This window comes from Pollicipes pollicipes, unplaced genomic scaffold (genome assembly GCF_011947565.3).
Source record: "Pollicipes pollicipes isolate AB1234 unplaced genomic scaffold, Ppol_2.1 Scaffold_4740;HRSCAF=5597_pilon_pilon_pilon, whole genome shotgun sequence".
NCBI classification, from domain to species: domain Eukaryota; kingdom Metazoa; phylum Arthropoda; class Thecostraca; order Pollicipedomorpha; family Pollicipedidae; genus Pollicipes; species Pollicipes pollicipes.
The window spans coordinates 20,340,214-20,412,151 of record NW_023596545.1 but is presented as its reverse complement, the minus strand read 5'-3'; the positions used below and the strand labels follow the sequence as shown (position 1 = coordinate 20,412,151).

Genomic DNA, 71,938 nt, shown 5'->3' with positions numbered 1-71,938 from the left:
TAGTACGTGCAGTTCTTGAAGAGGTTCGACAGCGGCATGGTGGCGTGTGAGAAGCGATGCACAAACAGCGTCTCCAGCAGCCGCTTGGCGTAGTGGAACGTCCAGCAGCCGCAAGCCACCCTACAATGGATATAGCGCAGGCATTGGGCAGTTGTACCACTGCATACAGCACGCATCCAGACAACACCAATATTTCACACTGTAATATTCCCTGCCAGGCATCAGTGCGCGGTGTAACACCATCCGACACAAGTCCAGAAATAACAGCACTGGGATGATGCACCTACTTTTTCGACTTAAGGCAAAAACTAACAAAATACACAGTTGGATCAAAGGACAATGTAGGGGTGATCAAACAAACACGCGAATGTATCCGGAAGGATATTATCAAGCATCGACACATCAATAAATGTTTCAATTTAAAACGTTCTGAGCCGTCCTTCGATAACATTGACACTGCAGCTGAATGATTGGTGGTTATCATCGTCGTCGTCACTGGGACTTTACGACGCACTCGGCTGCTGAGGCTATAGAGCGTCGCCCGTCTCTCACCCTGGCAGAAAGGGCGGCCACCGCGGGGAATTGAACCCTGTATGTTTACTTTCAGAGACGCGCAGTGGTTAAGACAGACGCGTTAACCACTGTAATATCGGCACCCTGAATGCTCCATGTTTTTCAACTACAACTCCTTCGCCGATGCGCATTAAGGACGTGGCATTAAGCATGTCTTTGCGTTCCAAGAGACGGTCAGGAACAACCGCCGATCACTATGCACCCGTCCTTCCTCTCCGGCCACCCCGGTGCCCGCCCACTGACCTGGCCACCTCCGAGACGGGCTGTGCGGCGGCGGCGGCGGCGTCATACAGCGGCCACGGCCGGCTGAACGCCCACAGGTACAGCACCAGGGGGCCCGCGTACTCGCACAGGAACACGGTGACCCAGCCGATCTGCGGTCCGAGGTCCTTCAGGTACAGCCGCGTGCCCGCGTGCAGGCCCAGCGAGGCTAGCGTGTCCGTGTCCGCATACCCTGCGCGAGCGGACACACACACACACACACATGGACGGCAGGCTAGGTGAACGCTTCGCCGTGAGCGCAGGAAATGACTGAATTATTTCTCAGACAACTACGGGGCAACGTTGCGAAATATTTCGTCCGAGCAACAGTTGGTGCCGCCCGTCCGCCGCGCAGGCACAAACAACGAGCATACACACGTATGAACAGCAATGCGCGGCGAGCTGAAAATTACGTAAAACAACGCTGTCAACATACTTATGACCACCAAAACATCCAACTGTGACGTCTTACCAACAAAACAGACAAACTGGTATTCGGCATACCTTTGCCTTTCTGTTTCGGGCGCAGATCGACCCTGCCGGGGTACAAGTTCTTACGCTCCTTGCACACGAGTTTCTTGAGCTCAAGCACCGACGTCGATGGGGCGACCTGTGCCGCATAAAACACGACGCGCGTGAGACACCGCTCGTCATCGCTTCGCTCCCACCCGCCATTGGTCGGAAGGCGGCAGGCTTCCGCGCACCAGGCCAGCGCTGAGCCAACGCTCGCGGGGAGGGCAACAGACATGTGTGCGACTCGATTCTTTGTAGTCAGCTCAGGACCCGCTCCCACACTTTGGTATCGGATTCGGCTGATGACTCATAGCCGTTCTAAACTTGTTAATTCAGCCCAGTTCATACTCAACGCTTGCGTCGAACCATTTGGGTCATGGTTCATGCGGCCTCCAAACCAGAGATCCGATTCAATTCCGGCCCGTTGCCTAATAACTCGGGAGCCATGTGATTCATCCATATATATATATATATATATATATATATATATATATATATATATATATATTATAGCATGGAAAATAGGTACAACTCACGTAAAAACACGTTTGTAGTTTGAACTTAGCAAATACAGGGCAGTAAATAGTACCTTTTCTAAAACATATTACCAACCAATTCTCTCCAGTCTCAGCTCTAGGCTACCACCCTCTACCTCGTACAAATGACCCAGACCCATCAGTGTGCAGAATAGACTGCGCTTAGCCTGACAGTTGGCAGTCTGTACCAGCCAAGTGCCAGCTAATTACATTCACACGTAGCTTACCACATTTCCACTCGCCAGAACTACCCAACCCGTTAGCGATGGCTATCCAACCCAGAACTACCCATGCCACTGTCCGCAATTCACCATGGGACTGCAATAGCCATTACCTGGCACTAAGCTACAAACATTACGAACTTACCCTACGTAACTAATAACTATTACGAATAACGATTGCATTTCTCAAAAACAAGCTCAGCAAAACCCACTTCAATCGAGCCTCATCTATTGATCAGAAAGGAACTGAACTGAACAAGGAACAACTGAAGTAGAGAAAGGCTACCCTAGGCGCCGACCGTCGTTTAATATAGGACACATAAGGCTCATCTCATCGGGTTTCTCTGTAATGAGTTGAGAGCCCAAACGGGTTTCCGCGCTGGGTAGAGATTAGAGCATTGTGTGCCGCTTTAAACGCATTCAAAGACTTCATTGAATTTGGAGCCCACATTCTCGTTTGCAACCTGCGTGTAGCAAATTCCAATCCCTTTTCATCCCATGTTGCGCAGCCCGCATTTGTCCCGCCATCGCAAGTCTGCCGACAACCGCCTGTCCAAGGGCAATAATAGAACACTGGGAACACGAAAGTTTTGTCTGGTAGATATTAAAACATACCGTAAGTATACCAGAATTGGGATTAACACGCGTTCGGGTGGCCGGCTAGATACCCTTCGCTCGGGTATTTGATCAATTCAAAAAAAATCACAACACGCGCTGGGGGGGGGGATCAATTTGACCCCCACCCTGAGATCTCGGGAACTAAGAAAGCTAGACACCAAATTTACAGGGTGTCTTGACCTGTACGTGATCCCACTTGGGTCAAAGTTTCAGACGCCTAGGTCATAGGCCATTGGGTCAAAAAAGGTCAAACAGGGTCAAGTTCCAGGTTGGTCTCCAACGTGCCCCCAGAACCTAGATAACCGTTTCTAAGCAAAAGATCACATTCTCATTCAAGGTAAGCGACCTTGTTTGAGCTTTTGAAAGTCAAGGTAGCCATTGCTTTGAGTTTTGCATTTGACTAAGCGACAAAGATTACGCTAGGCAGTATGTTCCTAAAAAAAAATATTGACATGGGTCATTTTGGGTCAATGACAGACTCTGACCCCTAAGAAGTCCATGGAAGATGCATAATGCGGTTCCCACTATCAATAAACTCGGAATGAGCACCAGAAACTATCCCATACAGCAAGCCCTAGAGTAACAAAACGGTCTGGTTTTGACCTTGGTGTGATCTTCATACCTGACCTCAGGTCAATTTAATTCGCTCATTCAACTGTTGTGTCGTCTAAGAAAGCACCTCATAGATGTATGGCGTCGTCTAACACTCCGTTGTTGGATCAGATTGAAGGATTCCCCAGAAATTTCCTTCGCTGAAACCATGGCCTGTCTTTGACCTGCCATAGGTCAGCGACCTTACTAGGTACATCTGAATTTTTGATGCCAAAGCGATCCGCTATTCAATTGTCTATAGCTATGCAAAATTTGGCGCCCCTACGCCGCGCCGTTCGGAAACCATTCTGGAAAAATCTTCGGGGGGGGGGGGCAATTTGGCCCCCACCCCACCCGAGCGCGTATTAAGACCAGATCTGGGATGTTGTACAAAAAGTTATTTACCCATTTCGAAGCTGAAAATACTTATTGATGCAATCCCCGGAGGTCGCATTCCGCGACATGCAATCCGCGTTGAGACGAAACGATTTTGCTGCTATTGCCTTTCGTATAGCCTCAGCAATAGCATGCTGACGGCGGTTCAAGTGGTGCATGAGGGGTTAGGTATAGATTAGTTCATCATTTTGACTATTGGCATTGCCAAATGTGAACAGTAATTGGATTTCATACGAAGTGGACAATCTTTCACTAAAGTTGACATACACTATCGGAATGCAGGACATCGGCACCATGTAATATCCTCTAGTTCCGGGCTGGACACTGGAAAACTTCACATCAGCATCACTTGTATTGCGCTTGCTGCTTAGAAGTTATAATAAAAAAGTTCGTGCTGATTTTGCAGTTTCGTAACTAATGATGCATTCTGCTCTGTTCACCACTCTGAAATGGTCTGTTGATTTGTCCGGGGTGTGCTGTGTTTCCTCATGTTCCCATTTCAATTTGAGCCATGTGGCTCAGCGACACATTGTTAGAAATGATCGGGTCACGATTCCGGTGATGAAAGTTAGGTAAGTTGTTCAGTGCATTAGCGAGGAACATCATTCACATAGATAAGAGAGGAGTAACAGCCTTGTCCCTCGGAGAAAAACCAGGAGGATAGAGATATATACGGGTTGATATTTCGGTAGCATGCCTTCAACGAAACGAATAGCAGAAGCAATAGCACTTCTGCTATTCGCTTCGATAAAGGCATGTTGCCGAAATATCAACGCATCTATATCTCCATTTCCCTGGTTTTTCCCCCATGAACAAGGCTATCACTACTCTCCCATCATGAAATCTATGAAGAATGTGACTCAACTTGGCTCGAAGTGCCGTTTTCCTAACGAGCCGACTCAGCCCCGCGGCATGCCCCAAAACGATTGGCTCGTGAACCAGTTCACGATCCAGCTCGAGTCGAATCCCACTCCATCCAAGTCAACAGAAGGCTTCCGTCCCGAGGGGTGTTCTTGTCAACATAAAAAACGACGACCACCCGTGCCCCTGACATGGGATTCGATGCATATGCTGCTACAAATGACACATCATCGTCCATCGGAAAACATACCTACTCATGATCGCGTAATTTAAGATCATTCCACGATATCATGTCGTTTCGGATATCCGGCACTTTCCGTTCTGTCCGAAGGAATGTGATCCAAGCTCGTACACAGACGACAAGTTTTGCATCTGACGAAAACCTGCAAACAGCGTTGGGTCATTGATGGCGACTTGGTTTCAGTTACTTACTACTCAGTTACCCATTATTACCAGCTACGGTCATTGACGTATGAAGACATAGCAGCTCTCCTACGGGCCCGACACCACGAAGCCTTCATCTTACTCAGCTGGGATCGCCTGGCTGACCATCTCCACAGATGGACGTCACGTGCCCGGACCACCGGCGTCGTTAGCGCCGGCCACTGCGCGCGACCTTTGTCTGGGCTGCCGGAGCCGTGTTTACGGTGCCCTCCTAAGAGCGAGGTGCGTACAGCCAGGCCAGTCCCGGCCCAGCCGGAAACGCGGCCACCAGTCCACCGCTGCCGCTGTGGTAAGTCAGACCGGGGTGGCGACGGACCGACACGGCATGGCCTACGGAACCTGAGCCTGCACGGCCAGCCTCGCCAGTCTGCTGCTTTACGCCAATTACGATCCCGAGACTGTGAGTTCGGGGTTACTTACACCAATGTTAGCGGCTGAGGCCCATCCGAGGACTGTCAAACACCTGACGGCGGCGGAGAAATAACCTGACCGAAATGTTGAGGTAGCACCACTGATGTTGACACAAGTCCGAGAAATGATTCTTATCGGGCTAACCCCTTGTTTTAAACACTCAATGCGACAAAAAAAAAGATATTTGTGGTAAATATTCCTATCCAGACCCGCACTGATGACGTACGTAGTACAACGGTAGACGGGGACAAAGTTTGTTCTTGAAAAACGTGTGCACCGTTTACGCCAATATATACATATATATATATATATATATATATATATATATATATATATACATATATATATATATATATATACATATATATATATATATATGCATATATATATATATATATATATATATATGTATATCAAATCTGATGGCACCATTCTAGTGGAAATTTCCGGTGCCACGGCAAGGCGTTTTTCGACAGATGCTGTCGTTATGACGCGTGAATGTACTATACATTGAAAAGCTCTTCAGTCCAAACGGAACGAGATGACGAGATTTTCCGGTCCCGTGGCAAACACCGACGCTGCGTCCCCCGAAGGTGGAGCACGAGAACGAAGTCCTCTTGAAAGAAAGACCACGCCTACGAGCCCAATGCCACGGGTGCTGCTTGGCACAGCCTTAGTCACACAGTATGTCAATTACTCCCCAGCTGCTGTCATTTACAGAACAACGGTCCGTCCAGGAGAGGCCTGCTACAGCTAGGCTTGAATCACGAACCAAGGACCTCCCACCTTCATTGGCAACTTCAGCTATCAGCCGCTTCATATACACAGCTTTGTGGCGTTGAGGCGGTTGGCGGCGTCACTATTTCCGGTTTTCCGTAGCTTCGAGGTGTTGACATTCTCACTTGGCGGGGCTTAAAGATATTGCAATGTTGTCGTTGTATTTTTGGCTCTTCCCTCACAACCACACGGAAAAACGCAACCAGAAATGCCGTCGAACCCTGTGAGGGGCGCAAGACTTCTGACTGGTGCACTAGAGTACGGCTGACCAGCACCGGAGGCCGGCCCGGGCAGGGGGGGTCAGGGCAAAAGCCGCCAAACCCGTGCTGCGCCACGGCGTGAGCTTCACGCAACGCGCGGTCAGCAGGCAGCCTTCTTAACAGCCTTCAGCAGGCATCCAAAACTTAACAGGATGCATGCACTGACCTGTAAGGCGACGCAATATGCGGAGTTTCGTGCAAGACGACAATGTGTAACGCACATAGCAGCATGCAGCCATTTGACGTTGCTCACGAGCTTTCCCACGAGAAATACCTACGGTTAGGATAAAAGGTTTTGGCACGACATGTGACTAGCATTTACATGCTCAATTTGCTACCAGGGATGAATCAATATCAATGCATTCACTTAATGACTAATGCTCTTAATTCAATTTATTGCACTCCTTGCCGCCTTTCTTAATTGAATGATAGCTTTCACCCTCTCGAACCTGGGTAATGAGTAGTCTACCGCTAGGACCCTTCAAACACGCTCCTCTTAGAGGGTACTTGGCTCGGGTCACCGCCGGCTACCGCACAGGCGGAGATCTGGAGACAGCTCGACCGGTTTTCTTTGGTGCACCTCGTGCTGCGGGCATCGAATCCGCCAGAATGTGGCCAGAGTGGGCAGACCGAGCCCCAGTCGCCGCCCAGTGCCGCGCCGCGAACGGACATCTGACGGCCGGCAGACTGTACCGCAGCCAGCCTGCCGTTGCAGCCGCTCTTTAAGGGTGTCCTACATTCAAAAATACTGAAGATATGACGAAATAAGCTCACACACACACGCACGCACGCACGCACGCACGCACGCACGCACGCACACACACACACACACGCACACACACACACACACGCACACACACACACACACACACACACACACACACACACACACACACACACACACACACACACATATATATATATATATATATATATATATATATATATATATATATATATATATATATATACATATATTGGTATACTTTAGAATGAAAAGGTTCCTCTAGACGGCACAATTTCTCTACTTAGCAAATATTCCCTGAATAAGTCATTGTCTGATTGTCACCGCAGCTTGCACACCAATGATTGAGAGCCAATGGACTGTCGTGATATCTGGTAATTGGCTCATGAACGCCAAATATGAATGACTCGAAAATCACATCTTTATACCTTGGTCGCCGCATGGCAAATGTAATGACATGATTTACGTAAAGTAATTACTGACGTCATGGATGCCTGAGTGACCTTGAAACAGTTAACCCGAAATAGTCTGGGCATCTTCGCGGGCATGTAGTTCAGAAACTAGAGAGGTTTAGATCTTAAGGACGGGGCTGTAATGCGCACCGAACGATCTTCACGATGGTTATTTCAGTTCAAAACCCCAAACAAATGTGGAACACTCCGTTCAAGCGGGAGGCCTGGAATGCCAGACTCTGTATCGCAGTCAGCATGACCAGGCACTTCCGTGCCAGAGTCTGGATGACCTCTGATTCTGTATGTTTAGAAGTCATGACATTGACTATACTGGACCGAACAATGGTTGGTGACTTGGTGACAGGTCCCGGAGCATACACATTCACTGCCATACTAAGCCGTGATTCGTGACTTGGTGACCGGTCCCGGAACAGACACATTCACTGCTATACTAAGCCGTGGTTCGTGACTTGGTGACCGGTCCCGGAACAGACACATTCACTACCATACTAAGCCGTGGTTCGTGACTTGGTGACCGGTCCCGGAACAGATACATTCACTACCATACTAAGCCGTGGTTCGTGACTTGGTGACCGGTCCCGGAACAGACACATTCACTACCATACTAAGCCGTGGTTCGCGACTTGGTGGCCGGTCCCGGAACAAATACATTCACTGCCATACTAAGCCGTGGTTCGTGGCTTGGTGACCAGGTCCCGGAACAGACACATTCATTGCTATACTAAGCCGTGGTTCGTGACTTGGTGACCGGTCCCGGAACAGACACTTTCACTACCATACTAAGCCGTGGTTCGTGACTTGGTGACCGATCCCGGAACCAACACCGTCAGTACTATCTGTAGAAGTCGCCATAGTCAACAAAGTTCCCCAGTCAGTGCATCACTATATGCACCCAAGGCGTGTATGTTTCCAACCATTCCCAGCGATAGACCGAGCGTGCCAACATATCTCAGTCTACACATCCTCACATGTCCATGAAATGACTAAGTACACTTACATTCAGCATGGCTAAATTTTTCCCAGACCCGGCATGAAGTACCTCCACCTGGAAAATGTGATTATTCTGTCAGTCACAAAACACACTGTGGTTTCCATTTGTTTGCATCAAAGTGGAAAAGCATGAATAATACAATGTTGTCATGCCCTTCTCCTTAACACCATAGTCCTCATTGGCACATGGATAATGCAAAACCAACTCTTTGGTGCACCTCATGAACTGCCCAGCACATTGTGACAAAATTTGCAGCAAACATATCTAACCCATGATGTGCATGTTTGAACATCCCACTGTGCCACTAAAACTTGATATCAGAGATGTTGGAGGGGCAAATATGCAAAATAGGAGACTGAGACATATTTTTAGAGCTATTGTTACAAAAACTTATCCCTTGGTGATTCCCAATTAGTGCATGAATCATCACCACCCATGCCCTGTGTGACATGATTTGGGGGCACGGTCCCCTTTGGCCAAATATGGTCAATTATGTTAAATCAGCCAAAGCGTACCCTATGGATGTCACAAACATGAGCCTAAGGGTCCGAATTGTGTCAACAGTGGTATAAATGTCATTTAGGGTCATGGACACATCATATTAAGTCTTCATAGTCATTCAAAGAAATATTAGCAGTTCTTTTCATGCTTGCCTTTCATCTCCATTATTGCATAAAGAGTATGTATGGGGTCCACCAATAGCAAATGTACTACATGCTGTGGAATGACCTTATATGGCATCAAAGTTCCTCTCAGAAACAAATGATGAAATCTTTTGACTTACAGTAGCCTCACTCCTTACAGAAATATGAATCTACCTTGACAGCAAAAACATGCTTTCACCTTGTTCAGCCTGACCTGACAGGTCAATGGTGCAAGGCTTTGCTAGAACAGCCAAACAAAAGTTTTGAACAATGTGCCAGGAGGCATTCAATTTTCAAATTTCTACTCCAGCACACCAGGTGTGGACCAGCAAACAGTATATCAGCCTCTTGATGCCACAGACAGACAAACACATTATGAAAGCAGCACAGCCATGACGCTGATACCTGACACTGATAAAAATGTAATGAAGATGACAGAACAAATTTCTAAGTCATCTATCTATAGCTCAGAGCATTTGTTTTACATGCATTTATAACCTGAGTCTCCATGCAAAACATGGTCATAAACCAACCAGCATATGTGGGTACAGAAGGCAATTTTTGCTAGAATGTCATATAGTGATAGATGCCTTTTAACACCAGACCTGTGCAGATTTGGCAAAAGTAGAGATCTGACTTATCATTATCAGGATAATACAAGACCAAAGCAAACAAGTCAAATGCAGTGTTTCAGTATTTGGCCACTTGGGTGGCTGGGATGACAATATTTGATCATGCTATTACACCCCAGGCTTGGGGTTCCTTGTCTGTTGTCCTCCCCTCCTCAAAATCAGCCAACTGGCACCAAGCTGGGCATCAGCCATCCCAGCATCCAAGCACCTCATGTTTAACATCTGGGCCAGGCAGGTCACATGCTTGGGTTAGTGGCCAAATAATAAAATATTAGCACCAAGGAACTGTGTATGTGAGGCTGCCAGAGAGCCAGGATTTTTGGTAGCATGTATTTGATTATATCCTCATCACCCTACTGGACAAATTTTGAAGCAATATCCAGATGGCATCCATTGTGAAAGGCCTAGACATCTGACCTGAAAATGGAATGAACATGCATTGGCTTAGATTTGCCATGATTATGATTAACTAACCATACAAGATTGAGAAAATATTAGTGAAAATTGGTCAGAACTGATTTTAGTGTGTCACTCTTGGCCCTACTTACATCATCTTAATGGCCCTGCTTGTTTGTCTTCAAGCCCAAACTGACCTCATCTGACTCTTATTCAGGAGAGCAAAAGTAGCTAATTTCTGGTCAGTCTGCAGCAAATTCATCTCAGCAACAGAAGGTTACGATCTTGGAGTGCCAAATTCTGAACACACTGAACTGTATCAATAATTCAAACAATCTTCTATTACATGTTTCAATGACATTTTTGCTTTACATTGGCATGACATAATCACGATCTTTTTTCGAACAGTGGTTCTCTTCAGTGAAATTTGTGGTGACCCTGCATGTAAATCCGGACTCTTGGATTCGCAGCATGCATTTACTGTAGTGAAGATGTTGCCAGAACGGTCACTGCTAGTCCCGCATGTTTGGCGTGAGGATCCACCATTCACCTGAACACTGCAAAAAACTAGGTGGCCTCTCTAGATGGCCTAAACGCTCACCTTAGACGACATATTCGGGAAGTAAAGGTTAGGTCAAGCGTTTTCACTTAATACCGAGGCCCCCGCTACACAGCCCCGCAGCCAGCCCAGCCCTCCCACGACGCCCCGGTCTCAATCGACCCCGAAACCAGCCCCTCGCCGACCGGTTCCAACTTCGATATATGGCAGCCCGCTACCGTCTTCGCAGGCAAGAATGTTTAGTTCACTACTAGCAAGTCACCAGAAATAAATTGAACATGACCAAAAGAGACATAACAAACCAGATAAATCACAGCCAAAATGAGACTTCCACTACCGATTGGACTATGGCCACAAACATGCGCGCTTTTTACCACCGGTATTAAAGGTCGTTAACCGTTTTGTTCACATATTACACCAAATATACAAAGAAAGTGTCAGAAAAAATATCCTCTACCAGATTAGCTTCGGTTCTACCAGATGCGTGAAGCAAATGACTTAAATATGGTCGGGAGTCAAGCAGGGGCGGATCCAGAGGGGGAGGGGGCACGGGCTATGTCCCCCTTGGGCCCGAAGGGGCCATGGGCTCCAGGAGGGGCCCATAGCCGGCCAAATAGGTGCAGTTACAAACACAAAATGCAACAAAACTGGATGTCTCTGGACTTTCAGGCGACCAAGAACAGTTGTAAGCGAAAGTGAAAGATCTATGAGAAGCAAAACAAGGAGTTATTAAATGATGGAAAAAATTGTGAACTGGAAATTTCAAGTTTCATTATACTGTCTAGGAGCCCCATGCTGTTTCTGGGGGACCTATATGCCCATTGGCGGGATCATTTCGATCGTTGAGGAGCATTCCACGTTGCCCTTTATTTCTTTGCATTTGCTCAGAAGGCCCTGCACTGTTGTTGGGGGCCCTTCCTGCCAGCGTGCTGGGGCACTCTTGTCAATCCACGGGCCCTTCCACGGATTCTTTCCATTTGCGAGGAAGGCTCTGTGGGACATAGCCAGGGTCCCATATATTAGCCTGCCGGGGTATTCTCGGTTGCTCAGGGGCCCTTTACGTGGGTCTCGGTTAGCCTACCGACACACTTGCGATATGCTCAGGGGCCCTCTACATTGGTCTAGGGCGCTTCCAATTATCTATCACTTGCTTAGGACCCCACACGCTTGTCGGGGGGGGGGGGGGCATCTGATGGCCTGCCTGGGCACACTCATTCGGGGATCCCTCACACTGGGTCTTGGGTACCTATTTTCTACATGACACCCTACGCTCTTGTGAGGGGCCTATCTGATAACCTACTCGGGCACATTTGATCGTTCGGGGGCCCTGTACATTGGGCCTTGGGAAGGTGCTATTTAAATGGGGCCCTACGCACTTGTCGGGCCCCCTCCGTTCGCCTTCTCGACCAAACTGGATTGCTCGGGGCTGCCCTGCACATCGGTTCTTGGTGTTTTAATTAAGGGTCCTTTGCTCCTATCGAGGTCATCTGATAACCTGTTAAAGGTACACCCGATCTTTCACGAGCCCTCCGCGCCGGGTTTTGGGTAATTCTTATTTCAGTGGAGGGCCTCACGGCCCTGCCGGGGCTCCTTCTGGTAAGATGCTCCGGCCATTCGATCGTGGGGACCTCTACATCCGGTTTTGGGCACTTACTTTTTGAATGGGGGGCCCTGCACTCTTTTCGGGGTTCCTATATGTTAACTTGCTCTGGCGTGTTCGATCATTCGGGCCCCTATTCATCGTGTCGTGGGTATTTCAAATTTGAACGGAAAGCCCCACGCTCTTGCCGGGGCCCCATCTGTTAACCTGTTCGGGCACACTTGAATATCCGGGGGCCCTCCACATTGTTTCTTGGGTCTTGCTACCTGAATGGAGGGCCCTGCGCACTTGTTGGGGATCCCATCTGTTCGCCGCTTCGGCCACACTGGATTGTTCTGGGGGCCGTATGAATTGGGTTTTGGCGTTTGAATTTAGGGCCTTACATTCCTGTCTGGGCCATTTGATAATCTGCTCGGGGATACTCCACCTTTCGGGCCCCTCCGCACTGGGTTTTGGCTACATTTTAACTAAATGGAGGGCCCTACGCTCTTGTCGGGGTAGCTGCTCGGACACATTTCATTATTCTGGGGCAGTTCACATAGGGTGTTCGGCGCTTTCCATTCGAATGGAGTGCCTTACGCTCTTGTTGGGACCCTGATTTGTTAACTCGCTCGGGCACACTCGATCATTCGGAGGCCCTCTACATTGGGTCTTGGGTACTTTCCATTTGAATGGCGGGCCCTTCGCTTTTGACGGGGCCCTTTATGTTAACCTGCTCTGACGCACTGGATCATTCGGGGGTCCTCTACATTGGGTCTTAATACTTTCCATTTGAATGGAGGGCCCTACGCTCTTTTTGGGAATCTTATCTGTTAACCTGTTCGGGCGCACTCCATCATTCGTGGCTCTCTACATTGGGTCTTGGGTACCTCCTATTTGAATGGAGGGCCCTACGCTCTTGACGGGCGCCCTATATGCTAACCTGTTCGGGCACACTCCATCATTCGTGGCCCTCTACATTGGGTCTTGGGTACCTCCTATTTGAATGGAGGGCCCAACGCTCTTGACGGGCGCCCTATATGTTAACCTGTTCGGACGCATTCGACCTTTCAGAGCCCAACACATTGTGTCGGAAGTATTTCTTATCTGAATGGATGGCCCTGTGTTCTAAGCGGGCCCCATCTGTTAAGCTGCTCGGGCCGGTGGCGCATGCAGAGGGGGGGGGGGGGAGGCACAGGACCATGCCCCATGGACCATGCCGAAGAGACCTAAAGGCTCCCGAATGGGCCTATAACCGGCCGGCCGGACGCAGTTTCTTACATAAAAAACACAACAAAATTGGATGCCTCTGGGCGTACAGACGACCAACAACAATTGTTAGCAACAGAAAAAAGTTAATAAGCAGACGAAGTTCATTCTTCGCTGATTGAGAAAGTGTTGCTGGAGAAAATTTGGGGGCTCGTTACGCTGTCTGGAGGCATTGCGCTGTTGGTTGTCTGGTCCTATATGCCCAATTGTCGGGTCAATCTGATCGCCATGGAGCTTTCTACGTTTCCCTTCCTCTCTTTGCATTTTCTCGTAAGGCCCAATGCGCTGCTGGGACGCAGCCTGCCTCCATGCCTGAGCACTGTTGATCGATCAGGTTTTTCTCAACGGACTCTTCCCACTCGCTCGAAAAGTTCTGTGCGCCTTTTCATGGGCCCATTATGCCAGGATACACTCAGTTGCCCAGGGGCACTTCATAAAAGTCCCGGGTTCTTTCCACTTGCTTGGAGGGTCTTATGCTGTTACTAGGGCTCTGAAAAGATAAAACACGGACAACCGATGCTCAGGGGCTCTCTAACTTCATCGAGGGCTCTCTCGCTTTGGTCTCATTCGCGGAGGACTCTTCACTCCTATTGAGGCTCGTGTTGTTAACCTGCCCGTGCACTCTTGATTGCACATGAGTTTTAACTGATGGTCTTGGATAATTTCCCTTTGTTCGGAGGGCCCTGCACTCTGGCTGGTGCCTTATATATCAGCCTGCAGGGGCACTGCCGGTCGTTAAGGGGCCCACCATGTTGGTCTTGGATTCTTTTTGCTTGTCCGGAAGACCCTATACTTGATGACGGGAGCCACTTTGTTAGCCTCCTGCGGCACCCATGATCGCTCAGGTGCCGTCTCTATTGGCCTTGGTGCCTTTGCCTTGAAGCGGCAGTCGTACATACGCCGATGAATTTTTACGCCCACTTGCCGGACGTAATTTTGCATGCCGCCGACGTTCTGTGCGTCATTTCCATAGGCTATTGAGTTTATGTCTCTTATTATACTAGTGCATCACGTTCTTAACATATTTTGAACGCTAGGATATGTTATGCTCCTTTATAGGAAAGGAAACATTTTGCGTTAGTTATCAGCCATCAGCTGATTACATCGCTCAGCCGGCTAGCCGTAAATACAAATACTGGGAGTCGAGTCCATGCCTAGTTTTGATGACTGTTAGCAGCCAACTTAAGTTTAGTTTGCCTGTTGTTCCGAAACACTTAGCCTCAAGATCACAGCATTTAACATGATCTGCAGAAAATGAGTGAGTTATAGGCGATTGCATGCGTAGCACGCCCAGCTTTATAGGGCTGTGCACAGTAAGATGGGTTTCCGTATTCATTCATTAAGCGAATAAATAAAAATATCAATATATCAATATATATATATATATATATATATATATATATATATATATATATATAATGTATATGTTACACAAGACTTGCCTTCAAATGTCATGAACGAAATGCAAGTTTTTTAGGGGGCCCCAAGCTCCAGGGGCCCCACAAGGTTGCATGCCCCCACCCTTGACGAAATCCTGGATCCGCCCTGAAATGAAGAACTTGTACTAGAATCTAGGATACCCGCCAGCAAAAACGGCCATATTTTCAGACAAGCTGGCTTCAGCTTGTGAATATTTCTGAACGCAGTCCTCCTTATTTACTTTGAAGTAGCGTTCTGAGAGCGAGTTGCTGAATGGCTTTGAGTTTCGCACACACACACACATCCAGGGGCGCAGCCAGATTGGGGGGGGGGGCACGGGAACATGTCTCCCGTTAGGTCCCGATTGGCCCTCGGAACCCCCGGCACAGACTATCAAGGGTTCGAAAGGCTGGTCGAAGACGACCTCGGGGCAAAGTCCTGGCTCTTAAAGATCAGCCAAAGGGGCTGTCGGGATCCCCGAGACGACAAAGGAGTCCATGTGGCTCCGAGACCACCATTGCTGAGCAATTGGCTCTGAGTCGGCTTGGACCTGGGGGACCAGTTACGAAGCACGGACAAGGCTGGTGTTTGTGACGCCTGCTCCTGAGGGCCGCCTGTATTGCCCAGGCACTAAAACAAGGTGGCTCGCTGAATCAAGGCGCGGGTGCTTAGCATGGGTGCCTGTGTCGGCAAAGGGCTCTTAGTTGGCTAGAGACACAGTTACCTGAGAAGGAACAGAACTGGACAATGAACGTCAGAGAGCCACTTGCGTTGGTAGAACTCCTCTTGCCTGACACGGGATGGAAATGTGAGGAATGACAAGGAAATTGTCCATAATGAGACAATAGAAGGGTCTGACCAGTCACGGGGTCTAGTGCCGAACAGGAGCTTTTTAGAGCCCCTGAGCCCGGGGCCCTAAAATAGACCCGCGGCCCCATTTGAACCGGGGGCCGGATAACTCTAACCAGGGTCCATTGTGAACATTTTCGCCCGCGGCGGTACGGTGCTCGCATGGCCGTTCTGCGGTCGAAATGGTGCGAGTGCTTGGAGCGGTAGACGGGTGCCGTCTTTGTGTATGGCGCGGGCCTCGGCTGCATACGGCACCAAGGTATAGCTGGTTCGGAGAATTAGCGCTAGATGGCAAGGGTTGGCTGGCGGCCGCGCTGGTTAGGGAAGCAGAGGTCGGCCGCCGAACGATGAAAAAGTTCCGAATCAGGTGTTCCAGGTGCTATAGTGCAGTGGAAAGGCTTGTATCAGTCCGGCGCAACCCTAAGTAAGCCGTGTAGCTCGGCCACTCGGGGCTCTCTGCACCGTGGCCGCTCTGGGTAGATTCTTGGGGATGGGCCAAAGGGTGGGTCTCTACGGCCTTTAGAGGGAGGGGAGGGGCTTTTAACATGTTTATGAATAGTACTGATCTCAGAAATCTGACTTGTATAAAATGTGCTTTGGATGTTGGTTCACTGTTCAGGCGACTTCCAAGGTCAGTGACTGTGTTTGGTACTAAAAAGCAAGGTGTTGAGTTTGAGAATCATTCACATATGTGTAATTGTGTGTATCATTGGAACTTTACGACGCACTCAGCTGCTGAGCCTATATGATGTCGCCCGCCTCTCACCCTGACAGGAAGGGCGGGCACCGCGGGGAATCGAACCCCGTACCTCTGGTTCCCAGACGCGCAGAGGTTAACGCAGACGCGTTAACCACTACACTACCAGCACCTCTATTCAAATAATAATATCGTAATTGATACAATATACATGTGCAGTGAACACATTTCATCTTCCTGGTGCGCTGTGCCGGGGCTGCTCTGCGGTGAACGCTACACGAACTCTTCCGGGCCCGCACACCCATACCGTGTGGCAGACGGTGTGCATTAGTGTACATTAAACTGAATCATGATGCATGGATGTGACCACAAAGTGCAATGTGATATTCCCAGTGAGGACTGGCGCGAAGCGCTGGCCAGCAGCGCGAGATCTTTACACCTTACTCTGCCTAAATGTACGCCTACACCGGCCTGGGTGGCAATTTGTTTCGTTGTCATAATTGTCTTTAAAACCTTTTTGGTTCGACAATTTCTATAGCAGAGCTCACGCAAAGCAGGATTATTATATGTGCTCTAGGACTTCATATTCCTATTATTAACTACCGATTTCAATGTAGAATTGAACGGAAAAAGTTAAATCTACCGTAATGCTTGGTACAGTCCCCCACCTCCCTGATGTTGAACAACCGTTACCACCGGCCGCAGACCATCCAAGTCAGAGTCAAATAGCGAGCGCACATAGACTCAGCTAAGATTGAGAAGGCAGAGGTCCACCCCCACTCCGCCACCATCCCTAAGCGATGAGCTCTAACTGGGATGCTCCTCCTCCCTTGCTTGATTATCCTGGATGTGCCCCTGTGAGTGCGTACGTAAAGGCTTAAACCTCCATACCGCCACGGGTGAGTTTGGGGCCGCCAGGAGCTGACGCCGAGGGCGACAAGACAAAGGGCAAAAGTTAAACAAAATTTTAAGACAAAATAGCACGTAGTGACTTTCAAATAACTGATCAAATACAAACTTGCACAAACGGTGAAGTTTTACAAAATTGCTGAAGGAAGGAGGACTGAACAGCAAAAATTATCCTCAGCTACCCACAAATTAAGTCAACAAGTCTGATTAAGCACGTATTCGTTCCACTGTCTTCTCAAAAATCGGGGGCGTAAGCGCAAGTGGAGGTTTTGGGGGCTTGATAGCATCGCGCTCCGCGGATGCATGCTACACTCTCTTCTGTCCTGTGACTGCCGCAATTCGGCGATACGACGCCCGGGTGAATTCAGCGGTACCCATGGAATGCGCATGCTCAGCACGCACTAAACCTCATGTGTGAAACATCTGCGTTTGGGTTTGCGTGTATTTAGTTCGCACCACAAGACATCACAACATTCGTGACGTCCAGCGATGCAGATAACCTGGCACGGGAGCATCATATTGGATTCTATTGCACATTTTCGGGTCATTCCGCATTATAAGTGGGCGTTCTTAAACCTTCAACAGGCGTATCGACATTCACAAGGCAACAAACATAACATGACATGGAGATATATGCAGGAGGTTAAAACTGTCAGGCACTTTGAATAATGCGATGACACGGGTCTTAAAATTAGAAAAAAGCAGGTCCGCAATGACGTTGCTCATGACACGCTCGTTGTAGGTAACCACAGTTCGGTATGCATATATGCTCGTTTCCCATGGTTGTTCTTGGGGCGAAAAAAAGATAAATGACTGGATTGATACGTACTACGCTCAGTGTTTTCATGGTGATAGGAAAGCTGAGAACGTAAAGTATCTGGCTTCTTGTTTGTCAATACTTTGTGTAAAGGCAAATATCGAAGAAACCAATAAACTTTTTGGACTCTAAGCCAGCCAAACCGTCGTGCAACATCCGACACATGGTCAAATCTATGTCGTCCGGAGATCACACTAGCTACGAAGTTAAACACTCTCTACAATTTCACAACAGTCGGGCTGTTCGCGATCCCATAAACATGAGCGCAGTAACGGACATGGGAGAACGCAAGCACGTTAATGATGCTTGACGGAATATCGGCAGGTAACACGTGTTTGACATTGAGGAAAGCAACATGAATGCCAAAAACAGCGCCTAGCGAGTCAATGGGATCCATGGTCACGCCTGAATTATTTACACTATCTGAGCATCGGAGAGGCTTTTCCATAAACATGACTGTCGGTGACTCACGCAGCTGGCTGAGTTGACGCATGTCTTCAGAGTAAAGGTTCCGTCTTGCCAGGGCTAAAAGCAATGCTTTACATTTGAAGAGCTAGAAGCAGGCAACATATATGATAAAACAAGGTCGCTTATAACTGTTGGTGTAACTTTAGGTGTAAAAGGCTACCCTAGTTGGCACAATTCTCTGTTTGGTAAATGTGCTAATCAATGTGTCATGGTTTCATTACGTCATCGTACCTTGCACAACATTGATAGGGAGGCAATTGAGGGCCGTTAGCGCTGTCAAGAAAGCCAGATATAAACGTTTCGACAGTTGTTTTGCCCTGATCGCCGCATGGCTTATGGAATGACAGTATTGGAACGACGTTATTATGACGTCACGAATGCCAAGATGACGTTCAAATGCTCTCAATATACCTTTTCCCATTTTTTGCGCGCGTGTACCTCAGAAAGTAAAAGGGCTTAGGTTTTAAGAAATACAGGATTGCGAACAGCACCGAAAGGCCTTCAAGATGGCTTTTTCAGTTCCAAACCCCGTATACATGTGGAACAATTTTTTAACCACTATGCTATGTTAGAGAAACCAAGTGCGCATTGTGCCCAGGATCATTTCCAAGGCCCACCGGAGATCTGACAGTCTGCTACGTGGCCCGGTGACGGCGATCTGCGAGTCGTCAGCGTAATGATCTATTGTTACACGGAAGTCGTTGTTTTCAAGTGGTGTATAGCAATTGAGGTCATTACTGGTTGCGTTACATAACAAAGGACCTAGGCAGGAGCCCTGCAAAATGCTGATAGTAATGTTTAATGGACTAGAAAGCGTTTCCCCCGCTCTCACTCGTTGCGTGTGACTGTCCAGAAAGCCCTTGAACCATCCGGTTGAAATCTGGAAGTGTGTCGCAACATAAATGCAGCAGAAAAACACCCAAAAGTTTTGTCGAATAAACACTGATATGGTCTTGCAGATTTGGTTGCCACTTACTAGAGCGCTGTACCGACGCCTTTTTCGCCTGATAAACAGTGGGACGTGTTCCTGACCACCGTGAAACAACTTCTCGACAAGCTCACCCTATAGTGGCAAGTCCAGATTCACAGTCAGTCCTCTCTCCCGGTCTCGAGCGGCATTGTGGAACTCATACCATAACGCTGTGCACTTCGTCACTCTGACGCGATGTACAGGAAATTAGTCGTTTGGAGCATGCTGCCAGCCATCGTGACTTCCGCGAAAGACACCTAATGACACGAAGGAACGGCGAGCCCCGGAAGAGAAGTAGTAGTAGTAGTAGTAATAATTGGGGCTTTAGTGCGCTTCAACTGCGCGGTCATATAGCGCCCAATGCCCAGAAGAGATCACCGCGTCATCCGAAGCATCGTCGGTGGCAAAGACCCAAAGCTCCCAGATGAGATGAAAGACCAGCACAACGAATTCGTCGCTGCTACGTAAAGGAAGACCTCCAACAAAGCACTGCCAGCGGCTCCGGTAGTTGCACGAGATTGTAATATTAGATGCGTGTGCGACAGTGTGCGACAGACGTGTGCGCGTAGCAGAAACGTGCGACGGTCCTCTGCTCACGACATGCCACAAAACACAAACTAAAATGCGCTATGGCATCGACAAAGACCAGCTGCACATGTTGTGATGGCATGCCGTTTTGTTTGGCCCAGGTCTGCCTATCCGCCCTTATGCCAGCACATTATCAACAGCAGTTCTCCTCTCTGATGATGCCATGTGGGGGGGGGGGGGGGAGGGGTAATATCACTTGTGCGGCCGAATCTTACTTCAAACCACATCGGAAACCTTCAAATAAATTTCACGTGCTCAATCGTGCCTATATGCTATGGTATACGAGCAGCTTACGGTACACTTTACATCGTATGGTCTGATATTTCGAGCCAGCACGGGACTTGTAGAGGTCATTTAACTAACAAAGCAATCCTGAGCATTTCGAAAAGCATTTTCGAGCCATGGTTGTCAGCAAGTAGCGCTTATTGCCCAATCAACATATCAAGGGCATTCGACAGCACCTAGCTTTGCTTGCTGCTGAAAGTGTTTAAATTAACATTTTACTACATATTACGCCCCTGACTATTCAGCTTCTCTCAAGGGCATTTGCCAGCAAAGATTAAAGCTTCAGCAGCGGTGCTGGGCCCAATGCCTGTAGAGCATACCAGCGTTCGTGCATATATTCATCTTCATTCAGTTCATTCAAAAATGGATGTGCTCGTCACGTTGGTACCGCGTAGCCCACACAGCGCGCTGATGATTCTCAGGCACTTTGAAACAGAGGATTCATGGAACCTAGACGAGCTAAAAGTCATCGAAGAAACCTTTCTTACTGCGCAGGAAGATAGCATGTAACAGGATGAATGAGAACCAGTTGAGATCCCGGTATTAACTAGCTCTTTGGAGCATGTTTGCGCTTCAAAAGCCTATCCCTCAGGCTGGACTGTTCGGATGATGGACTTAACACCGCGGTGAAGAAAGTGCAATAATTTGTACACATTTTTTTTTGTTCAAAGGCACAACAGCTCGGAACAGCGCACATGGGGCTGCAGCAGGTGTGCAATGCTTGTTCACTGAAGCAAGCGAAGGAAAAATAGTTTCATGGGAAATTCAAGCACAGTTTGGAAGGGATTGATTAATATTTTCTCAAGTGATACATGGCGGAGCGTTTGATGTCCCGTTTTACACGAACTCTATGCAGGTTCATGTCAGCCCGCCTTTACACCCTCGATCGCTCTTGTGTTGTCCCTTTTGGTTTCAGGTTTTCCCATTCTATAGGGGGGGGGGGGGGCTACGATGTTGACGTGGCCCTTCATCATAATCGGCCGTGACACTCTTGATCGCTTAGGGGCCCTCCCGATTGGTTTTGGGTTCTTTCGATCAAGTCAAAAGGACCTTACTATGTTGCCGAAAGCACCAAATGTGTTTGCCCGCACCAGTACCTCTGCCACTCATGGCGTTTCGCCTGATCGTGTATACGGGCTGGACTGAATTAACCCATGTACACAATTCCAAGATCTATGCGATAACAATTTTCCGTATCACCTGAGCCGCAGATAGTAGCGACTGCACATGTGACGACGAATTTTACGCACGATCGCCTAAGACACTTTTACCCGATACCGACGTCGCATGTTTCACTTACCTTTTATTCTGAATTCGTGGCAAATATTATATTCTTGCGCATCATACCCATAGCAAAGTTTGGATAATGGTATATTTTTGTACTCCCTCGTTATGGTTCAAGCTCGAGCTCTGCATCAGTCCTTAGCCATCATTACATTGGGTAGTGTTTGAAGTGCAGTTGTACGTTGTGTCCTGCGCCCCTGCTGGGGCGGGGCGCGGCAGATGGTCAGGTTCGCAGGCCGGCACCGGCTGCGCGGCAGATGCGCGCCGCCGCCGCAGTTCGCACGGCCCCGGCTCGCGGCCCCCGCTGTCGGCAGTCGCCGTGGGGAGAGCAGAGGGTAGGTGAACTGAAATACAGAGAAGTTTTGGTGAAATACTTGGCGTCTCACTACAGGTAGCCAGCTGGCCCTTACTACCCAAGGGATGAAGCATCGGGCTTGATTTTGATAATCAGCAGTTAACTTCAGATCATTTGCAGTATCCCCGGCGAAATACTTGTCAGAATGACGTGAACTATCGTGATCTGGAGAAAATTAATGCGCTCTTTATATGTACATGCGTATAAAGCTTGCTTTTCCAGGGTTGCGTGCAAGCAGATGGTTTCCCGTGAAAATAGAAGACGTAAGAATCTTGGAACGGAATGGCCAAAATCCGATGTTTTTCTCGGAAGGGCCCCAAGTTCCACACTGGCCTACAATGTTGCGTGTCCAGCCCCTTGTTGAAATCCTGGATCCGCCTCCAGTTCAAAATGCCAACGTCTAGGACGAGAACGCACTGCTGGCTTCTACCGTCCTGGTCGTTTGCTCCCTCCCTCTACCCCCACCCTCTTCTCCTCCCCGCCCGATCGGACCTAGAGGACGCGCAAGACTAGGCGGGACGGGTTAGGACGGGTTGGAGACGGGACGGGACGCTGCCCAAGTATTGCAGCGTAAAGCATTAACCACAGGCTTACAAAAAGAGTCAATAACACAGTACAAAATGTGTCACAAGCTTCTGTACCTGTACCCGGCGCGCCGCCCCACTTCCATTCATAAACTCGCAGAACATCAAGCTGCCAAATATTTTGGGGAAGGGAACACGGAACTATGGTAGAAAAGTGGGAGCAAAATTATCAGCTGTTAGTGTCCGTTCCAAATGTACCGCAGCAAATTCGTCATCGTATCGTCAAACGTCGGCTTTGAGCCGTGCTGTGGTATTGCGGTTGCGAGCGTGCGGGGATGGTCGATGGCGCAGAGTATCAAGCTTACAGGAGAAATAATTGAAGTGGTTGAAGGTAACTACGTCAATGCAATTATTATTGGGCAGTCTGCTTCTTGTTATGTTGCGCTTTTTGCATCGTTCCGGGCATCACTGCGCAGGCAGCACTTTTGATAAAATAGTGAAGTGACCTGATTCTCCAACAAGTTACAGGAATATGTCTCTTAGCACTGTGTTAAGCTTGTGCACGTTTACAGATGACTTAAATAATTGTACTATGGATGTTTCTAAACAAGCCACATTCTAAATTGTCATGGGTTGTGACTCATTTCTGTGGAACTTGCTTCATGACTGATTTATCAATATCCCTACATGCATCCAGGCTAAAAAACATGTGAGGAAAATCTCTGGCATAGAAGCAATATTGCAGCAGGAATTGAGGTACATATATGCTGTAGATTGGAGCTCTCTAAGAGTTTGGGATGAGGTCAGCACCAATTTCAATGCTCAAAAGAGCCAGCCTTTTGGGGAAGTATGATGTATAGATACTCCCAGATAAAAGCACTACAAAAATATTTTCAGGCAGAAACAGTGTGAAAATTTAGCCCAGTTTGGCCTGGTCTGACTTCAGCTGACACCAAATTTCAACACAATTTGACCTGGCCTGTGTTTGGTGGGTGAGAGCATGGTGTTTATTGCTTTGATGTTGACATTGCAGGTGCAGTTGTCAGATGTAGTGAATGGGTTTTGTATCCTAACACTGTGCTAGATGCCTATATAATATTTGTGTCCTCAACCTCACACCAGTCCAGGGATGTACTTTCTTAAACTCACCCCAGGCATAATTGCAATGAATTTTCTTTACCTTACTTTACCTTACCTGAACTTTTGCTGGTCAGGAAATTGAAGCTGCCTGTCAATGATGGTCTGTCTGTGGCTATCAACCCCAAATACAGGCATACTATGGTCTTGCACAGTAGAGGCAGCATGCTAAGGTTGATGCTGGTGATTGACCTGCTCAAGCTCACAACCCCCTCAGCACCTGGCTGGTTTTGAAATCACCTCTGCTGTCTGCACATGGAACTTAAGCGTGTAATCCACAAAGATTCCAAGGATCTTGTCCTGGGTTTGAGGGTGATTTTGATGCCATTCAGGAAATGGGTCAGTCTCTGGTTGCATTTGCTGATATACTTTACTCTGCACTTTGATGCATTGAGAGGGAGTAGCTGCTCCTCACACCACTCAATCAGGGCATCAAGGTAGACCTGTAGAGGTGACACAGTCAGGAGCATTGAAACAACAGTATACCTTAGTGTTATCCACAAACATTTTTACAGTGTTTAGCACCTGATCTAGTAGATCATTTACAAAAATGATGAACAGGATTGGTCCCGGGCCCGATACTCGCAACATGCCACTGATGCCTTCAATCCAGTCTGACTACAAGGGATGGATCTGCACTCTTTTGCATCCAATGGGTAAGGAATGCCCTGATTCAGTGCAGCAAGATGCCTCTTGCACCATAAGCACAGAGATAGGAGAGAAGACAGTTATGAGACACAGAATCAAGGGCCTTGCAGAAGTCAAAGAATGCTACATCTGCCAGCTCCCCACCTTCTACTGTGGTGCTCCAATCTTCCACGATTCCCAATAGCTGGGTGTTACAGGAATGCTTTGGGAGAAGCCCATGTTGGGCTACATGAAGGAGTTCAGCCTCTGAAAAGCAGTTAATTAGAGCATATCTGACAGCACATTCAGGTAGCCTGGAAGGGACAGTAGTAAGGTTCACTGGCAGTAGCTCGCTGGAGGCTGTCAGTAATCTTTCTAAAGATCAGGGCTACCTCACTAAGCTTCCACTGTCTGGAAGCCTTCCAGATGTCAATGATTTTTGGAACAGTGTGCTCAGAGGTACTGCCAGGACATGTGCAGACTCACAAAAAGCCCTGGGGTGCAGATCATGTGGCCCAGGGGTGCTATAAGTTTCCAGTGACATCAATTTCTTTGCCACTGCCTTGGTAGAAATTTCCACATCATCCAGAAATAACTCATCAAAGTTGCAAGACATGAGTACAACACTAGATCTTTGTCTGTGAAAACACTAGCAAAGAATTTGCACAGAACATTGGCCTATCCTATGTTACTGCTGGTCAACAACCCATGTTGGTCAAGAGCATCAAGAAGCAGACCAATGGGAAATTTATGACCACATGGTCACTGTTTCCTAGTCCAGGCATGTTACATTGAAAATGACTTGCATGGCATCATCACTGCAGCCTAAACTTTAATGTATGCATGTTGTATGTCTGGGTGCTCAGCATTTGGTACAATGTCACCAGCAATTTGCAATCAAATATTGAGTGAAAAATGTGTTGTCCTGAAATTATATCACAACATGACAATCCCTGAAACATTAGCTCTCTAAGCAATTAGTGGTGGCCACATGCCAAACACTGAGCTCTCAGATGGTGAATATACAATTAGGTGTTAGCTGCAGTAATGCTGTTCTGCCAATCATGTTTAGGCTAATGCGCACTTCGTACAGTCTGGCCTTCTGATAACTGTCTTTTAGCATGGAATTGTAATGCAAATATGTTGTAACTTTGGTAAGAAAAGCACTTGGGCATGCCCCACTCATTGCTCAGTTCTAAGTCAGGGTCAAGGTAAATCAATCCAACAAGGTCAGTCTTGAACATAATGGACTAATGATGTATCTTCATGGAAACAAATATATCTTCCATGTTTCTATAGCCATAAGATAGCCATGTCATAGCTATAAAATAGCCAATAGCCATATCTTTTGCTCCATGATGCTGAATTATACTTGTACAAAAACACTATGTGCAACTTGTGTTATTCAGTTGCTGCAAGCCATGATTATCATGTGCCCCAGGGGTAAATGATCATGATAATATGAGCCAGCATTTTGGGTTACATCACTGGAATCAGTCGTGATATTAATGGAAAACGAGTCAGATTAGTGGAGGGTGCCCTAACCAATCTTACCTAAACTCACCTCCGCTCTTACTCCCCAGACAGCAAAAAATATCAGATATGTTGGGCATAGGAATGACCAAGTGAGAACAATTTCAGCATACATATATTGTAGCTGTGAACTTTGGCATGCCAAAACTATGTGAAAATGAATGTAATTTGGCATGGTGTGAGTATGTGCTGTAATACTTTTAAAGGTCTTTGTTGTGTTAGAAAGTTATTTTTTGCAGGCTTAATGGATAGGCACATAATATGTGATTAGTACATGTCATCATTGTACAGTACAGTACAATTGATGTACAACACTGATATAAGATGCAGTTTCACTGCCAATTTGAGATTTGTGATATAAATTTGTCTATCAATGATTTTCAAGCTTTGCTCATTGTTTGGAAATTTATGTGTACTCTTTGGAAGTTTGGATAACATAAAACTTCCATTACTGTGGCACGTTTTATGTTATATTGTTATATGCTGCTATTGGCAGTTGTATATGTACCCTTGCACCCATTCTTCAAATTTTCAATTTGGGTCTCTACAGCCCACTTTAAATCACATGTCTTTTCCCTCTGCAGTGGGATCACCATAAGGTGGCCAGCATGGACGACAGCAGCGTCAGCGAGGGCATCGAGGAGGCGTGCGAGGCCACCGAGAGCTTTTTCAGCAGCGACTCGGCCGATCCGAGCGGCGACGCTGGCGCCGCCGACGCCGCCGTCGACACTGCCGACGCCGACGAGGACGAGGAGGAATCGCGCAGCGCGGCCAGCAGCCCGATCGGACCGGCCGCCGTGCCTGAGTCGCCGCCCGACACGCCGGCGGCCGCCACGCCGCCCGAGTCGCCGCCGCCGCCGGCCGAGGCACCCGGCTCGCCGCCCGACAGCCCGCCGCAGAGCCCGGCGGTGCCGGCCGCGCCGCGCCGATCCACGCCACTGGCGCAAGAGACGCTCAACCTGTCCATCGACAACGAGCTGGACTTCGAGGCGGAGGCGCCGGACGGCGGCGACGCGGCGGTCGAGGCGGAGACGCTGCCGACCGACGCAAGTGCCGAGCCGGCCCTCGAGGCGAGCGGCGCCACCGGCGAGGATGGTGAGTGCGCCGAGGAAGCGGCCGACGCCGGTGCCACCGCGCCCGCCGAGAAGGCGGCCGACGAGGACTCGCTTGAGGAGGGCGAAATCTCTGACGACGAGGACAAGAACCTGCGCAACGAGCCCAAGTCGGTGTGCCGGTTCTTCAACAAAGGACAATGCACTTGGGGGATCAGCTGCAGGTCAGTGATGTTTTGCTACTCTCGGCTGCGGTATCGTCACTTGTAGCATGAAGCGGGTTAAGAACGGGTAGCTCGCGTTGCCTTTATAAAGGAGGCATATCTATGGGACTAATTCTAGTCAAATTAGCGAAATACGAGAGGGCACTGATCTGAACCGATCGTGTTATTCGTGTTTGCCATTTTGTCTCAATTAGCTGCCGTGAGTCTGATTTCTCCGGCCCTGATCCCCGCGCCTCCCGCACTGTTCCGTCCCCAATTGCCAACCAAATTCGAGGCACCTGAAATGCTAGGTCGCCGGAAGTAGATTAGAGGACATGAGTGACACAGTTTGACTCTTGTCGATGTTCCAGGCAATCACTCGTATGTATGTGGCTTTTTTACCAGATATTCCTTCAAATGTGACAATTTCATGCTGCTATTATTTTGCAGTGTTGAGCTCAGTTCGCCGCTGTCCTCAGATTCATACATCCAGGGGTAACTGACAAAGGAAACTACAATATGTTTGCCCCTGCTAGACCTCCAGCGCCTCCCAAACCTCCAGAGGAAGACCAGAAAGAGGAGGAGAAGGTAGTATGACATCCAAAGGAATATGTTTCTCGGGTTGTTGTATATTCTTCTAATTTTTCTTCTGTCATCAGCGATTTATATTGGGTAATACTTTATATTCATGGCTAATTTGTAGAATCGCCTGGCTGGAATCGCATACGCTGCCGTTTTAGCGTAGAGAGGGTCCTGCATTTTCGATCGTACCCATCTGGCTTGCTGTGACGTGCCTGTCAGTACGGCCCACGTCAGTTGTGTGGGGCGGCGGCGCGGTGAGCCGCGAGCCAGTGTGACCGGGGCCCATGTTGCAGCCGGCGCCGCCGCCGCCGGCTCCCGAGCCGCGGCCCGGGCCCGGCTTCGAGACGGCCTGGGAGCGCGCCATGCGCGAGGCCAAGGAGCGCGTGCGCAAAGCCTCCAAACGCCGCGAGACAGACGTCGACTTTGAGGAGAAGAAGATGAATCTGAGCCTGGCGCAGGCAGAGTTCGATAAAGAGAACGACTATTACACGCGGCCGGCCAGTCCGACAGTCAAGGAAGATCCGCACCGGCGGCGGGGGTGAGCGGGCGGGCGCGCGCAGTTGACCTTTGACCGGTGATCGTAGCTAGAGTAACGCACAGTGGGACAGTGTCCCGTTGGCTAGGGCCGCTAGGGAGCGCCAGCCGGCGGGCCGCGCGCAGCACCAGTAGCCGTAAGCGTGGGTTTTTGTCGGCACAGGTGAGTTGTGGAGTGGGAGCCGTCCTCGTGCGATAACTTTAAATGTAACAGCTTGCGGGTCTGATTGTGTCTAGTTTTGACGTTGGCTCAGTGTTTAAGTAGCATTGTTTTACAGTTCATGTAAGGCCCGGTCTTTATGACTGCAGCTGATTCTCTGCCAAGTAGCTAGTGAAAATGAGTTGCTATTATTTTACTCTCTCAATGCTACCATTTATGCTGCAGTGTCCATTAGCCAATGTTTGGTGTGAAACTGGAAGTTGGCCACCCTGCTGTTCAGAAATCAGTTGACCAACTGAGAGGTGCCTGACCACAGCTATTCTGCTCTGACTGATGCCCGCCGTTCAGCCTCTGACCCAGGGTCGCCTCCGCAGGCACTTTGACCCGTACGACCCGTACGAGCCGCGGCGCCGCTCGCCGCCGCCCGAGGCGTACCGTCTGACGCCGGGCCCGCTGCCGGGCCACGAGCCACCGTACCCGCCGCTACGGCTGTTGCCGGGCCGGCCCCGGCCGGACTTCCCGCCGCCGTACCTGGGCGGGCCGCGACCCTTCCGCGGTCGCCCTCTGCCGCCCTACGGCCACATGCACCCGGCCGAGGCGCTGCGCGGCCGCGGCGGCTTCCGCGGCCGCGTGGCGCCGCCGCACCCGGGCTTCGGGCCGCCGTACGGCGCGCCGTACCCGCACGGACCGCCCCGGCGGCTGTCGCGCGAGCGCGAGCGGCCGCACAGCGCCGAGCGGCGCCCTCCGTCCGGCTCGCCCGACAGAAACTGGAAGGACGAACGGTGAGCGGAAGTGAAAACAGGAACACGAACAGGAACAGGAACGAGAACCGGGGCAGATGCGGGGATGCGGGCAGTGACGGGGACGGGGGTGGAGGAGGGGGAGGGGGGCGCCAGTTTGGCTGAGCTAACCGGTGGAATGATGGACTGTTTGACGAGTGGGGTTGGGTGTCGTGGGACATTGCAGCCACCATGTTTGGAAGTGGCTCCCACTAAGTTTGTTGCGCTGTTGTACTCCCACCACGTTTCTTTGACTTCGTAGAATATCGTAATCGCAAAGTGACGGGTACTCTCGTCAACGGAGAAGAGGTGTAGGTTTTCGCAAATCTCCTACGCTTGCCACCAGTTGGCCCATTCATCATTTAGTTACAGGACGTCCCGTGCACCAGTCCGTGGCACTATACAGCCTCTCTGTGCGCGTCTCTGGCCGCGTTTACGGTAATCTGCGCCCGCCAGGTACCGGGAGGTGGCTAGTGCGCGCCGAAGTCGCGGCGACGACTTCGTCGACCCCTGGATGCGTGCCAAATCTCCCAAGCCGCGCAGGAGGCGCAGCTACTCCTCTGGCTCGTCGAAACGCTCATTGTAAGGCGGCGGCGGGTGTGGTGCGACAGCCCTCTGTTGGTGTAGCCCAGCTGGTGGGCCTGGATCACTTACCGGTCTGAAGTAGGACCTCGTGCTGGGCAGCCTGCATCAGTGTGCCGTGTTCCTATTTGTTTTGTATCATTGACGTGGAACGCTTCGAGGATTCGTCGTGGTCCCCCGCAGCAGCGCGCGGGTTAGCGCCCGTGCGGAGCGTCGAGAGCGACACCCGGCACACCCTGCGGAGCGCCGTTGCCCCCCCCCCCCCCCCCCACGGCTGACGCTCGCCGCCTCGGCCGCCAGCTCGTCTCGCAGCCGCTCCAGCTCGTTCTCGTCGCGCAGCCGGTCGGGCAGCAGCCGCAGCCGCTCGGGCAGCCGGTCCTCGTACTCGCGCTCCCGGTCGCGCAGCAGCGGCTCCCGCTCGCCGCCGGCGCGCCGCGGAGGTACGACCGCCGCTCCGTCCGCGGCGATGACGCCCGTGGCACGCGGTGCTTACCCCGCTCGGGGATGCCAGCTTGCGTGTTTGAGGTGGCGTGAGCGTACAGGACGCTGTATTCGTGTTTTGCGTTTAGGTCCAGAGAATGTGGTAGTTGGAGCAAAATGTTTTCATAGATATGTCTCGCACAGCCAATACATCGTCTCTATCGTACTGTCCCATAACTTATTGTTATGGTGTGAAATGTTTGTCATGAAAAGGATAGGGATACTGCAGTGCGTGACATGACAGCTGTTATGAAGCCTGCACAAGTGCTGACGCCTGGTCCGGATAATTGGCACCCCGTCTAACCCCTCTCGCTGCTGACGCCCACGCTCTACCGGCAGTGTCGTCGGGCGGCCGCCAAAAGTACCCGTCGCACACAATGGGCGCAATCCTAGGCAGCGGCGAGTCCCGCGGCGGGAGCGACGCTGGAGCCCACCGCGGCGGACCGGCGCAACAGCGCGGGCAGCCGGCGCCACGCGGTCGCGGCGCGCTGCTCGGCACCCGCGGCGGCCGCGAGCTCGAGGCCCGGCAAGTTCGCGAGCCCGATTCGAGAGGAGCGAGGGAGGTGGAGCCCAGGGGCTGGAGAGATGTGGAGGGAAGAGGTGGAAGAGATATGGATGCAAGAGGCTGGAGAGACATGGACGCAAGAGGTGGGAGGGATATGGATGCAAGAGGTGGTAGAGATATGGATGTTAGAGGTGGGAGAGATATGGATGCAAGAGGTGGGAGAGATATGGATACAAGAGGTGGAAGAGATATGGATACAAGAGGTGGGAGAGATATGGATGTGAGAGGTGGGAGAGATATGGAGGCTAGAAATATGAGGGGTGTAGAAGCAAGAGGGGGTAAAGAGACGTCGTCCAGAAGTGGGAGAGAGATTGGGTCGAGAGGTGGGAAAGAGGTCGAATCCAGAGGCGGGCGGGTGCAGGAGAGAGGCGGTCATGGGGACGACTTCCGCGCCGGACGCGAGCTGGATGTCAGAGCTGCCCGCGACAAGGAAGCACGCTCCGGCCGAGACGCCGACGCACGAGGCGGCCGCGCCGACGACTCGCGGCGCGCGGCCGACTCGCGGGTGGGCCGCGAGCACGAGCCGCCCCGAGCCGGCGCTGGTGGCGAGGCGCGCGGCGACGGCCGCGCCGCACCGGGCAGGGACTCGCGCAGTGGCGCGCGGGGGGCGCCCGGCTCGGCGCCGCGCGCCGCCGCCCGCGCCAAGCCGGCCGCCGACGGCCGCGCCGAGGCGAGGAGCGGCGCCGGGCGCGACGCGCGCGCGCCGGCTGCCGGCGACGGCAGGCCGAGCCACGGCGGCGGCGGCGCGCGCCAGCCGGCCGACCGCAGGCGAGTCAGCCGACATAGCAGGTGCGTTCGGCGGGCGCCGCCGGGCTCGGCCGGACGCCTGGTACGAACACCGGCGGTGTGGGCTCCCTGCGCGTGGGCTCTGAGCACGCCCGTAAGCCATTGTGTCGCTGTTGGAATGATGCTTCAGAACAGACGCATTGCGTGTCTGGGTAGAATTAGTGCGTTGTTAAGTTGAGGTGTGCCTCACTGATGCTTTAGAACGGTTGTCTTTGTGAGATTTTCGCTCATGTCAGCGCTGTTGGCGAGCCTGGAGGCATTTTCCATGGCCTTTGTCATCTGCCTTACCGTGCTGCCTCTGCCGTCGCCAGGTCCTACTCTTCCGACTCCAAGTCCGGCTCGTTCTCGCGCTCGCGCTCGCGCTCGCTCAGCACGAGCGTGTCATCGCGCTCGTCCGGCTCCTCGTCCGGCTCCAGTCGGTCACGCTCGCGCTCCGTGTCGTACGAGAGGAGAGGTGAGTGGCGCCGGCCACCGTCCCCGCGATCCCGGTGGGCCGCTGTATGAGCAGGCTTGTGCTTGTGCCCGAGCAGCTATCCTGGTTGTTTTACGAAAATTGCATTTGTGCGTGCACATCTTGAGAAATATTTTCACAAGTCCAGAGCGCAATGTCACGTAAGCTCAAGGAATCTTTGCCTCCCCATCGCTACAGATTCCTATGTTGGTAATACGGCTCCTTATTATTGATATTTCCGAAATTACCATTTGCTCGCTCACAATGCTCACGCTCACAATGAGTGAAGACAGCGGGCGCGATTTGGATCGGGGATTCATTCCGCATATCACTGGATGGTGCCGCGACGGCCTGACACCCAACCCGCTCCGCAGTGCGACGTCCGGCGGGGAGACGGGCGGCCGTCGCGAGCCGACGCGCCGGCTCCGCCTCCCCGCCCCGCCCCACCGCCGTGGCCGCCAAGCCGGCGCCACCGGAGCCGCCGCCGGTGGCGCCCGCCCCGCCGCCGCCGCCGCCACCGCCAACGGCACCGGCGGCACCAGCCGCGCCGGCACCGCCACTGAGCGCGGCCGGCTACGAGCCGCAACTGAACCGGCGGCCGATCGACCTGCTGGCGGTGAGGCCCGCCACGACCCGACGCCACTGCCGGCAGGCTGGTCCCAGTCGGGGGCTGATTTGTCTCCATTTTGATGCGAAAATCGGTGCAGGAGCCGGTTCCCTTGGGTGTGGCAGTCTGGGATGTTCCGTTTGGTCTTGTGGTTTCGGCTGCGCCCTCCAGGACGTTAATGGCACACTCGTTCCCGTGCAAATGTCTTATCCTGCGGGCGCTTGATAATGACAAACCGATTCCCGTGAATAACCCACGCCTGGGAAACGGCAGAAAGTCGATTAGCCCAGCTGCAGTGAGCATCATAAGTGCAATGCTTGAGTCCTCCGCCGCCTACTGGCGCCGGTCCATCATCGCCGCGCCCGCCTCGCGCCACCAGGAGACGGGCAAGAAGAAGCAGATCAAGCTGACGTTGCGCGGTCCGTCGGCGGTGCAGACGAGCCAGCGCGTGGTGGACCGGCTCGGTCTGCACGATACGGACGAGTCGGACGGCGAGCCGCCGCCGCCGCCGCCGCCTCCGCCTCCGCCTCCGCCCGCCGCCCCCGTGCCGCGCAAAAGGCCGGCCGAAGCGACTGCCGGGGACGACGCACCGCCCGCCAAGGTGATTGGGTGGGGAGTGGGCTTAGTAACGCCGCTGGGTGGCCCCTTCGTTGGGGTAACTGCGGGAAGGTGGTGCGGGAAGTGTGGGGTACATCTTTGAGACCCTTTAGTGTGCCAGTGCGGTGAAGGAACGCGGGGGCGGTGCTGGCTGTGCATTGTTGCCGCGATGTTGACGTGTTCGCATATGGGTGGAATTTTAGAGTCTTAGAAAAATCTGTTTGGGTTCACAGGTATACCTGATACCTTTCACGAGCTTGCGTCGTGTGTTTGAGATGGGTGATATGACAACTCATAACGTGCGGCGCAAGCCACCGCGCTGCCGGCCTGTTTTTGTTTCACCGAGCCATCAATGCATGCATACCAGTACCCCAGGCATCGCGAGTTGTCTGCATCGGTATGCTGCATCACGTGACCGTTTGCGGACGCCAGGTGGCAGCAGCGGCGCCCCAGCCGGCGGCGGCGGCCGCCACGGTCCCTCGGCCGACTCCGGTGCCCCGGCCTGTGGCGAAGAAACCGTCCACCTCCCGCCGCGATGAGCTCATGAAGCAGCTGAAGGCCGTAGAGGACGCCATCTCCAAGAAGAGGACCAAGCTGGACGTGAAGAAGACTTAGGCCGCCGGCTGAGCCGAGGGACGCTGTGTTGTATGTGGCGGGGGGGCCGGTGTTCAGGGCGGAGCGCGCTGGCTGGTCCGCCGCCGTACTCAGCTATTTGTCCCGACTGCGGAGAAGCGCCGGCGAGCTAGCGAAGCGACAGACAGGACGGTGAGGCCGACCGTTGGGCGTGCGGCGTCGCCCCCGTGCTGTTGATCACGACGGGTGACCGACGGATGTGCCGGCCATGTCACCGTCTCTGTGGTTCCACTGTGTGTTGGCCGTTCAGAATACAGTTTGTGGTCAGTCGTTGCCCTTTTGGGCCAAAGCGTGGTTGGGCTAAAGCGTTTTATTGTTTCGGACGTACATTTGCACTACAGCCGTCTGTGGCCGGTTGGGTATTGCAGTACTTTTCACATGTTTTTCTGCCTTCCCTCACATACGTCCCATGCACGTCTTGCCATCCGCACGACGGTAGATGGAAAAGGAACATTTGCGATCAGCTAACAGCACTGCTAAGCCCCTTCGCCACCACATCGCCCACCAACAGCATGAATGCAACGTCGTAGAACGAGCAAAAGGTATGCGGCCGAGCCCGAGCCACCGCCAACGGACTGAGATGCTGTTCCGGCAGCTATCTGCCATCCCCGACGGCCAGGTCCCGCCTGTTGGTATTAGCTGTTCCGCTTCAGTGACGCCCTCAAGCCCAACCCAAATAAGCCAAGTCGCGGAATCGAGGGGGGCGTTACGCGCTGGCCCTCCTCGTGACGGGAACGGAGCGACACCGAACATGGCGAGTCTGGCGGGCTACTGCAGCGGCCCCGCCCGCCTGCTGGGGCACACCGCCGCTCACACCGCCGCCAGGCCGCCGCTGTGGCTCCACCGCCGTCGGCGCCAGGCCGCCACTGTGGGCTCCACCACCGTCGGCGCCAGGCCGCCGCTGTGGCTCCACCACCGTCGGCGCCAGGCCGCCACTGTGGCTCCACCACCGTCGGCGCCAGCCCGTCGGCAGCCGGCCGTCATCAGCGAGTCCCGCACCGCGGCGCCGTCTGCCTGACACGCGCATCACCGGCCTCCGCTGGGGTAATACGGCTCTGCGGCCGGTCCGCCGTCGTCGTTGCGCCGGTGCTGCCGTCTAGCGGTCAGTGCGCGGCCGGGGCCGGCGGCGGGCGGCGAGCCCTCTCCAGCTGCGGCGCGCGCAGGCCGGCCGCCGCCGCCAGGTAGCGCTGCTCCCACTGCTTGAGAGGCAGGCCGGCGTGCTCCACCTGTTGACAAGCGGCGCGCGCCGGTTGCTCCGTCCTGGCGGTGGGCGCGCGGCCATCAGCTCAGCTCTACTGGAGCTCTGTTAACGCGTCTGATCGTGGACGTGCTGACACACATCAGCAGGGCGCTGATGGAACACTGGGAGATATCGGGACGAAATGGCATAGTGTATCACTGCAGTAGGCATTGGAGTGTTTGTAGCTGTCGGCTACAGGGTCATGAAGAGCCGAAAAGCTTTGGTAAGATGGAAAATCAGTCGCGGGGGTCATGAATGCTGATGTCCACTGAGCGGGCAGTTCGAGTAGCTGACGACAACGGTACCCAGAGTCCAGGCGACGAGTTATTTATCAATTTTGTGGTTAACCGCTCGGTATCGTGTTAATTTTTCAATGCCATACATTTATGAATAACGACAAGCTATTTCTTTCCGCCACCCTATAATTTCGATCAATGCAAAAAGGCATAACGTGAACGCGGTAGGGAGTAAACCAGGCCAAATCGCATACGCCATCACGAAACTGTCGACAACATAGCACCACAGAACAAACGCGCACCACAAAGCTACGCTACCATCGAAACTCATTGCGTCAGCCGCATCGCTGTCGGCAGTGTCCACCTCACCGCTGGTGACAGCGGCCGCCTCACCGCTGACGATATCGGCCACCTCACCAACGACGACAGCTGCCACCTCGCCGCCGACGACAGCTGCCACCTCACCGCTGGCGCCAACGGCCACCTCACCGCTGACGACAGCTGCCACCTCACCGCTGGCGCCAACGGCCACCTCATCGCTGGCGCCAACGGCCACCTCATCGCTGGCGCCAACGGCCACCTCACCGCCGACGACAGCTGCCACCTCACCGCTGGCGCCAACGGCCACCTCGCCGCTGGCGCCAACGGCCACCTCACCGCTGGCGCCAACGGCCACCTCACCGCTGGCGCCAACGGCCACCTCACCGCCAACGACAGCTGCCACCTCACCGCTGGCGCCAACGGCCACCTCACCGCTGGCGCCAACGGCCACCTCACCGCTGGCGACAGCAGCCGCCTCACCGCTGGCGACAGCGGCCACCTCACCGCTGGCGACAGCGGCCGCCTCACCGCTGGCGACAGCGGCCGCCTCACCGCTGGCGACAGCGACCGCCTCGCCATTGGCGCCACCGACACACACGTCCAGCGCCGCGGGCCGGCCGGCCGCCGCGCTCCAGACCCGGCATCGCCGACTCTCACCAGTTCTGCAGGGCGCCACGGGCTTGCTTCAGCGCCGCGCCAATCTGAGACATGTTGACCATCAGCTTCTCCAGCTGCGGCATCAGCGTGGTGCGCTCGTGTTCCATCTGACTCTCCACGCGGCGGCGACACTCTGCGGACAGGCGCGCGCATCAAGCGCGTCTCACCAGCAGCCGGGGAGGGGTCCGCTGCCGCGTGCGAACGCCGACCACACGTCAGCGTCTCCAAGTAAGAGCATTGCCAACTTTTATTAGTGAGGAGAATGATCATATTACCGATCATTTGCGGTGTCAGGTTGCGACCGATCGTGTCGCATGATGCCTCGCGGCAGTCTTCGAGACAGCACAGCCCCTGGAAGCCCAGCGCCTGTTCTGCGTACCCAAATGTGCAGCGGTGGACGTACGACCCCTCAATATGGACGCCGGGTTCGTGAAGGCTACCACTGAACACACGTATCGTCGGTTAAGATAGCATCTGCTGTCGCTCTCGCCGCCTAGTACGAAGACAAAAGGATGCATACAAAATATCAAGTCTTGTCAAAAGCAGTTGGCGCAATTCATATACAAAAAGATGATCTCTCAACTTGCAAGTCATCGGCCGTGGAAGCCACCGCAAACTGAGGAGGTGAGCTTTTGACAGATTCATCATGTCATTTATCATCAACCTGTAATTTCTGCAACATCCATAGTAAATCATTTCCACCCACTCGCAAATGCCTGCAGACGAGCATTTCTCCATGACGGATGTGACACACAAATGCATGACTGTGCCAGTACACGCTTCTATCGAGCTGCCAGATGGTGCAGAGCTCTTTGCAACTGAACCAATTGTACTGACAATTTTCTGTTGTTGCAGCTATGCATCTTTACCTGGCCTTTTTTATCAGCCAATATTAACACCACAACTTATTGCAGAAGGGTAAACTTACTTGTGGATGTTCAAGAGCTTCCGAACTTCCTGTTATCTTCGCATTCACCCGTCGGATAATGATTTGGTTTAATCTGGTGCGCACCTTAAGTTCTTTACCGCTCACAGCCGGCCTGTTCACAACAATTACACAACAACGCCCTCCAGGACACGTACGGATATCCTACTTCGGACAGGAGACCGGTGGTCATGATGCGCCCAGAAAACACAATGCGCGCGTGACCTGCGCCCCATGGTCACGGCCATTGGGTGCCCCGGATACAGCATCCCTATCTCTGACGGGCAGCCGACATTGGCGTCAGCTGGCCGCCACCATACGGGTCTCGCCGTCAGTGGACGGGGACGTTCGGCGGCCGCCTCGGCATGCACGGCGGGCGAAGGGCGTTCTCAAGCGCGGGACTCACCCTCCAGCTCCTCGGCGTGGCCGCTGCTGTCGGCCAGCGCCGCTCGCAGCTGGGCCAGTGCCTCGGCCCCAGCCGCGTCCTGCTGCTGGCGCCAGAACGCGTCCAGCGCGGCCAGCAGCTCGGCCTCCGAGGAGCGCAGCCGGCGCGTCAGGCGGGCGGCGTCCGAGCACGGCGACCGGCACAGGGCCAGGTGCGGGGCCGGCACCGGCTGGCTGCAGACAGGTCACGGGTCAGAGGTACAGCGTCAGGTGCGTCAGGTCAGAGGTACAGGGTCAGGTGCGTCAGGTCAGAGGTACAGGGTCAGGTGCGTCAGGTCAGAGGTACAGGGTCAGGTGCGTCAGGTCAGAGGTACAGGGTCAGGTGCGTCAGGTCAGAGGTACAGGGTCAGGTGCGTCAGGTCAGAGGTACAGGGTCAGGTGCGTCAGGTCAGAGGTACAGGGTCAGGTGCGTCAGGTCAGAGGTACAGGGTCAGGTGCGTCAGGTCAGATGTACAGGGTCAGGTGCGGTGCCGGCACCGGCCGGCTAGGGACGGGCCGCAGGTCGACTACACGCGGTACAACCAAACACGCGGCACTGGTGGTCAGCACCGGTGGTCACTGTCACAGGTCACCCACCCGCCCAAAATCCAAACATCGCAACACTATAATGCAGCCCGGTGGTGCAGGCCCACAACACCGCTGGCCAGTGTTGGAAAACTTGACGTCTCCTGGCATAATGTATACCAGGAGATTCTGTACTCCAGGATTGCGACTGGGTAAAATGAAATATTTTGTACTCCATCATGATGTAACAAGAAGTCGTTGGAGAAACTCACAGTACTTCCCTGTTTCAGGACAAAATTAAACCAGAAGGTGCAACAGCTTGAGACTTGCTGCTTCCATCATGAGCCATGCACTGATATCTGCAAGAGCACACATCTTGCACCTACCAGACTAAGATACCCAATAGCAAGCAGCCTATGTGGCCACCTACGCATACGGTAAATCATCTATGGAAATGTGAAACATAAAGTGTGTGAATGCTGAATGGAATCGCCTTTCGACAATACCGGGAAATGAAAAAAGGAGTAGAGAATCGCACCGGTCTGTAGATTAGCACAGCTCTCGCTTCCTACGCCATAAGCAGACCAACTCAAACTTAAACATGACTTAACCTACCATTGACGACGAACCGCATGAATCGCCAAGGACCCAATGAACAGCCATAGAAAACCACACAACCAAGCACCTACCACAGGCGGCCGCCTACTCACGCACCACCACTGTGCAATGGCAATGCAAATAAGAGAATCACTCGCAATTCAGCGTCGGCAACGTCTAAACTATTCAGCGGTTTGCGCCCGCTTCCCGCTGGAGGTTGAACATAGCAAACTTCTCCAATTGGTTGTAATGATTCGCCTCCTCGTGACTGATTTGTCAAGAGCATAAATATTCTGCTCGCGCTCACGCCTTGAACACATTATTTGTGAACATTTGGAGGAAAGCTGTATGGAGATGGCATCCCGCTTGCGACGAAAGACTTATTACTACTCCTCCAGGACCACCATGTGGTTGGATTTTTTGCCACTTCCTGGTATCCGGAGTGCAAAAATGTAATGGCAGCTGAGGATTTAAATCATGCTAAATTTGTCACTTGAGGGTGTGAAATTAAAGCTGGTAATTCAGGCTCTACAAAAGCACACTTTGAAGCCGAAAAACGTTGCTATAAATAGCACAAGAAAACCGTTCGCAGACAGCCATCTCACTCCGGGAAAAAAAACAGGACACCAGAGTAACATGAGCCCATATCTCTGGCCCCGTAAATTAATGAGAAGGGTTTATTAGGACAAAAACATCCATGAATTGCAACATAAATTATCATATTTCGCCATGATGTGGGTTAGGCACATCGAAATCCACAAATACAATGCATCATCCGCCGGAGTCAGCGGACTGACTGACTCCGGTCCCTTTAGGCGGGCCTGGGCGTGTCTGTCGGGCATTATACTTGCGCTGGCTCGGTAAATCGGTTGAGAGTGCTGCCTGTCTCTATTATTCGGCTGGGACGTGCGAGCCTCGTGTGTTGGCCGGAAGGTGGGGGGCACGAATGTTTAGCCGTTTTTAAAACCAGTTAGCTGGTGGAGCGTGAATAGCGTGACCGTGGTGGAGCGTAAGTAGCGTGATCGTGGTGGAACATAGGTAGGTGGCCGTCTGTGGCATGTTCATTTGCATTTTTTGTGTACCATTTTTCTCTGGCTGTGCGTATCGTAGCCACCGTCCATGTTGGAGTGTGTGTAAGCCCGGTGCGTAGCCACCCTCCATTTTGGAGGGTGTATGAGTCCGGCGCGTGACCATCCGCCGTTTTGGAGGATGCATACGCACAGCCGTCATAAATTGCAAACTCATACATATGCGGCTGTGTTTCATAGTACAGAGTCTGAGACGGTGTTGTTTCAGCGTGTCATGTTTAATACCGATGTTTCCTTTCATTTACAGTGCTTTTACATGCATTGTTGTCCATGAAAAGTGGCACTTTTATCGAGTACCACCCATGGTACTGTTATCTCTCAAATATAACCTACATAAAATTGTAATGACCCACGGCACTTGGCTATTTTTGTACTCCACTATACAAAATTTGTACTGCCCTACAAGGATTTTTTTGGAATTCCAACACTGTCGTTGGCCCACGGCAGCTCGGCGCCAGCCCGCCCCTCTGGTACTCACCTATCCACGACGGTCCAGCGGAGGTCGCGCAGCAGGCGGCGGCTGACGGCCTCCGCCTCTCGGCTGACGTCGTCGGCCAGCTGACGCTGGGTGGCCAGCAGCGCGGCCAGCAGCGGCGCCAGCTGCCGCTGGGCGGCGGCGGCGGCGCGCTGCTGGGCCGACCGCGTCAGCGCCAGCGAGTCGCGCCCCAGCGCCACCAGCAGTTGGATGTGCGATTTGTTTTTGTCCTGGCGGCGCCGCATGCGGAGGAGCGTGAGGCGCCGCGAATTCAGCGTGGCACCGATGCGATGCACCAGTTGGCGGCAGGTTGGTAATTATCGTTGATAGCTGATTGATACGATTCCTTTTAGATATACCATAAACAATGAAATCGTCGGTTTTTTATCGGTAAATACGGTCGCGAGAACTCACACGTTCTGGTGGATATCCAGCTCACGAAAGAAACGCAGCAACATCTGGCGGGATGGGTACAACCACAGGAGCTAGGCAACAGCTGGCGGGAGGGGTACAATCATAGGAGCTAGGCAACAGCTGGCGGGAGGGGTACAATCAGAGCAACTGGGCAACAGCTGGAGGGAGGGGTACAATCATAGGAGCTAGGCAACAGCAATCATACAACCCGAGCGCAGCACGCCAATTTCCCATGACTGGCGGCATCCGGAGGTCAGTAAGGCGACGCACGTGTTACCGGACGCCCCGACGTCGCCGAGCACTCACAATCGTCTCCTGGTTGCGCAGTATGGTGGCGTACCGCTGCTCGAGCGCCGTTCTCGTCTCGGCCAGCGAGGCCACTTCGGCGTTCAGCTGGCGCACGGCCGTTTCCATGGCGGCCAGGCGGGCGCAGGCGGCCACCGCCTCCAGGTGGGCTTCCCAGTCGGTGGCGCTGACCTGCCGCAGGCGCCGGCGGCGTGGCGAGGTCACACAGGGGGACGGGTGGTGGTGGTGGAGGGTGTCGAGGGGGCGTCAGGCCCTCCACGTCAACAGTTCATCGTCGTCAGTTTGGAGAGGACGAGTGGGTCAGCGGTAGGGTTGGGTTACAGGTGCGATGTCTGCTGGATGTCAGGCACTGGTGGAAGTGGTAGGCTAGCACGCGCCACTGGGCGATAGTCTTGGCACTGTAGCCTTCTTATCTGACAAAACAAAAACATGACCTCAGGTGGGCTAACGGATCGAAACTAAAGCCATGGCACAGGAAAGCGTCTTTTTGGTCGTGAAGGCGGCAGGAAACTGAGAGGGAAAAGGGAACAGGTTTGAGATGACAGGAAATAGTCTCAGATGAGACATAGACACCAGGAGCAACAGTCAAATGAGTGGCTGTTTAGGGCGGCATTCAACCAAACGTGAGATACTTCGTGCAAACCAGCACGCCGTCAGAATAATCAGCAATAGTTCAAATGAACAGTCCCCGACTGACGTCATCCGGACACGTACGTCTTCCTCGTCGGCCAGCTGAGCTCGCAGCTCCCGCAGCAGGCGCCGCAGCTGGTGGACCTCTGACCCGGCCGTGACCTCGGTCACGCGCCAAGTGACGTGCAGCGCGTGCAGCTCGTCCACGGACCGCTGGATCTTCTGCATCACCTCGTCGCCTCCCGGCTGGGCCTCGTCGCTGAAATGGACAGCACACAGGTTACGACCGCTGTCGCTGTGTGTATGTATTATACACAGTCACATGAATCCCTTTTAGCATCAACGCCAAACACAAAACACTGTGTGTAACACTCAACGAGAAACACCGCAAGCAGAGCATCAATCCCACCCACCCCCCCCCCCCCCCCAATTCCGACAGCAGTGCACCTGCCCCCGACTGACCTGCCGAGGCCGGCCGTCTCCTGCTCGCCCTGCTGCAGGCGGCGGGTCAGCTCCAGCCCGGCGCGCTGCTGCAGGCCGGCCAGGCTGCGCAGGATGTCGGCCGGCGCGCGCCGCTTCACTGTGCGCTGGATGGCGCGCTCGGCGCGCGCTAGAGAGTCGGCTGTGGGCGCCTGTTCCAGCGAGCGGTCGATGTGACCGGCCAGCAGCTCGGTAGCCTCGCTGATCTGGCGCTGGCCGGATGACACAAGGCCGGTCATATCACCTAGACTAGTGGGGACAAGGGAGGGATGGCTGACGAAGCGATGCCAGGAGTGGGGAGGGGGGGGGGGGGCAGGGGGAGTGATCAGATCCGAGACTAGTGGTGACAGGGAAGGGGGGACAGCTGACGAGGAGATGCCAGGAGGGGGGGGAGGGGGGGGGGGAGTGATGAAATCACCGAGACCGGTCCGGACAGGAAACGGACGGCTGACGAAGAGATGAAAAGAGGGGTAGAAGGGGGGGGGGGGGCAGCCAAATTACGACTAGAGGGGACAGGGAAGGGACGGCTGACGAACAGATAAGAGGATTGGGGGGGGGGGGGAGCGTTTGACTATTCCGTGGAGATGTACGCTGGGCATGGCAGGTCAGACCAATTACTGCGGGCCGCTGCCAGCGGTATCTTAAAATTTTGCGTTTCTAAATTCGCCGCTGATAAAAACACGAAGGACGTTTGGTGCTGAATGGTGCGTAACGCTGCGCACATTCACCCAAGGAAGGCAGATCTATTTCAATGCATTCCGGTGAAAGCACGAGGAACGTAAATCACCACCAAAGACGATTGAAAAAGCATAAGCCTGGAGACAACACACGAAACGCGTGAGTCAAGTTTCGATACTGTGAAGCGCGCAGTACGAGCGCGTTATGGCAACGCGATCATCACGAAGACCACGGTCCACAGCCTTAAGCATGGACGGGGTTCTACTGCCACTAATACAAGTTCGCAGCCTGGCCAGTTTGTAAAAGCCTGTCTGTCTGCCCCAGACCTCGAGCCACACAGGTCTGCGTCGGTGCGTGCCGGCCCGGGCCACCACCGGGTCGGTGCCGCGGCCGGCGCCACCGCCGCTCACCATGCAGGCCGTCTCGCCGTCGTCCTCGCCGGGCAGCGACGGCCCGCCACCGGCCAGCTGGCCCAGCTGCTGGGCGAGCTGGCCGACGAGGCGCGTCTCCTCCTGACACCGCTCGGCGTGCAGCCGGTGACAGGTGGCGAGGCGCTGCTCCCTGCGGATCGCCTCCCGCCGCTCCAGCACCGCCGCCTCTGCGGAACGTCGCGGCCAACGACCGTGTGACACGGTACGGACATCATTGGGGTGCATGTGACACGGTACGGACATCATCGAGGGCGTGTGAGACGGTACGGAAATCATCGAGGCTGCGTGACACGGCACAGACATCATCGAGGGCGTCTGACATCATCGAGGGCCGTGACATGGCGCCTATGTACTACAGCGCTTTGACATGGCGCCTATGTACTACAGCGCTTTGAGCGTAGCTGTTCATCAGGCGTAGCAACGTCAGCACCGATATGTTCTCAGGACGACACAGCGCGGCCACCACAGCTGTCCTGCGTCACGGCACACACTGGTGCAATGCGGCACATCAAACATCACAATAAAGCCCTCGGAGTACAGCAGTGCGTAAGAATTCCCGATAAAGCAATGTCGAGTGGTCGTCCGTTGTACGAATCAGATCGCGCAGAAGGTAAACAATGCTCGTATTGAGGTAATTTGGTACGACAAAATGATTATTTTGTTCAGTTAAGGTACTTTTACGAATAATTTCCTCTTCTAGTTTCAAGGACTTCACAGTTCATGTGCTGAATGTTTGAGGTGGTCTTGCGCAGATCCTTTGTAAGTGCCTCCTTTCGTCCTTGCAGGGTCTTTTCTTCAGGTGCAGACATCTGCAGGGACAGAAATATATATATATATATATATATAGACACATACAGCTACTTGAATTCCAGGGTTCAGTCTGCAATCATGCCAATCACAACTTAGTGACCACAGCCAACTGCACAATAGCATAACATGAGATAAGCTGACAATGGCACATTTTGGCACATAAGCTGATTGCTGGCACATTTTGGCATCCAATCAAACAACATTCTGCACATTTGTTTGCAACATGCTGATTGTAATTTTGTTAGTTATCAGCTTTCTGCATGAACATACCATCTTTTTACCATTTCTTCCTTGACAGAGCTGCAAGTTTCCTTTGATGGCATGGATGCTGTGTGGCCCATACACATTTTCCATCAAGTGCTTCCACACATCTGGTAACTGGGCACAGCAAAGTCTGAAAAAAGATTGACCTTTAGTGGAGTGACACATGGCTTTCAGAATCTCACCTTCTCCTGTGGGCTGGAGCACAATTGTTCCATTTGTGGTGCCAAAACTCAGCAGGTTGCAATGAAAAAATGGTTGGATGGAATGGTTGTTATGGCTGGTTATGGTGTTAAGTCAAGGAAATATGGCTTATGGAGTATGGTATGTATGGTAATGGAAATACCTGTGCAAGCATTATACAATTATTTGCCACATATTCTTTCATCTTTCATCATTCTTCCACACATTCATCATCACATTTCAGCTTTTCAAATATGATAACAGTGTCTGCTATTGAGGCTATGTATCACTGTCATTCAAAATTGCATCAATGGCCACTTGAAAAATATAACAGAAAATTGCAACTACTAGAAATTTGATCAACACCCAAGTTGTTGCCTCAAGGCAGGGCAAGGTCATCTAACACCCTTTTTTAATTTTCTTATGCTATCCCAACCTTCCAAATTTTGACTGTTGTTTATTGACCAGGCCATGGAATGCAGCAGTCCCCCCAGTATTCAATCAACATGGTAAATAACAGTGGCAAGCTTGTCTGGAAATCCCCTGAAATGAATATTTGCCACTTTGTTACCTGATCAGGAAAGCATCAAGCACAGGGTAATAAATATTCCAGGTTGTCTTCATTTACTTTCTTTCACATTATTTATCAGTAAATCCTCTAAATTTGCTTGTACAATATACAACCTTTACAAAAACATATTTGAGAGTGTGGATGGAAAATAAATGGCCTATTCACATTGGCTACCACCACCTAAAGCAATCACAAAAATGACTCATCTACTGCGGATGATCCACACAAGAGAACTGTTGAAATGCTTGTAAGCCAAAGTATGTAGGCATCATTTTCTCTTCAGTCATGATCAGCAAGTCCTTCGATCAAACCTGTAATGATGACATGCATCATCATGATCTAGGCTGCATCTTACTCTGCTAGATTCTCTGGAGAGGGTATTGTACGACATCCATCAGCACCAGAAGCATCATACTGCATTTCATTCATAAGCCAGATGTGCAGGCTATGAGCCAGGTCTTGAGCTGAACTGGATGCCATGGTGCCTGAAAAGAAACAAAAAACTCATGAATGCATGACTCAAACAGCTTCCTCCACGTCAGAATCACAGCAAAAATTTGCACATTTAAGACTGATAATGTATCTAACAATACATAGAGGAGAAATTTGCTGTCTGCTGCGCCTGCATAGGACAGACATAACTGTCAATATATTCAAGCCATGAAGTGATGCATATACAAACGTACCCTCACATGATGAGCACAAAGCTCACGCATACAGCACAAAAAAATGCATCCTTATTTAATACAGACCTGTTTACAGATCTTCCAATTTCTTTGACACCCGGCTATCCCTAAGGCTCTTAACGTAAGGAACCAACGCCCGGTAAGGAACAACGACGTTCGACTATAGAGCCGCAGATCAAGTCAACCGCCAAGAACCGTAAAGGGAATCCGAGCAGAATCGTCGAGCGATTTTAGCGCCCCATCCGCTGAGCATTAGCGTGACGTCAATGGATCCTTTTCTCAGCGGACGCTGCGCGCGGCCTCGTCGTTGCGAACTGTTCCGAACGGAGTCAAGGGCAAATCCAGGATTTTATCGAGGGGTAGAGGTGGGAGGGGGGGGGGGAAGTAAGCAGTGTTGTAGTACCCCTAGAGATTGGGACTCCCTCCGATAAAAATACTCGGCCAGCTCGGCCTATTCCGACCAATAGTTTTAAGATTCTTACTCACCATTTTTTTACGCTGGCACTCGTGTGCAAATACGTGGAGCTCGTTCGCATTCGCCAGATCATGATGGATGCCGTAATCTTGTGGCCAAGGATTTCGGGAAAATCATGCCAATATGCCCCAAAGTTGGCCACCAGATACGATCAAAAGGCAGAGATAAAAATCGACATGACCCAGTCACGCTTGTTCTCCGAGCTGGCTCCTATGATCGCCCTGAAACCTTTACCAATCGACTCAGTGTAATAAACTGAGTGATTTGGTGACAATAGCCGGCCTTCACCCAGGATCAAACACCCAAAAACGCCAAGGGAAAATTTCAAATACAAAAGCAGATGATTTGGATATTAAAAGCTACCGCATCGATCACTGTGAAACACCCACAATAGCGCAGGTAGGGGGGCACAGGGAGCACATACCCACCTTAGGTTCCGAGGGGCCCAAAGAGCCCCTCGGAACCTAAGACTAAGGGCACAATTTGAGGTCCCGAAGGTTCTAAAGGCCAGCCGGAGGTCTCATTCAGGGGCCCCAGCCGACAGGGCCGGGGCCCTGTCCCTGTCAGCCAAAGTGCCCTGTGCGCTGATCAGGGACCCACTGAGTCGACAAGGGCCTTCATTTCGATCGGACACCACTAACAACACACAGTCGGCTCCACAACGGCATGGGCCGAGGGGCACATTTCCCCGAGCAGGGACAAAGCCGGGGCCAGTGATTTATGTTGCTTGGATTAGGCCAACAGCGCCCAACAGGGGTCCTGTGTTGTCAAAGGTCCCGCGTCGCCCAGAGGTAGTGTTCGAGGAAGCACAAAGAGCCTAGAGGGTCCACCGGGTTAGAGCATCAATGACCCGATTGGAGGGTCTAAGGGCATGAAGGGCTGGTCGGAGTCTTATTTAGGGACTCGACCTGGGAAGACGGACCCCCAAATAACGGTCAGAGCGCACTTTGCGCCAGTCGGGACCCCTTGAGCCGATATGAACCTATCTCTTGGTCAGGTACCGCCGTACCACATAGTCAGCTCCGTATCGGTATGGGCCTGAAAACCCAGTTTCCAGTCAGCTTTAAAGACAAGACCAACGATTTGCGCTGGTCCGGGGCATTGTATCTGTCAGGGGCCCACAGCCCGCTTAACAGGGCCCTGTGATCGCAAGGACCGCGAGCCGACCGAAGGAAATCGGCCAGAGACCACGAATACCGAACAGTGGGCTCCGTGTCCGTCTGAGCCCTAGATATCTATTTCCCAAGCATAAACGAGGCCGTGTCCGCAATTTTCAACGCTTGTGGTCCCTGACACAATGAGGGACTCCTGTGTCCGTTGGGAGCCAAAGTGGCGAACAATGGTCCTGTGGCGGCAAGTGATCCCGAGCCGGAGCGATGTTTGAGTGGCCGAAGGGTCCGAAGAGGGGCTCTCGAAACCAAAGATCAAGATCCCGATGGGATGGCTAAAGGGTACGAAGGGCTGACTGTAGGCCACATTAATGACCCCCGCCCAAGGGCCGTGATCTCAAAGGTCAATAAGATGACACTTTGCACCGATAGCTTGCTTTGAGACGGAGCGTTTCTCTCTGTCGGCCAGAGATCACGAACAACGAACAACTGACTCCATGTTGGTCTGAGTTCCGGGGGCCGACTTCCCAAGCTGGTACAAGCCCGGACCCACGATTTATATTGATCAGGCACCTGTGTCATTCAGGGGCCCATAGTGCCCAACACGACATTATGGTCATTCTGTGTCAACAAGGGCCCTCGAATCGGTTAGGGGAAGAATTGCTCAACAGGGACGGGGACGGGAGCCCGAAAGCAGAGGATCCGCTTGTCGCGGCCCTCCAACGATTAAAGGAAACAGAAGAACTTGTGATGAGTGCTCACATTGAGGTAACAGAAGAACTTGTGATGAGTGCTCACATTGATGAAACAGAAGAACTTGTGATGGGTGCTCACATTGAGGTAACAGAAGAACTTGTGATGAGTGCTCACATTGAGGTAACAGAACTTGTGATGAATGCTCACATTGATGAAACAGAAGAACTTGTGATGGGTGCTCACATTGAGGTAACAGAAGAACTTGTGATGAGTGCTCACATTGATGAAACAGAAGAACTTGTGATGGGTGCTCACATTGAGGTAACAGAAGAACTTGTGATGAGTGCTCACATTGAGGTAACAGAAGAACTTGTGATGAATGCTCACATTGAGGTAACAGAGGAGTCCTGCATCAGTCAGGGCCCCCAGTGCCGAACGGTGGGCCCTCCAACCCTACTCCAGCACGGGGCCCGTTAAGCCCAACTGGAGTCTATGTGCCAATCATATGACCACCTGCCGCGAGCAGAGATGTTGTTGCGTTCATGACGGTTCATGAGTTGGTAGGGGGTCAACCGTGCGGGTCAGCAGGCATTCCGCGTCAGGGAGCGGACCAATGTGATATGATGTATCCTTTTAAGAGCCTTGGGATCGGTCAGGGATCCCGCCCCGTGTCGCCAGAATGACAGCCAGAAGACACACCGCGGTGGGACAAAGTGGCCCTTCAGCGTTTGACCAGGAGCAATAATGCGTCCCGTAGTAATCTATTTAAGGGGACCCCTTGCCCTGAAATAAGGTGTCTCATTAGTGTTGAATGGAGTGGGTCGGAATGAGTTTATAAAATGCACAAGACCATCCCATCTTTGTCAGAGAACGTTCACCCTTTTGCAGGATCGACAAGGGATATAAAAAATACATCAAAAGATTTAAGCATGGCGCGTCTGGGAAATCAGAGGTACTGGACTCGATTCCCCGAGGTGCCCACCCTTTCTGCCAGGCTGAGAGGTAGGCAACGCCATAAAGCCTGAGCAGCTGAGTTGTTAAGTCCTAACGACACGCCCGTAATCTCGGGGAATAAGCATAGCGATTGCCTGGGTCGTAGTTTTCGTAAAACCGTACGGAGTTCGCCACTGCAAGTAACGCCAGGGGACGGGCGCTGAGCGCGCGACAATGACCATCGTATAATATTTCTGAATGTCTTGCAAACTTAATTCGTGTGGTTCAAAGATTAGTAACTGGGCTTTTTACAGGTTTTAGTTTGCTTTCTGGGCAGATTAAAATTTACGACGGGAAAAACGGACGTTTCACCTTTACTTTTCCAATTCCACCACCAGACTCAAGCAGCATTTCGCGGTACTGTAATGGCCAATGCGTTATTGTCATCCATCAAAAAAATATATATACGCCCGGAATATCTTTATATGTACGGTGTGGTGTCCAAATGCGTTTCTTTAAGATGCGTCACCATTTTCGTTCACCTGTTGGCCACAACCTTATATTAGCCACGCGCCAACGTTGGGCGGCCCATGGACACTGCAACGCCTAGCGTCGAGTTTTTGGAAGATACCAGCGCACGCACGCTAAAAACTACGTTGCGTAATTTGTACTAATAATCAATTATGACTGACTATTGAACATATCCGGACAAACGTAGCTTGGCCATGTTAATACACATTTTTGACCCATTTTGATCTTCAACCTGCATTTGCTGGAGCCTTGCTATGGCTGTAACACCCAGATAAAAATCCTAACAAAGGTTCCGAGTTCTTTTGGTGTTAAAAGATTCCACTGGACCGTTTCAAAATGACTGAACATCGCCGGCGATTTATCTCATGCAGCATTTAACGCATAATTTTGTCTGTATACTTATTATAAACTTCAGCCAGAATTTATCTCGCGGTAGCGTCTGGCCAATATTCGAATTATAGAAGGCATATATATATATATATATATATATATATATATATTATATATATACGTGTACATAAACATATACAAGACAAACATGCTCTCAATAACAAATGAGCCATATCCGGCGATTTTCTTTGGGGGGGGGGGCCTTTTACTATCAGAGGACCCTTGCTCACCCTGGGCCCGCTTGCCAAGGCTCTGGCTGTACCCTTAAACCCCTACCATTGGATGCCCATATCTGATTTCCTCTTGTAGTTGAAGAAACCTTTCCATTCATTGCGCCGTTTCAATACGTGATTCCCTGCTGAAGCTCCAAACGTGCTGCCATTTACAATCACGCTTACTTCTTTGTACGTTTATCCCAAGACAGTGTGTAACTTGATTAGGCTGGTCTCATTAAGTTAGACACCATTTATTATGTTAATTTCTCCTTCACACAGGTGCTCTATTCAAGGTAAGCACTGCATTTTGCATGGTATCGCCCGTTTAGACTTTTGTGCATGGTATTGCCCTTATATGTTCTGTGCATGGAATCGCCGCCCCAAATGCTCTGTTGGCCTGGATCCTCCAAGCAGCCGCCTAAGGCCCTGTAACAAGGTGATTATCGCCGTGGCACCGTATCGCCGGGACCGTCATGTCATTACTATGTGTATGCCTCCTCAGCAGCCCTTTGTTGATGTCTGGCTGTAAACGGTTCAGACGTCCGCGGCATCGAACAGCCTGGACCACGGCCGTGACGGATGTGGTGGATTTGACGTGCCCGGCCGATAGACCCGGGCGAAATGTACTGCTTTGGTCAGTGTCCGGCTGTGACAGATCCGTGACCTCCGAATCCTATTCATAGCATTTGCTTTCTGCAATCTGCGTATAGCTTGTTACCAAGGTAATGGTCCTAGAAGCAAACGGCGGCAAACGACGGAAAAGACGTCACTGCTTTGGTCAACGGCAACATTGAGTTTCACCATGGCCGTTGTGAGCAGCCGTGTCAACGCCTGATTACGACGATTACGACTGTTCCAAATAAGCCGAAACTTTAGTGTGTCTTGAGCAACATGGCTTGTGTGTTTGCTCACCAAAAGAGAAGACAATGCGCCTGCACTTGCGTGCAAAGCATGTGTAAATGTTATTATTGTCATGTGCACGGTTGCAAAATCAACTTCGAACATGTCGGCCGCTTGGGCACTACAACAAAGAAAAAAAGCGTATGACATCACGACATCCATCGCAAGTGCGAGGCATCTGCTGTAGAATGGTAAAGGTTTGAAGGCGATTGGAGCCATTGGTTCTTAGATTTAACTGTGTGCAAGAATTTTGAAACTTGTGCAATTTGATTATTTTTGATCTGATCTAGGGTCACCAAATTTTCAGCTGCGGTAGGGAACTAGGTATGACGCATCTAACGGGGAAGTTTTCACAGCGATCGGTGCAGTAGGCTCTGGGATCTGAGTTGCCTGCCTTTGCATGTAAAATTTCCCCTTCGCGCTTGATGAGGCATTTGACTCCGGGTCCGGTATTTCGGTCAGGTATTTGGGTCAGGTATTTGACTTTGGGTCATACTTCCACCCTTTTTCTCACCTCATTGCTCTGAATCGATTGATGAAGGTTCAAGGCGATTAGTCGAGCCATTTTGGAGTACGAACGCATCTGCTTCATAGATGTAGATAGGTTTTTAGTCCCTTCCCCATCAAAATCACGCAAGAACTTGATTCATAGCTTATTTACTGCTAGCCGGGTAGTCGATGTGATCAGCTGATGGCTTATGATGGCCGAGTTTTTGCCTTACTTTCGTGGCGGAGCAAACAATCTGCTAGCAATTAACATGCATTAAGAACGTGGTGCACAAGCCCAGTAAGTGTCAAATTCCATAACCAACGGAAATGACATGTACGAGGCCTAAGCGACGGCCAATGCACCAAGGGATTTCGTGATTCTGTGGTCTCGGACTGCTGAAAATAATGTGATTTGGTCACGGCCGTAAACACGAGCAGGCGAAACGCCCCGGTGCTCGTGAGCACACGTGGGGCTTTCGGCAACCGAATAACAATCTTCTGACCTTGTCGGAAGAGCCCACGACCAATGTGAAGGGCCCAGGAGCGATCAAGAGTGTCCCGGCCGACTATGATGCAGTTCCGGGGCGGTGGTGGTATAATGTTACAGCGCATAACACATAATTACGGCGCTTGACTCTGCACCCGTCGGTCTGGGGCTCAGGACCCAGCCCCGCCACCAGCACATCCAACATGATGCCCAATAAAAGCCACTTTAATCAAGATCTAGGTCCCGTCAACGGCGCAGGTTAGCGATTCAAATGGGAAGTACTCAAGAGTGGAGGCCCCCGAACGATGGAGTGTGCCCGACTGGGTCAACATGTAGGATCTTGACAAAAGCGTGGGGCTCTCGATAGCCAATAGGAAGTGCCCAAGACTGAGTGGCTGAGTGTTGTGGGCTACCAAACGATCCAGTGTGTCCGAGCCGATGGGGCCCAGCCAAGAGTGTAGGACCCGCTAAAGAAACTAAAAGTACCCAAGACCCAATGTAGAGGGATTCCGAACAATCGAGTGCTCTCGGGGTGGGGACAACAGATGGGGTCCCCGGCGAGAGCGTAGAGCCTTCCATTGAACTAAGAAGTGCACAAGACCCAATTTGGAGGGCCCCCGAACGATTGAGTGTGTCCGAGCAGGTTAAAAGATGGAGCCCAGGTTTAAGCGTATGGAGCCTTTCGGGTGAACGAGAAAAATTCGTGGAAGGCCGCTGATTGAGGAGAAAACCCTGGCATGCCAGCGGAAAGGGCACCGAAAACAGCAAGGCGTCCACCGTGCAAATGTAAAGCAGCCAAGACAACGTCGAGGCCGCGTTAGCGATCGGATTTTACCTCGCAAGTGAACATATATGGTCCCCGGGAACAGCGTGGGGCCTCTGGACAAAGCAATGAGCTTTAATTTGTTTTAATCACCACTACCTTATTCAATCGGTAAAGAACTTTTTCAGGTTGTGGCCCGTTGCTCTCCCTTGCGGCTGCTCTTTGTCGCCTGGAAATCCAAAGACGCTCAATTTTGTTGCGTTTTATGCTAGAAAAAACCTGCGTCTGTTTGACCGCCAACGGGCCCCTTTGAAGGTTATGGACCGCGTCGGTGCTGAGGAGAGGGGGGGGGGGGCGGGGGCATGGCCCCGGGCCCTCCTTTTGGATCCACTCCTGAACGGAGCGATTGTTCGCGTGCTGGTTTCAGTCAGCTCAGCTATTGCATGTAAGCTTTGGAGTGAACATCTCTTCTTCTTGTGCTTATGCCGATGTCGACAGATGTTAGTCACCTCGGTATGGATTCAGAAAATTTGACCTAGACTACAACTGCAGTCTAGGTCAAGCGATGCGATGGTTGTCAACACAGTAATTCAGGCTCACACAGCCAAACTCACCGCTATCGCCCTTGCCGTCGCCAGTTTCTATATCATCCAAAGCACGTTCCAGCGGCCCCCCAGCTGTTAGGTAGGAGACCAAACAGCCAGCTGGACGCCCCGGCTAAGCTCGGCCGCGGTGGTTGGCGTCATGTTTCCAAAGCAGGCTTCAGGTGCACATTCGAGAGACGTCTCCCACCGTGGCCTCAGCAGTTTCCACAGAGACCCAGGCGCGAAAATTATGTTCAAGTCAGGGAAGGCAGCTTCGAAACGCCCAAATGGCAGCTAAGATTACATAGTAGACCCCTCCTAGAAGCCTGAATACCAATTAATTTATACAGGTGGGACATCCTGCAGGTCTAAGTAGGACATCTGCAGGTCACAGTGGGCCCTCTGCGGCCAGAATGGCTCTTCACAGGCCAAAATCGGCCAACCGCCAGTCAATACTGGATCCTCTTCAGGTCATAATGGGCCCTCATGCAGGCCAGAATGTGGCCTCCATAATCAATAATGAGCCTTCTAAAGGCCAAAATGAGTCCTCTTCAGCCTTAAATTGCCCTGTTTTGGACAAAATGATTTGTAATAGGCAAAATGAGCCCTTAACAGGCCAAAACGAAGTTTTAACCGGCGTATACTCCAAAGGCTCCCCCAAGTTGGGAGGGGGGGGGGGGGGGGGGGGGGCGGAGGGCGGGCGCGATCCCCCAACTCTCAAGTTTGGCGAGGGTTTGTGCTGCCCCCGCTGCGCCTCCTCCGGCTCCCGCATCCTTGCAGAGCCCTGACCACGCGTTCCAAGGTGGACTCTGTGTCCTCAGTACGTTCCACACACAGTTGAGCTCATCCGCCCCGAGGTGGGCACCGAGGCCTCGACAGGCTCCACACAGTCTGGCCCAAGCGTCCCGCTGTGACCTCAGCAGACTCCACGCAGACCCGGGCCACGCGTCTGAGGGCAGCCGCTGTGACTTCAGCAGACTCCATACTATGGAGACACAGCACACACAGCTCACCTCATGTACTCCAAGGTCGCAAAGGTCAGCCATGGTATGGGTATATGTGGTAACACTCAGTTCGAATCACGAGACTCAGAAAGGTCGTTGCCACCGCCACCACGCCGCGGATCTTACACACGTGGGCCAGCTCCCTGTGTCAACAAGTAACCGGCGGCCTGCCGCTGTTATAAGGGTAAGCTGTGAGAACAGAAGTCGCTGCGTGTCCTGGCCCTCCTCAGTCCCTGACTCCCAACAGAGGGTCGCTGCGTCCCAGCCCTTCGACTTCCAACACGATGCGCTTCTCAAACAGCCCCACACGGCGCCGCGGAGCCCAGTGGACCAGACTGGAGTGACCAGTCCTTAAGCCAGGGACCCCAGGGGCGACGCTGGTGCCGGACCCGCGCAGCTACAAATGACGTGCAAGACAACCCACACCTCACTACGAGCTACCCGCACCTCCTCACTCCTGTCACAAGAGGACTGTGCGTAGACTCTTTTGCTACTTAAACATATTTTTTCCTTTGGCAAATCTGGTGCATTGCATAGTCAACGCCAAGTGGTCCAGAACGGACCTAAGTCCAAAGGCCATTGTAGCTCAAGTAGTGGAAAATTAGACTCAGCACGTGTTCCCGTTGTCTAAAAAGCTTGTGGCAGTCCGATGTGAATATACAAACGCGCTTACCTTTCAAAAATGATGATACCCGAAAACGCCCGTCACACCTCATGCTTAGATGCATTGTATATGCTCGTGAATGTCGGCGGTAGGTTTTCCTGACGCGTGTCTCGGTGAGGATGACAGTATAATGTGTATATGTCCGTTTCTTGTGAAGATCCTTCTGCACGCGTATTGTGCGCATTGTAAATACCTGTGCTCGTCGGGTTGTCTTGCCTGTTATGCTTTTACTGCAATGGGTATCGGGAAATATTGTTCGAGAAAATGTAGTCCTTATTTCTCCGTCAATAACTTAAGCCATGGCAAGCAACAACTTTTGCATTCTTTCACATTTCCTTGCTCGTTGCTTGATCTTATGCGTGAGCACGCCTCCAAAGACCCACTCCACGCAACTTCAAGTCGTGATTTGTCCGTGGTCTGTTACCGAACGGCTCCGACACTCGAGAAACTTCCTTCATCCGACCAATTAGAACACCTTTAGTTACGCGCGAGACTGTTTGCACGCACTTGACAGGAAGGTTGGCGCGAATGAAAATGGTGCGAGCAATCAGCTGATCCGCCAATGCAACCGGTCACTGCAACCCACGTAGGCTAAACTGCCATGAACGGCTCAGTTCTAGAGCCTTGCATTGAACCCAACCTTCCTAAAATACGGAAGAAATATAACAAAGATGCAGGCATAAATATGAATGCAATAACAATAACTTTTCAATATACCAGCGCCTTTTATCATTTCGACAAGTGTTAAGTAGCGGGTTGCAGCAGCACGCGGTGCGCTTAACATTCCCTTTACGCTACATTACGCTTACGACATATATAGTGCATGTGACAAATGCTCTTGAAACGGGAACAAGACAGAGTAGGCGTTAGGGCCAAATATAACAATATCGCGACAAATGCCAGAGTATCGTGATATCGTCAAGCATTTAGCGTAATGCGTCGGGAGAGCGGGAACCACCGGTGCATACCTGTAAACTTGAAGGAAACGTGCGCTTAGAGACTGTGGGAGGAGAGGGTAGCGGTACCATGAGCCAGCACGCACAAGTCTCGTGCGAAAGAGGCACCAGCATGGGAAAAAAACGCCTTGCGGGGCATGAATTGAGACTTTGCAGCCATAGACTCAAAATCAAAACCGCGCCTTAAAGTGTCATAAAATGCAACTTAAAGGGAATGTTTCCACCTTAATATGCGGTTTTTGAGCTGAAATAAGCCATTTTGAGGACCTTTTGATGCAGTTTACGGCCATGCCATATTTAAGACGAAAGCCCTCTGGCTCCTGATTTATACACCCGCAAACGCGACAAAAGGTTTATTTAGGGACCATTTCAAAGCCAACTCAGCAATGATGTCAGAGAAACATCATGCGATCACCGTGATATTACAGGCCGTTTTCTGCTGATGGTCAAAAACAGCATGGCCGCTGATACATTCGCAGAAGCGACGATGCGGTACATATGATACAATCCGCGGAAGGTGATGGGCTGTTTAGTTAGATTTCGCTGCTGAATGCGTGTCGCGAACGTAAGCCTGATCACTTTCGAGTTATGCGGCGCTCCTCGTCAACGGGGCATCTTTCCTTATATCTAGGCCATGGGCCGAATTATAAAAAAGAAAGCCACTGTCTGCAAAAAATACGACAACGAGAAAACAATGGCGCTATCCCGAATGTTTTTAGATGAAGACGCAACGGCAAAGCTTGTCTTTTTTTCTCCTGCTGGCGTTTTTTCTTCTTCTACTCATGTATTTCTTACGGACAGCCTCGGTTGGCACCGCGTGCACCGGAGCACAGAGCCTTGCACGGGTTTATGGATTGGGTAGGCATTTCAAGATTAGGGATACATCACAGAAATCTCATGAATATATTTTGCTGAATATTTAAGACATATTGCACAGCAACTTCAAAACTTGAACAAAAAAAATGAATCCTTTAAGTACAACCTCCTGATATACATTGACATCAACCCTCGTTGGGATTGTTTGGAAGGGAGCTCACGGTGAAATGTGGTGTTATGACCGGAAACCTGTGCGGGAATTGTGAGAAAACCTGCAATTTGATAGTCCCGCGAGCTGTCAAGTGTCAAAAGAGTGTCAATCAGGGGATTGAAATGGGTGTGATCACTGGTGGTGCGTGCCAGTGGCTTGTATTGATTTTGATTTGATGGGGAGTGTTGCGTGCCAGGTTTGTACGCCTGAGAGAGAGCATTGCTTTGGTATTCTTTAGGTCCGCTGACTTCCAACAAAATGCGGTATACAAATATCTGCCTCAATCTTTATGTCCCTGTTTGAACAGGACGAAGTGTTGGTGCTCGTAAACTGAAAGGAACACTAGCACGCATGTCGCAGGGTGTGCAAAGGCAATTTGCTACTTCCTTATGATCTTGCCAACATTTCAACCTATCGAGGCATCACAGCATGCACTTAATCCATTGCATGTCATTATATTAGCACTTCATTTTGGCAGTAGGTGCTGGTCTGCGCAGCTCATTAACACGTGCTCGGGTGGGGGTAAAGTTGACCTTCCCGAAGGTTTTCCAAAATGGTTTCAGAACGGCGCGGCGTAGCCGCGCCAAATTTTGCATAGCTGTAGACAATTGAATAGTGGATCGTTCGGCTTCAAAAATTTAGATGTATTTTGTAAGGTCGCTGACTTATGGCAGGTCAAAGTCAGGTCATGGTTTCGGCGAAGGCAATTTCTAGGGAATTCTTCAATCCGATTCAACAACGGAGTGTTGGACGTAGCCATACATCTCTGAGATACTTTCTTAGGCAACAAAACAGTTGACTGAGCAAGTCACATTGACCATAGGTCGAGTATGAAGGCCACGCCAAAGTCAAAACCAACCTGTTTTGTTATTCTAGGGCTTGCTGTATAGATGCTTTCTGGTGCCCCTTTCGAATTTATTGATGGCATGAATCGCATTATGCATCTTGTATGGACCTCTTAGAGGTCAGAATAGGTCACTGACATAAAATGTCACATGTCAACATTTTGTTTTAGAAACATACTGCCAAGCGTAATCTTTGTTGCTTAGTCAAATGCAACACTCAAAGCAATCCTGTATGATTTTGGTCATCTTAACCCTTCAAAAGGTCAAACAAGGTCACTGACCTTAAATGAGCATGCGGCCTTTTGTTTAGAAATGTTTGTCTAGGTTCTGGGACACTAAAGCCCAGCCTGGAACTTGACCTTGTGTTGACCTTTTTTGACCCGAAGATCATAACTTAGGAATCTGAAACGTTGACCTGAGTGAGTTCACGTACAGTTCAACACACACTGTAAATGTGGTGTTTCTAGCTTTCTTAGTTCCCGAGATCTCAGGGGGTCAAATTGAACCCCCACCCGAGCAAAGGGTATCTAGCCGGCCACCCGGGCGCGTGGTAATGCTCATGCTTGACATTAGCTCACAAGATACAGCTTTGCAAACTTGTCTTTCCCTTAAGAATTCTGAGTTTTGTATGCGGGCAAGCATTGCTCATGAGTCATCAATGTCATAGTCAATGCAACTTGTGAGGTGCTGGGTGCTGGGAACGGTGGAGAAGTATTACTGTTGTTTTCTTGGATAGCAGTTAAAAATATCTTAGCCTTGTGTGCACCAGCAGCTTCACCACTTCCTTGTATTTCGCTCATTTGACCTTAAATGCAGGCACTTTTCATGTCTCCAGAATTGTGCAGGGTCAGCAGGTTTGCAGCGTCACTTCACATTTTGATATATTTTCTTGTTATATATGTGTTTTTACTTGTGTGGGCAACATTTTCGAGTGAAGCAGCCTAATGACTGTACCATGTTGCATGGCTGTGAAAGCAAAAGACGTGTTTGCATCTTTGTCACCCATGTTTTGTGGATTAACAAAACAAGCTGAGCAAGTGTGTCATTTATTGGTTGTATGCTTCCTGAAAGTGATTTGCATATTGCACCATGTGTTTTTGGTCAGTCATATGTCAGATGCGGAGTTAATATAAGAATGCATGCTTGACCCATCTTTTCATGATGGAACATTTTGTGAAGGCAGCAGGGATTGTAGCACAAAAACCATATCGTTGTTCATTATGCCATGCCACAGTACGGCACTGGGCTAGTGCCACGATGGCACTGTCGACCCGTGCCATTACACAATGTATCACCGTGACTGTAAATTGACTGCTCTATGTCAAGCCTATGATATAGCAGTTTATGATTTATAAATGACTGGCAACAGCTGATTTAACAACGCCAGAGGATCATCCACAGTGAGAATGCTGTTGCATCACGACGGTTATATCAGGGTTCACTAGTGATTGCATACATAATCCTAAGCAAAAAGCAGACATTTTTGCTAAGTTAACCTTACCATTTTTACCATAGAAAGAACATTGTTTTGGCAATCAATTCACGGCAATGGTACATATTCACTGATTTTTGCGTGCAACTGGATTTCAAGTTACAGATTATAAAGAAAGTAACTAGTAACTAGCACTGCAGGCAAGGATGAGTTGACAGCACAGTATTCACATCTTCGACAGTCCTTGGCAGTTTCAGTACGAGATTCATGACAGTCTTCGCAACATACCGTGCTTTGATATTAATTATCTGCCCTAAAAGCTGACGATCGCTACGTTGCGTATGTCAACCAGCCCACCAAACCTCTTACAACCAGTACCCAAGGAAATAAACCACGAACAAGCCATTCGCTAATTCACCGCCCAACACAGCGTCGCGACGGGAATGGCTTGCTGGCGTCAGCTTTCGTGCGTTTCGAGGTATTCGTTAAGTTTGGCTGCCAGATGCTGTCAGGTATTGCTGTCGACACAAAACCATTCCACGACGCCATCAAACAATGATGAAGTGAGGCGCATTTGTACAAACCTTAAAGTTTTGCTACTTAGAGTGGTTTTTGAAGCTTGAAAGCTTACCAATAGTCACAAGTAAGCTTTTCCCGTCATATCTGACGCTTATCTCAATATCTTCAAATGTGGAACATTCCCTTGAAATGCATGGAGGCGAACGATGCATTGCGAAAAAAAATGACAAGCTACGCGTTGAGGCGATGAGGCGTGCCTTGTCAACAGACCTCGACCAGTGGCGGATCAGAGGGGGGAGGGGGAGGAGCATGGAGCCATGCCACCCCTATCTCATTAGGCTCTGTGAGAATTTGGTGCCTCGAAGAGGCGTCAAATTCCCATGGTAAATGGGCATGAAACCTTCATTTCGTAAGCACATAAGGTGTTTTTTCATGACGTACAAATGCTTCAGAGGCAAATATTGAATCTCGAGTCATCAAATTTCAAGGGCGATTGTCCGCACACAGACACATTGTCCGTGCCGTGTCCCTTGGCCAAATCCTGAATCGGCCTATTCGGCGAAGGGGCACCAAACTCGCCATTTCGGGGCGCCATAATTTCTATGTTCTGGAACTGAATCTGAATGTGCAAGCAAAAGACGCACACCTCTGAACGTGTGCATAACAACGCATAGCATATCACGCCCAGTTTGGCTTGCTAGCCTCAAACCGTTCGTGAATGGAAGTCGGGACATTATGGGTGACGCAGTGCCCCTGTGCGCACCTGCATCGGCCACGCAATCGCGTGATGAAAAGCTGCGTTGAAGCGAGAAACGAGGAACGTGCAAACCGTTAGTTATGTACAGCGGTGTTAGGTATGTACAACGCACAACGCATTAGGTATGTATAATGTACAGACGTCATCCGGCAATTCGGGAGGCGACGCAGCGCAGCTGGATGAAGTGATCGCTATTGACTGTGCGCAGTTAGTCGCTCGTTCGAGCACGTTTGCTAGCATGCCATCTTGCCTTCCCCGTCGCACCCGGCGTGACACGTACTGACGTTTTTAGCTGACGAAGTTGGGTGACTCGTTAAAATTGCCCTTGATATGGCCTGCGACCGGTAGCAGTGGCCGTGCTTAAGGTGGCAGCGGTCGTGGTAAAGGTCAGGTAACGTCAGAGGGCTGGACGGCTGTGCTGAGCATCGCGACACGTTAAACTTTCGCCACCAAATTTTGCCGTTGATCTGCAATGGCACGATCGGATGAAAACGGCCAGGGCTCACACAACAAGTACCGCTCAGCATAAGTTCTGATCCCAGAAATCTATCAATTAAAATGGTTTGGATTACACTCTTTAAAAACACTATAACACTATGATAATGTCACACGTTCACCCTACAACATCGTCTAATATCGTAAATGGGAAACTCCGTTCCTTGGCCTCTCATAACTCGGAAACTATCAGTGCTAGACCACCAACACATCATTTATTCTAAATCAACGGGTGGGAGAACATATTACGGAACACTTCATCACCGTGCGTCGCGCGACACGAGAAACCTGCCGCACAGAATATGTAATTTGAATGCTAGTGCTAAAAAGGGTTTCCTACTCGACTGTTTGTCCGCGGCATTGCGGACTTACCGAGAGACAAATAGTGACAACCAGAACATAACTAGGCATCTCACCACCAACTTGTGCGCACTTGAACAGCGGCAAAGCAGCAGGACATTTCGCCAGTCAGCTCCTCCAAGTTGGTAACGGCCAGATCCCGAATCAAGACACCGAAATCAAGTGCCCCTCCGTAAAAAACGCAGGGTTTTTCGGCGATATTCCCGACCTGACAAATGGTACCAAGTTGTCCTGGCGCCGACAAAGTCTGCCAGAGATGACATGAATCCCAAGCTCTTGGAGAAGCGACGTGTGGACAAATGGACCTGTACGTCGGTGAACACTGACCCGCACCTAGAGGTGGGCTTCTGGGCACCCTGGAGCCATTGAGACTGCCATCGCGTAATTAAGTGCTCAAGCGAAGTTCATCGCGCTCCAGTGAAACCTTGACATCAAGCTCTGCGATGGTGACCATCATACCAGGCAGGGCTAGCGAAGCGCACGCCTTCTTCTCAACAATCCCCAATACCGCTCATCACATCTGACTCGTCCTTCGAGTTCAAACAGATCTAGTTTACTGCGATATGGAGCATTGAGATGCACTGTGACTATGAACAAGAGCCAAAGCAAGTTTCTAAAGGAAGTGGGCCTCAATCTGACCGCGCTAGAATTTTCCCGTGGTTAGCTTTACGTCGGCAGCTCCAGAGGAAACGAGCGACCTGTTCCTCCTGTCGCAGGAGACTCCGACCAAGAATGTGGTGCGCAGGAAAGCACTGCAACCGTAAGATTTCTTGATGCAAAAGTGCAGCTGCGGCATGATGAAAACGTACGCCGGCACCCAGCCTGCACCTGGCCGTCGCCACGTGGTCTCGTGCTTAGCCTCTGTTTCACGGCGCCCAGCTCGTGCGCTGCCGGAAGTGTCCAGGTCGTGCAGCGGACTTCAGTATTGTACATTGGAGGGGCACGCCACCCCACCGGTTGGCGACCCGTTCAGGCAATAATTCATCTGGGCGATATAACCTGTTTCGTGACTGGTATGGAATCTCTGCAGGTTGTATGTTTCCGTTTTCCCTTGGTTCCCTGGTAGTTGAAGGTCCAGCGGACGGCGGGGGGGGGGGGGGGGCACGATTGCTGTAACTGCATTGTTTCAGCCAATGCTGAGCGTTCGGAGATTTCGTTGGGACGTGTCTGACACTTAAGTACCAGTACCATACCACAATACCATAGCAGGGTCCCTATAGCACACTGAACGTGGTTTGATTGTGAATGAGAAACACGCTCGAACGCATTTTTTTCTGTTGAGAACCGGGTGTAATATGGAAGAACATATTCTGCATCTCAATGGCTGTAGTTACACGCGGGAGGCAGACCTTCTTCGTTGTGTACCGTCACACAGTTCCGACCATGTCCTTAACACAAGTGCATCACACGAAACAACTATATAACTCATCCTGATGGGCGCTAGCAGCTCTGGCCCGAGGAGGGCAGCGGAGGGGTGGCCAGTCCATCCCTAAGGATTATCTGGAATGGTTTGGCAAGTATTACATTCATAATTCTAGGCCTTTAATGACACGCCTTATGAAATTTGTCAAGCTTTCAGTTATTTGTTTTCCAAGTAGGAATAATCCATGATTCATTGCTGAAGATCATGTCAGTCAGGTTTCCGGCCGGATCACCAAATGATTCGCTGGTTAGAAATGAATTTGGCTATGCAATTTATTTGTTTTATGCACGTAGGCAGTTTTGACGTAAAAATATTAGTCCCAATTCCATCTTAGGGTGAGGGGTCTGCTCACTGAAGGTCAACTTTGGTAAACACTACATAGTGTTCTTTGATACAGCATTCTGTGGCCACTATACATGTGCCGAGTGTTAATATTGTGAGTTTGTGGGTTTGAGTTGACCGATGCCCGGCGCTGCCTCGTCATGCTAGTTGGCCCGAAGCGACCTCAGCAGGCCTCTGATTGGGTGAGACCCAACAGTCACGCGAATACGTGGAGGATGATGATTGGTGGGGCCGGGTGAGCTCAGCGCGACATGACCTATTCGAGCATGACCTATATGGCGAGACATGACCTATATGGCGAGGCATGACCTATATGGCAGGTCGGCCTGCGCGAGAAACGGGGTCGGTAGTGTGTCTCAGGTTATGGGGCGGACAAGTGGTTCTTCAATAATAGTGTGACACGCGAGCTTCGGGTATTTGTGAACCCGGTGTGTGGTATGAGTTAAGGTTCATGAAGCTTGTAAGAATGTTTTGTTACAATCTAACTCGTTAACCTCATTGTAATGACCATCGCGTGACCAGGAATAGTAAACCCTTATGTCTAAGCCGCGCTGGGTTAGAGGAATGTAATAGAGTTAAGCGCTGCCGGGCATATTTTGCGCTGTAGTTGACTTGAAGGTGCTCGATTGATTATTGCTAGTTTTTAAGTAGTTTTGGTCATGACACTAGCCTGCAAGCTGTTCTGAGCTTCCATAAGTCAAGCTAGGAAATGAAGCTCAGCTGTCAGTGGCTGCACGCAGTATCTGGGCTGCTTTGTCAATTATGAATGGGCTGAAACTGTTGAAACTGTTGGCTGAAGGGTGAATGAATTGTGAGCTGCTTGGGAATTGGGGTTGCGGGTGCAATATATGTCTAGTACATCTTAAGTGCGCTTGTTCAGCCTCGTCCTTCATGGCGTAACATCTGCATTATGATTATCATTGGAATGCATAGAAGGACTGCGACCTCATTTCAACTGGCACAGACATTTCATACGGTTTCAAATAAAAGTCATCTAAAAGATTTCGTAGAACTGTGCCAAAAGATCGCTTATTTCGTTGTTGTAACGGGGGTGGTTAACATATGACAGAAAGCATGCATATTCGGCCTCACAAAGAAGTGATCTTGACTTGTTAAGGTTCAAACGCATGCTATTGAAATTACTGCCAACTGAAAATGATCAGAAAATTCAAATTATGTTTATCTGATGATCGTAGCACAAATACTTGCATTTACTGGCAATGCAAAGCATGCTTGACCCCAACTGCCTAGCTGTACCTCGTAGGTCACACGTTGATAGCAAAGAAAACAAGTGCAGCTAAGAGCTCAGATAACGGTCATTGCATCGGTTGATTTCCGTCAACCCACCTTGTTCGGTGTGCGAGCTACCGATGGCGGGACTATGTGTCATGCACTCCAGTGTAAGTACATTTCGGTTTCAGTGATTCGTTGCAAATTTTTCATTTTCAGTGGTAATGTTTCGACGACCTGAGAGGTAACTCCATTAACAAAAACCCGAAAACCCTGACGTTTTCAAAACCTGCAAAGAGCAAAGATCACTTATTAGAACATTGATGAGGTTCTTTTGTTTTAAAGCTTTTAATTTATTTTTGCATGAGCATTTTTCTTATTTCCTATTCGGCTTGTTGTCATTACGTGACTTTCGTGACATGGAGGCAGAAGCCCAGGCAAAGGGTAGGGAGGAGGCACGTGCCCCTCGCCTTGCTCATAAGTTCCGAGAACCACTTCGAACAGTCGGGCCCGTATCGGTATTAGCTCCGGGTTCCCATATCCCAGCCAAATGCAAGGCCAGGGCCCACGATTCATGTTGGTCGGGCTCCTGAAAAATGCAAGGCGCGCTTTATCGGTCAGAGGTTCACAGTGCCTAGCAGGAAGTCCTGTGTCGGCAACGGACTCCAAGCCGAGCAGAGGCACATTTTCTGGACAGGGACAGGGATCAGACCCAAAAGGCAAAGGCCTCGTGCTTTGGTAGGGCCCCTTTGGCAATGGATGGGGATCTGCAAACTTACGATGAGAGTCCACAGTGATACAATGCATAGGCCATGTGACAGTCGAGGACCACTGTACCAAACGAGGGGATTTCACCCCATTTCAGTCAGGGGCCTATTAGCCGAACTGGAGTCCCGTGGCAAAAATGAGCTCCCGCGGGATAAGGGATCTCCTTGCCCTTGCCTCTTGCCTCGTGCCTCTTGCCTGGGTCAGGGAGAGGACCAATGCGTAGTGCGCGGCTTCGAGGTTCTTCGCATCGGCCAGCAAGCCACGCCGCCGCGTCGCCATAACGAAAGCTAACAGGCATTCCGGGCTAAGGAAAAATGACCCTCCAGCTCCTGATCAGGAAAGCTATGGTGTATCTTCGTGTTCTACCCATTGAGCGCCTTGTCCAGAGAAGGTAACGAGTCTCTGTAATGTTCAATAGCTTGGGTCAAAGTCACGCCATAAATGTGATTCGGCATAACCAGCCCGTGCTTGGGTGAGGACATCCGTGCTGTTCAGAACTGACTCTTGAAACAACTTATATCACAAGGTCTTTATCTTGTTATCGTGTTCATTCATATGCCCCGTTTGTATCGAACCGAACCGTTTTGGGCGCTGCAGCTGACACCGGACGGCCGGCGCTGGACTCACGAGAATGAATGCGTTGCGACTATATATAATGTAATAATCAATGCGTGAAATATATCATGAATGCGTGATTCAAAATAAGACTGGTATAAGTTTCATCTGCGTGGTTTTTATTGTCCTCTAAACATACCAACAGTTACAGCAACACAAGAAATAAACTCCACCATAACGTTAAGAGTTCGCGTTGCTGTGGATGTTTATCGGCTCCCGTCACAAAACTGACAGCTTCGCAGGTGAAAAAGACGACCTGGACGTCCCTGCAAAGCCACAAACTGATACCATGACGCGTTCAGAGGTGTTTCCGTCATATACATCATTGTTTTCGTCCGCCTGTTGGCCACCGCCTGGTGTCAGCTGCCGAATCGACGCCTCGCTGACTATTGAGGCCGCCATGCCGCGCAGATATTTTTATTTGAGACTTGCGTGCAAGAATATTCAAACGCATGCTAATCTTTCACTTCTCGATACTGTACGATGGACGGGCATCGCTAGACGAAAGTAGCATGGCCATGTCAATGAAAATTGCTGAGCCCATTTCAATTTACAACCCACGTTTAAGCAACGGGGCCGTCAATATCTCTGTAGAACCCGGAAGCGTTCCGTTAACTTCTCTGAGTGGTAACGGCTTGCGAAAAGTCCGCCGAGCCGTTGTCCAAGGATCAGAGCCGGCGAGTTCTTCGATGTAGTCACATGGGGCCTGTTTCCTTCAGTTTACTGACATCGAAATGCAAACAGGGTTACACCTTCCACTTGCCTCCCGCTTATTTCAGTTAAAGAGGCTACAAAATCAAACAAAGATAATAAACGTTGTGCACCTTTGGAATCAAGCGTGCCAAATCTGGTGATTACTTTTTTGTTTTTTGGTTAGGGTTCGCCAGCCTAGGCCATTTTTCAACCGTTGGCCCAATCCCCTACCAAGACTCTAGCTGCGCCGCTGTCTGAAAGGTCAAATCTGAACCCAAAGCGGAAATGTGTAGACATCTTCGGCAGCGGTCAACGCGCTGGTTTTCAGCCCGATCCTTTACCTGTATTGGTTGAAATGTTGTAAGGGCGTGTCAGCTCTTCGTAGGCCGAGGCCATTAAATCACTCCGTCGGATGAGAGTTAACTATGCTCCACATGGATACATCGTCACGCGGACAATATTCAGCAGCGTTCACATGGAGCTCCATGCCAGACGCTGATCTTTGGTCGAGCCTTCCCCATGTTGCATGCCTGTCAGGGCGGACACCAGTCAGCAGCGTTCATATGGAGCTCCATGCCGCGGGCTGATCCTTGGTCGGACCCTCGCTGAACAGCGTTGGGAGGACGGTGACCTTTGACGTGCGCGGGCTGCTTCTGTGGTGACGCCAGCAGCGGAGGGCCGCGTCCTGGATCATCTCGAACAGGGTGAAGATGGAGGCGCCCAGCAGCAGGCCGAGGTTTCCACCGATGTCCGACATCATCTGAGGAGAGGGCATTGCGAACTACGGAGCTGTTACACAGAGCTGTCCGTGATTGTCAAAGTTTTGGTATGTTGCCATTTTAAATTTTGTCGTTTAGTCGTTTGCCAAGTTGCCATTTTAACTTTTTACATGTCGCTATTTTGCGTTTCACCTTTCAAACATCCCCCACTTTGGCATGTCGTTTTTTGCACTTTGCCTTCTTGCATTTTACCATTTAGCCATGTGACATTTAGCAGTTAACAAAAAGGCATTCGCCAAACTGGCTTCTCGATCTTGTCCTAGTGCCGGTCGCTTGCAACCATATACAGGAATTTTCGAGTATGAGCATTGTTACCAGCCCGGTTCTTCGTCGCCCTGTTGTTATCATTCGGCCGGTCTTTCAGATGTCGATAACACTAATTTGGTGACCCGGTTTTGTAAGCTCAGATTCCTGGTGGAACGATTACGTCGGCATGATTATGTACGGCGCCACCAGAATATCGCGTTATGGTCGTATACACATCAGCTGACACATTCAGCAACCGACGCAGTGCAGTTTGTTGGGGTGCTCGCATACAACCATATACAGCATCTAAATACATTTACAGGTTTGGCATTTCCCTGTCCTTGCTGCAAATGGCGCGGGAGGTGTTGGCGCCAAATGAACAAACAAGCCGAGTGCTTAATACGAAAAACACTTTCCCAACAATAATTGCCGACGTTCGCCCCGCGTCCGTAATTTCTAATGAACGAATTGTAACGAGGGGTGGATGTCTCCCATTGAAGATGTGTTCATAGTTACCACATAAATGTCGTGCTCGCAAATAACGTTCAAAGAAAAGTTTACCTGCGGTGACTAAGGATTTGGGAAGCCATGCAGCTGCAACGGGCACGACGGCGGCAGTGTGGTGTGTGCGAGAAACAGCCATTGTTGGTAGCAAATGGAATCGAATCTGTTAACATTCTAAGAGTCACCAATTTGCAGCATTCGCCTAGAGTGAATACGCGCGTATAGCATACGCTGTGATAGCATGATGAGCGCCGCTGCCGTGTCAGTGGATATGCATGGCTCATAAATAACAGAAACTTTTTGGTTTTTCTGTTTTGCTTGCCTTCAGTTATCATGTAATGGAATTGTTTATTGAGGATCCATTTTGAGAGAGGTAGAACGAAATGAGCTTTCCATGGTCACCGAAGTCTGCTCAGCTGAAGTCTTGATAGCAGTGAGGTTTAGTTAACTGGCCTTTGCTCGATTCAGCAACTAGACGTCGCCAGCATACAAACGACCCGACAGACAGACAGCACGGCAAGTCGTTCGTCGGGAGACTGAACAGGATCGGCTTGATATGGATTCCATTGAGCGATGCATGCTTGCATATGCATAAACAATTTGCTCAGACGCGTATGGGAGCTTGAAATTCAAATGCATCTTATAGTTTGTGTATTGCGCGGAAACTGAAATCGAAAATATCGTTGAAACTGACGTTGATAATCTCTGCGTGGAAATATTCTCATATGTGTAGGTATTTTTCTCCAAGTAGAGTGTTTCAATCTCTTTTGCCACTCATTATACAAACATTTTGGCCAATGAGCCCACCAAATAACCCACCCTGCAGGGCGGTCACTATGCTTTGTTTGCAGCGTGCACTATTTCGGTTTACCTGTTGAAAGTCGTACGTCAGACTCTGTCTTGACACATAGAGCTCTTCCCTCATGCTAAAAATGGCAAAACTAAAGTTCTGTTTGGAACTGTCTTGGATGGAGATGCTGACTTTTTCCACGAAACATGACCGGACGCAGAAAGTCTTGCACTTCACTTTAATTCTGAAATGAATATATCGCATGGTGAGAGGGGGGGGGGGGGGCGAAGCGCGGGCGGGGGTGGAGAGTGAGCGGAAGAAAGCCACACATATTTGTTTGCTCCGATCACGCATGCGACATCGGCTGCTCGTGAAGTAAAGATGCTACCATGTAGGCCATTACGCTATGCTTACATCTATATGCATAAACATTATTTGCTCAAATGTAGATATGAGCTTGGGATTCGAGTGCATCGTACACATAGTCTGTTACAGACAAGCTAAACTTGCTACCATGGTCATCTAGACCATGACACGAGCATTCGCCATGCTGCTAGCAAAGCAGCAATGCTGCTAGATCTCGATCGCAATACCCGACAACAACGGACGACTCCGTGACACAGCCTCCTGTTGTTGAGGCTTGTCGTTGTTGTGGACATACACACATATCTCAAGTTCATCCAAGGAGGTACCTCTTCAGAGCCTGATGGTGGTAGTTCCTCTCCAGCTCGTCGTGGGTGAACTCCCACACGGTGTAAGAACGTGAGACCATGCGTGAGTACTTGAGGAGGTCCAAGAAGCTGGTACGGTTGTTGCAGACTGGCATTTTGGCGTCCATCCAGGGAAGACGACAGTCATGGCCGAGTTTGGCGAGCTCCCCGTGGAGACAGGACCCGATGCACTAAGGACCAACAACCTGTTAGTGGCTGTAAGGGCTCAGTTTAGCATCAGCCGGCCCCAGAGCAGTTCATGCCGGGGTAAGTTATGATGAACAGGGATACTCCGTGCTGGGCGTGAGTGATTGCAATTGGAGCCGCATAATAAAGTGTAAAAAGGTTGGAGCTGCCATTAATAGTTTCCAGTTAATTATGTCAAAAGTTTCGGCGACTGCCCTAATCAGGTTCTTGCGTTGTATTTGCTTCGAGATGTTGTAAGCTGACGTCCAAAACACTTTTAAGACATTCTCAGCGAAGAAGTTGGTTCGAATAAAAAAAACGCAGTGCCGCCGTCTACATACAAATCATGAGGAATGCCCATCTGGCATGGTCTCGCGACCTGCCGTGTCTCGAACATGGATGATCGTTAAAAGTTCGCAACATCTGCATGGGTTTGCTATCAAAAATATAACAAAGAAAATACTCCCCAACGATTTTAACATTTTTGGGTATCGAAATGACAAGAACCGACCAGAGATGTTCCACAAAAGCATTGCTTTTTTGGAAAGAGGAACTTCCAATTTTTCGAACGAAATGACTCGAATTACGATTCCTTGTCAGGGTCAACGAATCGAAATCACTGGAAATACAGCCACTTTTGCGTCGCATTATGCAGTTGACCCCACCGTGACTCTACAGTCAAAGTTGCTATACATATATATATATATATATATATATATATATATATATATATATATATATATATTTATATATATATATATATATATATATATATATATATATATTGTGTGTGGTGTGTGTGTGTGTGGTGTGTGTGTGTGTGTGTGTGTGTGTGTGTGTGTGTGTGTGTGGTGTGTGTGTGTGTGTGTGTGTGTGGTTGTGTGTGTGGTGTGTGTGTGTGTGGTGTGTGTGTGGTGTGTGTGTGGGTGTGTGTGTGTGTGTGTGTGTGTGTGTGTGTGTGTGAAAGATAAGTCAGCCGCTAAATCGTTAAGTACCATGAGGTTGTCACCATGTTATGAGACAAACAAAGACAGAGAAACATATAAAAACACATTATTACGGCGTAAATACCAGACACAAACCAATTATAAAACACATTACATAAAGCAAGTGAGCTGCATGATTGATATTGAACGCAAAAGTGATTTTTGATAGTCTTTAATTCTCCAGCATGGGCCTAGTGGTAAATTGGCATTCCAGAGTGTATGATGGCGTTTTCGTCCATGACATTACGTTCAAAGGCTAAAGAGCAACGGTAGCAGTTCCAGTGCTAAGGAATTGCTAGTATTGGGAGATACCCTGGAATCCGGTTTTTGCATTTCTTCTAGGTTAGCTACGAAATTATTACAAAATGATGAGTAAATCCTCCTCACGCACATCATCCTTTTATGAAAATAGTTGGCCGTCAGCATTTCTAGACGCTCTGACCGAAATACAAAGCATCAAAAATGTCACGTTGGGCACACAGTGTCTAATGTGGTCTATTGAACCTAATCTTCAAAGTTCTTTGGAAGCTTCACTATAACTTTTAGATGTGTCACACTTTGCCTCTTGATGTAGGGAAGTCAATCACGTTAATGCATATAATATTATTGCCGACTGCTCTATAATTTTTGTTAACATGTGATTTAACGTATTATTACAGTAGTTGCTTAAACAATTATTGCGATTTTCGGGAGCAATAACTATCTAACAAACCATCTTGATTCGGATATGGAGTTATTAACACTGTTTTTTGGCGCAAATAACTCACTAGCAGTTTTGCTTTTGCATGCAAATGCAGCGTATTCTAGTTTTACGTCTCTGTGTGTGACAGCCTTTCTGTGCTCAACTTAAAGCACAATGTTTTCCATTATCTTGA

The 71,938-nt window shown here is 50.7% G+C and overlaps 2 protein-coding genes and 3 long non-coding RNA genes across 6 annotated transcripts in view; 2 read left to right on the top strand and 3 right to left on the bottom strand.

Moving 5' to 3' along the window:
• Positions 1-11,079, bottom strand: part of Sc2 (trans-2,3-enoyl-CoA reductase Sc2) — a 17,965-nt gene extending 6,886 nt beyond the window's left edge. Inside the window, exons 1-5 of one of the 2 annotated variants that reach the window (XM_037221638.1) lie at positions 10,945-11,079; positions 8,678-8,725; positions 1,339-1,444; positions 817-1,027; positions 1-120 (exon numbers count right to left, since the gene is read on the bottom strand). The exon at positions 1-120 is cut by the window's left edge and continues 97 nt beyond it. In XM_037221638.1, coding sequence (XP_037077533.1) covers positions 1-120; positions 817-1,027; positions 1,339-1,444; positions 8,678-8,725; positions 10,945-10,956 — 497 coding nt within the window. In that variant the 5' untranslated portion in view covers positions 10,957-11,079. The remainder of the gene's footprint in view (positions 121-816; positions 1,028-1,338; positions 1,445-8,677; positions 8,726-10,944) is intronic. The other variant, XM_037221639.1, reaches the window with a different exon arrangement.
• Positions 11,080-27,108: 16,029 nt separating this feature from the next.
• Positions 27,109-34,487, top strand: LOC119098038 (zinc finger CCCH domain-containing protein 18; the record flags this gene model as incomplete). The annotated part of the gene is made up of 10 exons (XM_037220968.1): positions 27,109-27,488; positions 27,947-28,055; positions 28,343-28,587; positions 29,118-29,345; positions 29,979-30,104; positions 32,247-32,389; positions 32,761-32,771; positions 32,919-33,002; positions 33,373-33,594; positions 34,023-34,487. Coding segments are annotated over 10 exons (1,731 nt in total), but the record flags the coding sequence as incomplete, so codon positions are not given.
• Positions 31,884-32,786, top strand: LOC119099216 (uncharacterized). Its single transcript, XR_005094329.1, has 3 exons — positions 31,884-31,938; positions 32,247-32,389; positions 32,761-32,786. It is a non-coding gene; the product is annotated as an uncharacterized LOC119099216 (long non-coding RNA).
• A 6,393-nt stretch (positions 34,488-40,880) lies between the features above and the next one.
• On the bottom strand, positions 40,881-42,184 carry LOC119099354 (uncharacterized). Its single transcript, XR_005094352.1, has 3 exons — positions 42,145-42,184; positions 41,431-41,601; positions 40,881-40,940 (listed from the first exon to the last, which is right to left on the bottom strand). It is a non-coding gene; the product is annotated as an uncharacterized LOC119099354 (long non-coding RNA).
• Positions 42,185-44,360: 2,176 nt separating this feature from the next.
• On the bottom strand, positions 44,361-46,333 carry LOC119099353 (uncharacterized). The gene is made up of 4 exons (XR_005094351.1): positions 46,227-46,333; positions 45,830-45,959; positions 44,730-44,853; positions 44,361-44,458 (listed from the first exon to the last, which is right to left on the bottom strand). It is a non-coding gene; the product is annotated as an uncharacterized LOC119099353 (long non-coding RNA).
• Between the last annotated feature and the right edge of the window lie 25,605 nt (positions 46,334-71,938).